Source organism: Chelon labrosus (assembly GCF_963514085.1).
Source record: "Chelon labrosus genome assembly, chromosome: 11".
Classification (NCBI taxonomy): Eukaryota; Metazoa; Chordata; class Actinopteri; order Mugiliformes; family Mugilidae; genus Chelon; species Chelon labrosus.
Genome location: NC_140344.1, coordinates 12,807,483 through 12,858,698, shown reverse-complemented (window position 1 = coordinate 12,858,698; position 51,216 = coordinate 12,807,483). Strand labels below are relative to the sequence as shown.

The following is a 51,216-nucleotide window of genomic DNA, read 5'->3' as shown; positions in this document are numbered from 1 at the left end:
TGAAGGATAATACAGCAAGCTGCTATATGGCTGAGGGAATATACACATAACATTACGACCGTCTTCCTGATATTGTGTAGGTCTCCCTTGTGCCTCCAAAACAGCTGTGACTCATCAGAGAATGGACATGGGCCCTCTGAGGGTTTCCTGTGGTGTCTGGTAACAGAAGCCAGGTCAACACCTTGTGGCGTTCTTCGTGTTTTTTTGAGTTGTTCCTAAACTGTTTATGTGTGTGTTCCTGTGTCAGGCTGCATCCTGCTGGGGATGGCTGCTGCTATGGGGTGGGGGGCCCTGGTCTGGTCTAGGTGGATGGCACATTTCGTACAGTTATTTATTTCTCCTGTCAGTGGTTTTAATATCATGGCTGAGGGAATATAAGAGTGCTGGACCAGCCGCAGTTACTTCAAACAACTTCAATAATCTTTAGTATATTTAAGGTCGCACAACAGCAGTTTTGAGTGACTACTGAAGTTTTCCTCTTGTGGAAACAAAACATATGAGGAGTTAGCTCAGTGGCGTTGATGTTGGTGTCGGCCGGCTGCTTTATACCCTCTGGCCCCAACGTGTCATCTAAAGCAGATGCACCCCCTGCTGTGAATGCCCCTGCACTGCGTTCACGAGATTCTCAACAGGGTTCATTTTAGCTTTACTGTTTAGTTATTAACACATTTAATCATAAATTAAACCATAAATCCTCTTTGAAAAACTCACACTTCATTGCAACGCCCCTCAATGAATTTTAAACAGATCAAGGTGGGCAAGTACTTTCCTGAAAAAAAGGGCATGCCAGACTAGCTTTCATCTCCCAGTGAGGAAAAATATGCTCAAAATCAACCTACACTGAAATCCTACATTGCCCATAATGCAGCTGAAAGGTGCACCGTAAAATAGTGTATTCATGAAATGTGTTTTGACAAAATGTGTACATCCCACCTACTATAAACTATTCGCTGGTTTAAGGTATGGACACACCAAACTAACATCAACAAAGAACTACTGGCAACAAAGGCCGACTGTGACATTGTCTCACGTTGACTGTGTCTCGACCAAAAAGCTGCACTTGAATGCACCTCAAAGACTACAGCTAATGACCAGCTGGCACACATGTACTGCACCTGTGTGAACGGAAATAACTCTTCAGGTGGCAGTATTCTGTATTCAGCATGGGGACACTGGAAAAGGGCGGCGCAGTGGTGTGGTGGTTAGCACTGATGCCTCACAGCAAGAAGGTTCTGGGTTTGATTCCATCTGGGGAATTTCTGTGTGGAGTTTGCATGGCTTCTCTCCAGGTACTCCGGCTTCCTCCCACTGTCTAAAGAGTGTTAGGACGCCTCTCGCCCAATGACAGCTGGGATAGGCTCCAGCCCCCCTCCCGCGACCCTCCAGAGGACAGGCGGTCACAGAAAATGAATAAATGAATGAAACTGGAAGAGCTACAGTACCACTAGCTGGGAGGCTGTAGAGATCACCAGTATCATGCTGATACACTCTGACAATATTTATGTTCATGATAAAATTAAGATGGAAAAACAAAAAAGAGCCTGTTTATGTTTGTATCTACAGAGAACAGGCTATGTATTTTACAACACAGTGGTGGCAGGCATCATAGGTTCTCTGACAAGCTTGGAAAGGGAGAGATAATTGAGATCCATTAAGTTGATCGCAATATGCAACCTCACCACTAGATGGTACTAAATTCAACACACTGGCCCTTTAATACTGTCATGCCTGTGTAACGCCCACATATTTTAAACGCCACGACACCAGATTGTTACGCAAACTTTGTTTATTGCAACATTAAAGCTTGCTGCAAATGATCGTCATGTGTTAAATGTCCCGTTCTATGTGCAAACGGCCCCACGTGAACATAAAAAGCCAGAGAGCGCAGACCTCACAGACAGTAAACAGGGGTCTATTTTATTTTGAACGAGTCTTTTAATTAATGCATTTCAAGTACTCCAAAAATTACATCTCTTTGCACAATACAATTTGAAATTTTTTTTTAGTAAAAATGTTCAAAGTGAACAAAAATTTCCGATACTGTATAAAACACAGTGAACATTAAAATCAGACAGTAGTATTACTTTTTAATCTTGTGTTCTTTCGGCCTACATCACCTACAACATTTCAACTCAATTTGGACATTTTCAGTGCACGTTTATCTAAAAACTTTACCAAGACTACGAAATTAAAAAGAAAGTAAATTTACAGGCATTATTCTTCTGCTCTTCTACCCAAACCATGCCACAGGATAACAAAGACAAAAATGAGAATGTAACATTAACTCCATCACACTGAATTGTTTTTACCATTGATGATGGTGGAGAAAAGTATCATAAGCAAACTCCAGTTCAACTAGCACATATAAGAACATAAATAACTTAGAAGAGAGGAAAGTCTGTCACATATGAACATCTTTGAACAACCGACTCTGGAATTAGAATACAAAAAATGAAACGGATGTATCAAAATGTAATTTTCATTTTCAAATGAAATGCAAATTCTTCGAGGTACTGTACAAGTTTACAGGTAAGTTCTCCGGGCCCAGCGGGTGTGATGCGGCCTGGGAGATGAGATTCAAAAAGAGCTCCATTTTGTACAGACATGAGAAGTTGTAGCTGTGTAACTGCCGACCTGCCCAATTCATCCGAAATTTGTCACGTCCCCTCCAGAGCACATGTGTGATTATTACGACCATCAGGGTAGTGTTGTGAGAATGGTGCTTTCAAAAAAATAATAATAAAAGACGGTATAAAATAAAGTCAGAAGACAGAAACTTCTTCTTGCACAAACTTTGTGCCGTGTTGTTTGTGCTTTTGCACGCAGAAGCATTCTGTCACTGAAATGTTTGCATGGTAAATGAATCACAGGATAACGATTACAAACCCTCTCAGTTAGTGTTATGTTATTATTTCCCAAAATGCCACTTTGCTGCAGAGAGGGGAGGAAGAAAACACCTGAGGTCGAACGATCCCGCATAAACAACCACGTCTCCTTCCTTTAATTCATTTAAACCACACAGGTGCTTCCTGTATTTTCTAAAAACCTGCGCACGGAGATCAGCTCTATAAAGTTGTATGGCACGCTGATGTAAACTCCAGACTTGACGCCTGCACTCATGAGCTCTTAAGGGGATTCAGTCCTTGATGAGATCTGATCGGGGGATAACCGCGAGTTCTGAAAAATCAAAATCAAAGCGCTCGTCTCCTGTGGAAGTAGTGAACACACTGAGGAATGTGATAGTGAATAATGTGACAATACTGCTGCGTCATACTGCGCTCTCCAGCTGCTTTGAGACAAACATTGACAGCTGTCAAAGTAAATAGTGTTGAGTGACATACAAATATTACAGACCTTGGTCAATTAATAGTCACATTTAAATAATGTGTCTGCATGCCCACATTGAAAAGTTCTTAGATTCGTTATCTGAAGAATAATAGAATGATTTTAATCTTACATTTTTTTAGTCATTTTTAAAATTTATTTCCACACTCATGTAAACTAACTCTGTAACATGACACACTCTCACTTCTACACTAAGCCACGGCGGCCTTCACTTTCCCTCGTCTTCATATCTTAACAGCTAGAATCGTCATCAGCTTCAGTTAGTGGTTATTCATTCTTCATTGTAAAAAAAAAAAAAAAACAAATCAGTAAAGACAGTAAATGTTGTACCAAACTAGGCCATCTTCCCTTTCTGTTCCCACCACCCTAAACCTCCTCTAGCTTGTTACACAACATGGGTGAAACAAGATGTTAGCAAGAAATTAAAGAAAAAAAATATGAAGAAGGAACCTTGAACAGAGAGGGCCTAAAAAGTGGGATATGGCGACCTTGTTCAAAATCTTTCAATCTAACGAAAGTGAATGAGATCCACCTGACTGGACGGCGAAGAGAACTTCATCAGATCCTCAACGTCCAAGGAACTCACCACAGCCGTCAATCCTTCATTTATGTGTTAAGAATCCTGAGAGCACTAACCGAAAAAATCAAAGAAAAAAAGTGAAGAATTACACATTTACAGTAGAAGAAATAGTTTGTTTTCACTTATGATACACTAAATATTTACAGTCACATGCAGAAGACCGTCTGCACGAGAGACCGGAGCCTGTGTCTTTTGCCGTTTTGACGTGTGTAAATCACAAAAGTGCCGCAAATCCCCACTGAGTGTCTCTCATTCCTGGCTAGAATGGCGAAAGAAAAGCACAGAACAATTCACCAGCAGCCACGGGGCTTGTCACTCAAGAAGACGTTGCAATAAAACAAAAAACACATCACAGAATGTACTAAAGCTACGAATGATTCCTTAACTCCTTGGCACTCCTTAAAAAAAAAAAAGAAAAAGAAAATAAGATGGAAAAAGATGCTAGACCGCACTGCATTGGAAATGGCTGATGGTCGAGTCCTCTCCTCAAAGAGCCAATCGAGTTGCTAGATAGTGTTTTCTCTTTTTCACATGTCTGTTTGTCTGTAGATGAAGGATATGATGATGACTAACAACCATGTCAGGCTTTTCTTTGGATGGAGTGACGCTTTTGTTTCCCACTGTAGGCACAAGGAGGAGCCAAGGCATTGGGGGGGAAAGGGGCTGGGTGCAGGGTCTCAGCGTCTCATCTGGCCCATCTGATAGTTCTCTCGGGGCTGACGGTGGTGCCTCTGGGGCTGCGCCTGCCGCTGGGGCTGCCTCGGTTGTTGCCGCTGGCCGCCGTGCCCGCCGTGCCCACCGTGGCCTGCGTGGCCATGTGGGTGGGCGTGCGGGTGCTGGGACTGGTGCTGCACCTGGGAGTTAGCCTGCTGCTGCGCTCGTCGCCTCTTCAAAGTGCCTGGCAGAAGAAAGACAGTTAACGGAGCTTGTAAATATAAGTCATATTAGCAGTGGCACTGAAGATTTTTTAGACTGGCCCACTCTGGTCGATCTGTTTGAGGGGAGTGGTTTAAACCTTTCCACAATCCACTCAACAGGAAATTATTAGCAACTAATAACTGTGTAAACACTTGATGCGATCATTTGGGCATGTTTTCCCGTTCAGAGACTTGAAACAATGGGTTTCAAAGGGTAAACAAAGTCGGAAAACACTTTGCACATGCCAAACGAAATGTATTCTGTTTTGGGGCATGTTTACCACGTTATCCTTTTAGTTTGTGCCCGTATAGCATCCAACTGTTATGTTGGAATTTCAAATTAATATGATTACAGCCCAGTTGAAGTATATTGTCCATGTAAACAAGGTCACGGTTAATTTGCAGGCATCGGCATTTGGGTTGGGGGTTGACAAGGCATACAGTGTGGCAATTAAAGCCAGTTCAATCACATGTCTTTTAGTCGGTGCAATTTGACTTTTAATTTGGAGCTAATTTAAGAGCTCCTATTCAAAGCTGACTGACTCTTGTAGCTGCTCTCAGGAGGCTGTTTTCATAAAATTGTGACGAAAGTGATCATTACTGAGGCTCGCTTTTAATTCATGATATAAAAATTTGAGTTTATTTGATTACAAACCCGGTCGTGCAAAACACCAGAGACATTTCAGTACTTAATATAAGATCTGATTAACATACCTAGATTACCATTTTCATCAAAATGTCAGGGCATTAGAGTAGAAGTGGGAAGGGTATTTATGAAAATATGTCTGTAACATTTGTAACATTCATGCCACGCTTCTTTTTTAATGCACTCACCTGGAAGTGGTTTGGGAGGGGGAAGTTTCGGGTTACTGCTCGGCGTGTGTACACTACAGATCTTAATGAAACCTGCCATGAGCATGATGAGGGCGATGCCCATCAACAGCACTGCCCACCAATGACCCTAGGAGGAAATGAATGAAACAGAATCAACACAAAAACACTTTACAATAAATGACGGTCCAATCAGAACCAAGGGGTCAACACATACCACAATCCACTCAGCAATGTTCTCATAGAGCTCTGGATTGAAGATGGCCTTCTTTAGCCTGGCAAGCGGCCCGTCAGCATCCACCAGTCGGCACTTCATGAACACGTCGCAGTAGCCTTTGAAGTCGTTGCAAGGTGAGCCGGCTGGCAGTGTGGTTACCTTTTTATTAAAGAAACGAGCCAGGCGCTCTGATCCCGTGCTGCTGCACGTGTTGGGATTCACTGTAGAGACAGATGACAAATCACATTCAAGCCACAACAGCCCAAGCACATTTTATGTTTAGAAAAGCTGTTATAAAAGGTGGAAAAAAAGGTAAATGACTCACTCTTCTCCATGCAGCACACGTGGCAAAGCTCAGTCTCATCCTTGCCATCTTGGCTGGCACAGGTGCACGCCTCAAGCCCATACTTCTCACAGATGGAGCCGGAGCAGCCCTGCGGGGGAGGAGCATGAGGACAGGCGAGATCAGATACCGACTGGTAGGAATATGAAGTTGCCATAACAACCAGATCTTCCAGGTGTGAAGTCTTCTGCCACTCACCCCGTTGAGGCAGACTTGAGTCTCTCCGTGGCATGCGGTGAAGTTGGCCTTGGGCTCAGACGTGGGGCACTGTGGACTGACTCCATTACACATGCCTTGGTGAGCACACTCCGACTCTTCTCTACACTTCTCATTACGACCCTTGTAAGAACATTCAGCAGTGCAACAAGGACCCTGGCTGGGGCTAGTGGAAGAGAAACAAGTGTAGAAAAAAATGAGGTGGCAGACCTTTCTTAAAAAAAACATCAAAGATGAAAACTGAAAAATAAAACTACCTGCAGACTTTGTTGGGCTTCAGTTTGCACTTCTTGTTGTCAGGCTGGTTGGCATCATAGCAGCACTGGTCCCTGCACTGGTCACTGTAACCACAGTCACACTCCTCTCCAGGCTCCACCAGGCCGTTACCACAGATGGGCTGGCCAGACTCTGTTTGCAGAAGGAAAAATAAACATTAGTGCATTTCCCAAAAACTGAAGTGTTTCTTTGTACTTTGACTTTTTGTGCTGATTGCTAAAGGTTTACTAGAAATCAGATATTTGCTATGAAAATAGTCTCGTCAGTGTTGAAGCAGAGGCAGAGAGAGCCTGAATAGTCTTTGTCGGTTTGTTAGTGGAAAAGCAGAAATATCAGGCTCTACGGGTGTAACAGGACAGTTTCTGGACGCCTACACAAGTTTTCCAGTCATATCAGCCAAGCCACCAAGCATGAGACTTCAAACAACAGCATGTGCAAAACAGATTATGATTTTCAGGCGTGCCAATCATATGGTGAGGTAACTGACTTTTGAAACATGCTTTTGTTGTGGTGCTCAATTGAAAGTTGAGACATTTACATAAAATCTAAACAAAAAAGATAACAACATTGTCAGATAAAAAAAATAAAAATACTGGACTAGTACCAAGATTGTTTTTCATAGCTGGCACTGGCCAAAAAGTGGCTGCATCTCTATTTGTCAGAATTAATTTACTTATTAAGACTTTGGAGTAAAATATCTTCCACATTCTGACATTCAACAACGCAGGGAAAGCGGAATTAAAATAACACTGTGGATTGAATTAACAAAACCTAAAGAAAGATGACAGTTAAGACAAAGATTAACAAAAACAGCAAAACGTACCAACAAAACAGTTGCCTCTCTTTTTCTCCAGCACCTGGCTGATGTTGCGAACGCTACAGACGGAGAACTTATTGTTGTTGAGCTTGTCTCCCGATGTAGCTCTTGCATACATGATATAATTGCCCTTCTCCTTCTTGTCTTGGCTTTTGGATTCTCCTGGGGTGCACTCAGATCCGGAGTCATGCTTGCGGAGGGGAATGAAAGGGAAATAAAAGGTTAAAAGAAGAAGGGACAAAGCGTACAAGCCTAAAGAATTCCTTCACACCAAGCATAAATGCAGCATATACTGTATAAGTAACTCACCGGGGAGCCAAAGTTGTGTCCTACTTCATGTGCAAATGTGATATGGGAGACTTTTGGAGGTACGTGGGAGGCATAGTTCTGTACAGTGATTATACCAGTGTTGAGGGACTTCTTTTTGCCATCAGAGTACAACTTGCTTTTTTCACAAATGCCTCCAGAACTCCCTGAGAAGAAAAAACACAAGTTGGAACAAACTTCTTCCAAAACAAAGCTTAAAAACTTTAAGGACTTTGATCATTGAAGGGGGTGAATATAATTTAGTCCAGATGATATAATATGCTTGAAAACATAATCTATCAACATGTTTACAGCACATTTTAAATTTCAGATTTCAACCGTGCAACAGCGCAAATTAGCAATGTGGCAAACAAAAAAAAAACAACAAAGTTTTGCTTTTTACATCATTAACACTGTGTAACTTGTAGGGGCGTAATAATAACCTTTGGGAATCATCACATCTGCATATGTTGATGTTTGATGCTGCAAACCCCAAACTCCAATTTTAGAGCTGCAATGTGACATGTTGTAAACTGGTTTTGTAACATCAACATTTGTTTGTTATGGACGTATTAATAGTTTTCTATAAAAAGAGGACAAGTTGTTTAGTGATCACTGACGACACATTGTCTTTCAGTACCTGAGGGGGCTCCCACCCAGGCCAGACCCAGCACCCCGTCATCAAAATCTCTGTCGGTGAAGACGTAGGCCAAGCAGTAGTCGTCGTGGTTCTGCTCCGAGTTCAGTTCCAGGAACTTCTCCACCCCGATGTTGGCGAAGCGGAACGGGTTGGACCGGTCTCTCTCATCATTGGTGGTGTTTATCTATGCAGGACCAGGACCAGGGTGAGCTCAGAGGAAAGGCAGTGACCAAATGTGAACTTCAAAGTAGCCTCACAGCACAAGACTCACCCTGATCCTTTTCACCATGAAGCTGATGTTACGAATGCCCATGAAGTCTGTGCCCTGATAGATGGCGTCAATGGCCTTGACGTGACTGGAAATCTGAAAGAGTGAATTTAAGGGCATTATGCAAGCTTACATTTTTCATACTGAATCTAAAAGGAGGGTTTATGTAATTTTGGAGAATTTTAAAAGGATATAAACTTACTGGCTTAACAAGTACTTAGAAAAATATGAAACTATTTCTTAAATGTAGAACACTTCCATGGAAATTATACTTTCATGGACGTTTGCAGACTGAGTTTTACATTTCAAACAGGAACCGTAATTAAGACTGGCCTTTTCTTGCTCCTCTATTGAAAGTATTATGACTCATCCCTTTCACAGAACAAGATGTTTTATTATTATTATTATTATTCCAATCCTAATGAGCCTTTCTACAAATTACTGTTGGTTAAAAACGTGTCTCTGTACCTGCATCAGACAAAAAGTCAACATGTGGACTCAAATTTTAAAAGTACCAGTGTGGTGTGTTTCACATGAGTGCACTACCTGAGCAATGACAGCTTCTCTGGTCTTGTAGTACTTGTAGAAGAGGTGGTCAGTCTGAATAAAAAGCTGGCAGGTGTTTTTCTCAACCTGAGCCATTCTCTTCTTTCTCAGCAGCATGTGGTCATTAGAGCCAGCTTCAGTGTGGAGCTCCTGGCATGAGGGACAGGGGAGAAGGAGAACAGGGAATGTACAGTTAAATAAAACATATACATAGCATTTTCAGCCAAACAGTGAGTAAATAAATAATGTCCGGTATTTTTAGGCTGTGGTTCTTAAGCTGCAGTATGTTCATGAACTGACTTACTGCAGAGGGACGGGTACAGGTGGTGGGAGGAAAGGTAGAAATAACGAGAATCAAACCACATCCGATTAAAGGAAGATTTTGGAGAATATTGTATTAATTCAACCAGAGTTGAAAGTCATTCCAGTTTGTGCCGGTACATTTTAGTCATGTGGTTCAGAAGAGAAACAACCACAACATAAAGCTATTTTATATGAAAATGTACTGAAAGATATGTCAGCATATCTTAACAAAACTAATATTACCACGTAACTAATGCAAATGAATAAAACTAATAATAAACTGTTTGTTTTTGGTTACGTTGTAGGATATTTTAGAGTTAGATGTAGCTTTCCTCATTTCATCATATACTAGAAGACCAGTAAGGACTCTTCTAAAATTAAAAAAGAAAGTGAACTTGTTTAGGATGACGAGCATGTATAAATTAACTGTGTGTTACAATATATGTGTAATTGTACCGAATATGTTTACAGAATATGTTACCTGTGACTGTGCTGTTTTCACTGTATTGTATTAATGTTTGACTAGTTAACAACACACTATATCAGAGTTATCAGACAGGCCTAATATTATTTGGTATTTGTTTTTCCAACATGCAACATTTGCTATTTGTTCCAGCTTGGTTTATATTTTCTCTGTTTTCAAATCTCAAAGATGAACCCAGTACAGACGGAAAAGCCTCCACGGGTATCTCTGACCCCCGACTGAGAAGGAGGAATTTATAATTTCCTCAGATCTCTTTACTGAACCCTGTCAGGCCTCATCGTGGTGTGTGGTGAAAGTTCACCTTGGGTGGCTCCTCCATGGCAGAGGCTTGGTACTTCTTCATCCTTTCAAACACGGAGCTATCAGCACAGCCTCCCTCTGGGCCGTACTTGTGCGGGTAGTCTGTGTGAGAGAGGCAGACACAACACTGTTTGGATTATGGGAGACAATGTTAGCTACTTAACCCCCTGAGTCACTCTATTTCTGGCCCTATTCATGATCGGCTAATGGATGTACTTACACGCCACTTGAGCCTAGCTTTGCTGTGTGAGCTGTTACTTTCCTGTCGCTCTCATTACTGATTCCTCTCACAGTTCTGTTTAATTTGCCCCTCAGCCACATGCTATGTGTACACAGATGATTTGAAATTAAGGGGTGCCAGTGTAGTGAAGTGTACTCGGTGTTCAGTACTAGTACCAACATTGTAAAGACTGCTTCAATGAGCCAGTAGCCTGAAAGAAAGAGTTGTGTTACTCAGCTAATGAGCACTCCGGGTATCTTTACTCCCCAGGGGGGCGATCACACCAGTCTGCCTCTATCAGCTCAGCAGCTCTAACCTTGCACTTTCACAGTCACACATTTACATTATATCTGATTACACACATACACACACACACAGTGATTACAAGAAAACCCCAGTCAAAGTATTTGTTTAACTGAAGTCGTCGGGGACTCACGTATGTCGTCTTCGTGGTAGATGACAGAGTGGAAAGGCACATCTTTGCCCTCCAGGTATCTCTCGGCAGGCTCCACATAGTAATTTCCATGGTGGCTCTGAATGAAGCCCTCAAACTTACCATCCACAACTGAGCCATGAGTCAGGGTACCTTTCTCACCTGGGAACCCACATTATAGAAGTGTACGTGTTAGAAGACTCACACAAGATCAGATATTCATATTTCAGAAAGTACTGCCGTTTTAAAAAATGGGCTGGGCTGGACTGCACCACTGCAATGCAACATTAAAACAAGTGTATTAAAAATGCATTCTTACCATAGATTTCTCCAGTGTAGATATGAGAGGTATCATATGGAATCTCTTCTCCTGAAACATCCACCTTTAAATCTTGGGCAAACAAGGTAGTATCCCTCTTCATTCGTAAGTTAAAATGCCTGAAATCAAAGAAATAAAACACAAAGACAACACAGTTCAAATCTGATGATTCACGCCAGAACAATGCGGTCAGGAAACAGTCTATGGACTTCTTCTTTCAGAGAGCGTGACCTTATAGATTTAGGTGTGGCTCTGAAGAGGACCTCACTTTCGGAAGTAAGCAATATTCACCCAGCCTTTGTGCTGAAGGGAAATGCAAATGAAAGGGAGAAAAGAGTTGAAGCAAGAGCACTGGCTGAGAAAAAAAACAAAACATCTAAGCTGCTTTCTGTTTCAGAGTGGAAACGGCAGCCTTTATTTGGGAAGAGGCCGAACAGGATATCTTGCCAATGCTGTTTTTGACAACAATGCTGTTTTTTGTTAATCAAACACATGGCAGGGAAACGGAGATGTTACAGCAAACCTTGGGTTTCATGTAACACCTACCTACACAGTGCTCTTATTGTATGCTTGTATTGTGTGTAAGTTACTGTTCGCTGTGCCCGAGGAACAGCAGCTACATTAACTGAGAGAAAACACAAGGTCTTTGTAAAAATTTAGACGTGAGAGTGATGGTGAAGCTTGATATGATGGCAAACAATCCAGGCTTGTACGTGTGCAACGCTTACTGAATCAAAGTTGTTTGCTGGGAAAAGCGAAAAATAATTTTCTTCAGCTACAAGACAAACAAAGAGTCCTGCAACAGATGGTACAACTCCCACAGAGCCCTGATCTTTACAACGTAGAGTAATACTGCAGTACATGAAGCAACTGGAACGACTAAATCTACAGAAGATCCAGTAATTCTCCAAGATGTGTAAAACAACCTATCTGCCAAGTACAGGGAGCACCTGAGTACCTAGGAAAACTTGTGCTGGTTTAGGGGCAAAATTTCTGGTCACTTCAAAGTGTGTTTATTCACGTAAATGGGATTATTTTTAGAAAACACTTCAAGTGTCTGCACGGTACTGCATTAGAACATTCTGTTCAAACCAGGAAAAGGAAAGGTGAATAGTGCTCTGAAAATTAAATGAAAGAATCCGAGTTGCATCTCTAGTTTTGTTGTTGACTGAAAAGGAAAATAAGCAGACACATTCATGCTTTTTCAAAGGAAGAGACTTCTTCCTTCCGTGCGTTTGTTTACACAGCTCTTATCATTCTCTTCCCTGTTAAGCAACATCAGAGTTTAGACACAGCTGGCCCCGTTACAGACAGAACGATAAACAGCTTTTGCCAAGATCCCAGCCAGATGGTCGTGACTTTGTCATGGAGAGTGTAGATACGTTCTATCAAACAACACCACCTCTTCAAAATAGAAGTGTAAGAATCAAGACAAGGGTTCGGTCCATCTACTATATTTGGAGGGGGGTTGCAACTGAGTTGGAATGTGTGTAAAAATACACAGACAACACATTCACGCTTTCCATCTCAATTGACCTGCTGGTTATTTAGATTTCTGCAGGAAATGAGAAACACCTAAACATTAGACTAAATGTTACGTATTATATTTTAGTAGAAATGTATCTGCCAAATAATCTTTTACTAATCATTTTGTCAGTAAATTTTCAAAAAGCAACAAACAAGGTTCTTGTTATTGTTGCTTACATCCCAAGTTTGTGTCTTGCTTTGTTTATTCCCACTAACTAACAGTTGCAGCCTCCAAAATGATCAGCATTCAATCACACAAGTTAAAAACAGCAGCAAATCATCACAACTCAGAAGATGGAAAAAAACATCTACAGTTTCTGTTTGAAAATAGCTCAAAACAATTAATCAAAGTATCTCCCAGCAGGATTTATGTCCTCACACCAATCAGTAAATCATTTGGCTCCAAGGGAGATCATACAACTACACATTAAAAAAAAAAAAAAAAAAAGGCTGACAATTACGATTAATTCTCACAAGAGCTAATGTAACGCCCCTGCCCCAAAACAAAATTAAATGTAAACAATGTTTAATTAAACAAAGGGAGCTGAGGGGCATACAAATCCTTGCTACAGCAAAGTTCAGACCTTAATTATGAACAATATAGGCATAAGTCACTCGGTTCATGAAATTAATTAACTAATACATTTTCACTTTAGGCTAACATGATTGATCAAAAAAAGGACACAAACCTTCCATGGGCATGAAAATCTAAATGAAGGTACTTGTCTTCATGAGAGAGCGACCTCTTAGCCCTCTGATGCTTGCTGTGCACAAGCTCTGTGTCGTAGGACAGGCCTTCATAGTGACGGATGTACTTGTTCAAGGGATTCCTATAGTGTCCTGTGTGAAAAGAACAGAGGAGCGCCTGTTAAAGTGTGTGTATAGAGTATTTTTGTGACAGATAGTAAATTAAAGAAAATTACAGTAATATAACAACATGAAAATGTAAAGTGCCAAATGCTGGGGACAACATCCTGCTCTTTTTGCAAGTTAAGTAACAACAACAGCCTTGGTACCACAGCGAGTCTGTGAGCACTTGAATTTCAAATGAAATTCAGTCGAGGTGAAACCCAAGGATTGCACAAGGTGGATGATCTTGCAGACATTCGGCAGACAGGATTAAAGTGACAGAAACTGACATCAAATCAGCGCAGTGGTCTGGCTTTTAACATTCAGCCTAATCTATTTAAGTCAAATAAATGCCAGTTTTGGAGCTGTGCTCAACAACAACAGCCCCCAGCGTCACAGCATAATTATTTTGCCACCAGAAGAGTGGGTGGTGGGCTCGAAGGAAAAAGAGATTCTTGAGCATCTCCACCCAATTTCACCAACAGCTTCACAATTGAAAGCAGCCTCACAAACACCATTCCAAGAAAACACAATGGTTTTGTTTAGGACATTTATCTCAGACAGATTTTACACATTTTTCCTCACGTACACCAAGACGCACACTGGTACGTCAGTACAATCAATACTTTGCTCTCTAACCTATGAACCAAAAGAGAGCATTTTCTGTAAATACAGTGTATGTAATTAGGTCTTTCTGGCAGGTAATTATGCCTGACAAGTGAGCCATAAATTATAGGATTCGGTGTAACTATGTAACAACCACGGATAAGTAGACCAGGCTTCAGCTACTTCTCTGTTCACATGCACATGAAATATTTAGGTGATAACATTAAATTTTTCATTGGGGTGACTATGAGAAGTGGCCCTGACTGTAACTCGGAAATATCTTAATTAATAAAAAGCATTTCAGAAAGTGAGATTTAAAAATAAAGCATGCAGAGTCAAACATAAATGAAAATCAACAGAAACACGAAAGCGAAATATGGTCTTAATAAAAAAGTTTTGTGTGCTACTTTTAACCGTTTAAACAGACAAAAACCTTAAGAAGTGATTAAAAGTGTTTTCCGTATAAATATGGAAACTATAACTGGCTGGTGTTAAACTAGGTGTGTTTGAATCTCTCGTTTATTTTAGTGGAAAGCACAGTATCGGTGCAGGATACGTGGCTCTCTATATTACACTTCAATTATACATTTTATATATAGCAACGTTCCTGCCATCCGAAAAACTTATTTACAATTATTTAAACTAAAAAATAATCCAGGCTTACATTAGTTAGAATAGAGAACAGCTGAAGAAAACAGCAATGACCAGTGACAGCATCGAAAACAAAATTATGCCAGCAAAACTGTAAACTTTAAATGTCATTTAAACTACACACACTGACGCGCTGCGGGCAACGGTAACGCCAACGGCTAGTGTTCTGACTAAACTGTTAGCGGCTAAACCGTTAGCTAGCACAAAGCTAACGGTCCGTTAACCCGGTCGGCATCTCCATCTTCTAATAACAATGGCTGTCGGCGCTATTCGCACGGTAACAACAAAACCGAGCCAACCCTGCCAACAAAAACGGTGACAACACGCAGAATTAACCCAGCAACGTGGGTTCATTTCAATAAACTGAGCGAATCCAGGTCAGCTTTATCGCCGTGTGTCATTTGTTAGCTTGAAGTAACACGGCAAAAAGGGTGCAGTCCTCTTCATAACAAGCAGGCCCTGCTGATCCCTTGTGTTAGCTAACGGGCTATCAGGATTTCTGCTCCTCACTGCCGCCGCTTCGCGGATTCAACACAACTTGTAAGGTTTTCCCTCAAAATGCCGCACTCACCTTGGGTGTAGTTTAGTAAGTAGACGAAGAGGAAAAGTTTAAGGAGAAGCATGTGTGACAAATCCATTGTTAGAGCATTGATACCGTTTTCACTTTATTGTCCTACTTAGATAGGCGCAGACGCCCTGTGTGTTTATTGCAGCTTCCTCTCATCGCCTCCTCTCTACAGCGCCGTGACGTCAGACGCACGGCATCTTGGCATCCCTTCCCCCAAACGCATCCATGATCCAGGCCTGCATACATTACAGCACCCACCATACTACGTCTGCATGTCTCCGCCAGTGTCATGTATGCACTGTGTGTGTACATCCTTTTCATCCACCATTACAAACATTTCCACATCGGGAAAACAGAAAAATCACACCATTTTTAATTTTTTAGTTTCGACATTATAAAAACAGTTTTTACAGTATTAATCATTGCAGTGACAACGGTTTTTTGGTAACATTACATATTTTATGGAGAGGAAGTATTTAATTAACTGAACAAAAAACTACAACAGTTAAGCCACCTTTATATCACAACGTGAAATCATACAAGGTCCAGCTCATTATTTATGACTATAGTTCCGGCATGTCTTAGTCACATGTTATTGCAGTAAAGATATTGCTCTCACATACTGGACTCTGGAGGAAATGCACCATTTTATAACAGTTATGACCAACTAATCAATCAGTCAATGGAAAAAAAAACAAAAAAACACTTGCATGTCTTTGATGAACTGATGGGTAACATCAAAACTGCTTATTTATAGGCATATAATCACCGTAATTAATTGCATAACAAACTCATAGAGCTGTCGTGAAATTTGTGAGCGGCCAACTAAAATGTGAGTTCTGGTTGCCTGGCAACCTAAGATCCTGAGAACATAGTGTTGCCGAAGAGGAGGAAACACCGTCAGCACTGTGTGGTGGTTGGATCTATTTTCATGTCATGTATTAGCGCTGGTTATCTGTAAGCAAGCTATTTCCGATCCCGACGGTTCTCAGTGATGTTCCCATTATGTACGTCTTCTGGTTAAAGGAAATAGTGTCCCTGATGATAATACCATATAATAACACATCACAAGGCATATTACGTTCCCTCCGCCCCGAATATGATCACAATTTAGATGTATGGGCCATACATTTTTTAAAAGCTAGAATTTCAGCAATTTCAATATCTGGTCCACGTGATCAGATTCAGAAAAGGCTCTTATATTGTTATTATTTTAATTTTTTTCTGTCGATGTTTCAGTTTTGGCAACACTCTGATTAATACTCTTATCAGTCAGTTCTTCTGTATCTGTTTATTCCAGACGAACTCCTCTGGCTCCAGTGGCTGTTACGTGACAAACCTCCACATCAGCCCCCAGTTTCTGCAGCTCATCCAGCCAGATCTGTTGCTTCTGGGACAGCCGGTCATTGGGTCCCTTCACCTCCACCAGCTGTAACAACATGACATCCAGTGTCACTACGTTTGAAATTTTCAGCAAGCATGTGGCACCTGATGATAAATGGGCAAAAGGGAAAATATCTACACGCTATGATTATCAGCGATCATGTAATCTCACCTTGTAGCTGTTGTTTGAGCTATTCCACACCACAAGATCAGGCAAACCTCCACGGCAGTGTCTGTAGTCTTTTGCCATTCGCGCTATTATTCCACCTAAGAAGGATCCACCCAAGCAGGCAACAAGAGACTGCAAATATCAGCATATACACGTGCTTATGTTAGTGCCATTTACTTTAGTGTATAGAAAGACGATTGACACAGTCCTGCTGCATTTAAACATAATGTAAGGAACACATTACTGTCCATTTTTTAAAGAGTAAACACCTGCGCCTGTTGGAGGGATGAGAAACGTTCCCAGTTGACCAGTGCACACACTTTACCCTCCTGGGAATTCCAGACATCTTCCAACATGTCATTCAGCGTTTCCACAGACGCCTCACTAAGTAACTGGACACGGGACGTAATCGCCTCCTTTCTGTTCTCATAGAAACAGTCGGTGTGAAGATCCAGCGGACACGTCTGAGAGTGGAGACAAACACGAGTTTAACTAGTATGGGTCCACAAATATTCAACGATACCTCTGCAGAGCTTACGTTACCTGATATGGATTTCGGAAAACATCTGGAATACCCTCCATAAAAATGATATCCCACAGCAGAAGAGCAAACAGCGTTGAGAATGTTGAGCCCTCTCCATGGATCCCTGTGAAATTAGGAAAGCACATGTTGTTTTTTGTGATCAGTGGATATCAACATTTTTTTGTAGAAGAATATAAAATACTGCCTACCTTGGTCAAAACCTTGATGTCTGTAATGTGCTAAAGACAGCTCTTCCACGGAGCATATTACAGTGGTACGAGAACCCTCCTCCCCATCTTCATTTGCCGGCAAAAGAAATTTAGATTTTCCCATGCCTCCCTCATGTGGAAACAGCTGTCCTCGAATGGTCACCTGCAGCCAAAGGTACATACAACATCTTTTATTTTACATACATATGAAAATTAAAGCAATCATTTTTTCCCCCTTCAAATCCATACACTGACAAACTGAAAAGCTCACATGTTTGACATCTTTAACGTGTATAGTGGGCAGATCTTTGAGTTGCAGGCGGTACTTCTTGCAGCTGGGAGACTCTTTCATCCTAACAGCTCTCTGATGGAGGGAGAGTTTATGTCCTGTGCGCACCAGGGGGTCTGACAGCCCATCGCTGATAGCGCAAATAGCCTGAAATAAAGAACGCACATCAATAAATGAAAATACAACTTACTGTCCATGACTGAGAACACTGTTGCACAAGTAAATTCTGAGGACGTCTCTGAGGACAAGAATGGAAACACAGATACTGGTGCTCACTTGCTCAGGTTTTTTGAGGTGTTGCTGAAGGTTTAGTGCCAGTCTGTCCCACCATCGCCCGCGGCTGTCGGGGCAGTAAACAGACTGCAATAGTAGGGACCGCAGCTCTTCTACTGCTTTCTGTAACATAAAAGTAGAACAATGACACTTTGGTATCCATAAATAAAAAAATAATCTGGTCAGAAAAATGAAATGTTCAGCAAACCTCGTAGTGTCGGAGCCTCTGCAGAATCTCCACGCCTCTGGATAAGATGCGAGTGTAAGCCCATCCTGTAGTGAAGCTGCGCAGGAAGACAGGCAGCTCCTTCTCGTGACTACACAAGAATTAATAATATTGACATTAATCAATCACCAGGGAATCCGTGTCTCTGTTTTAGAGACATAGCGACAGAATAAATACATTGATTTATGGGTCCTAACCTGAAGTCATGGTTTTCCCTCAGCTCCTGCCAGGCACTTTTGGCAGCAGTGTAAAGCTCCAGGGCCCTCTCCCACTGACCACCCTGCATAGCAGATATCACCTCTAGCAGGGCTCGCATGGCAGCTTCATATCTGGTGTGATGTATGGAGTCATGAGTATTTATTCCTGCCTATCCTGCTAATTTTAAATTCTACAAAGTAATTTTAGGTCCTTTGGCAGAGTCTCACCTAATAAGGTCATCTCTGTCTCGAAACACCTTTGCTACACGCTCCACTGTGTAGTCTGGGAAGGCCAGGCGTCCTGAGTTTACCAAGAGGATGGTAAAAAGCTGATTCTGTCCTCCAGCTGCCATCTCCTCCTCATCCATAGTGTCCGTCAGAGAGAAGAGCAGAAGGATGCGAGAGAAGACAGCCCGCGGACTGCGACAGAGACGCACACAGGAGCCTGCAAGCTGCTTTGCCCTTTAAAGAAAGGACCAGGGTGAGATCATTACTACAACGCTAGGACTCAGAATGAACACAGTGAGAATGATCAACTCACCGTTTGAGGATGACTGCGTTTCGAGCAGGGCCCAGAGAAAAGAGAGACTTTTGCTTGCTTAGACGAAGAAGCCCGTCTACTAGCTGCTGTTTTTGAGTCCCAGAACTGCCCAGATGGAACGTCTTTGCTAGAGACTTGAGTTCAGGAGCCGGAAGGAGATCCAGAGCCTCCCCTAGGTCCTCAAGGTCATTCTCTTCGTAAAAATAAAAATATACATTGGGGTTGATGTAGTGTTTTAGCAAACTATATCTGAAGTAAAACCCAAATGTTTGAATGGAACTGTCACAATAATTACATGTAATGACACAGTAAAGAAATTACAGGAGAAACAAATCATATCAACAAAAATATTCAGATGTTGTGCATTATATTGTCAGGGATCACTTACCTGTCTGAAGAAAACCACTTTGAACCAGCTCCTGTGCAATAGGTCCCAGATCACTGCTTATCTCTTCATAATCCAGTTTATTGACTTGAAGCCATTTCAGTTTCCTCTGAAAGAGTCTCACATACAGCTTCTGCCCCATGACTTTGAGAGAGGAAATTCATGTCAACAATCAGTCATCAATGCATTTGTGATTTTTTTTTAATAATTTTGATTAATTACTTAGTGACATGTCAACATACCTGATAGCTTTTCAAAGGCATGTATGAGCGTCATATCATCCTCATTGAACAACGCCTTGTCGTCCTCATTCTCCAACACAGCGTGCAGCACAGTCTGGAAGTTGCGGAGGTAGTATGGAAGCCGTGGAGTGTTGGAGCTCTGGTCACCGCTCTCAGCGCTAGACTCTGGCAGCGAATCCTTACTGATAACTGCAGCACGTTTCTCACACGGTTCTTCTGAACTCAACAGTGTGTGACAAGCAGTAGGAGACGGTACCTTTGTTTTATGCACATCCATGTCACTTGTCTCAGCTGTACTTTCACTAGGCAACATCTCCACTGATTCTCTACTGCTCCCCTCATATTTTGCTTTCTTTCGGGAACCAGACTTCCTACCGGAAGTAGTCGGTTCCTTTTTTCTTTTTGCTAGTTTGGAGGGCGAAGAGTGCGGCTTTGGGGTAACCAACTTTTGGACAGTTTCAGATTTAGATGTTTTCAGTTCGAGATTATGCACGTTGTCTGAACACAATGGATCTTCAGCTGTTGTTGGAGTGTCTACACTGGTGGCTATAAGTGATGCACACTCTTTTCTGTCTTCTAAACTCTGAATCTGGACATTTTCTTTCTGTGAGCTATTCAACGTGTCAGAAGAATATATATCTTTCAGTGTATTTTCATCCTTAGTTTGTTTCCTCTCAAGTGCCTTAGGACATTTTCTAGTTAGCTTAGAGGAAAGACTCCCCAGGTCAATGGTCCTGACCACAGTCTTGCTGTTAATCTCGCGCGGCGCCTGCTGAAAGTTACCCTTCTTGAAATAAGGACTCGTCTTGGTCTCTTTGTCCTCCTCCTCCTCTTCCTCCACTTTTCGATTAGGCTCTGGGGATTTTGGGAGATTCCTTCTGGGTGACAGCCGGGTGCTTGACACAACACTATTACTTGCTGAGGCGACACTGCTGTCTCCTCTGTCAAAGTTCTGACATTGCAAATCAATGTGCTCATTGATCTTGAATCTGGGTACCAGCTGGCCACACAGGGGACAGGCCAGCTTAGGTGGAGGCTGGCTGCTGAAGAACGACGTGATTGGAGCTGCGGTGGCAGCGCTGGCAGAAGTCCCAGCTTTAACGCTGCCTTTGTTTTTGCTCCTGGACAGTGATAAACTTCGCCTGAGTTTGTCTTTGCTCGGTCTCTCCGTCATGTTGCAGGCGGAAGCGGATTTCTTTGTAGCAGAGAACACGTTTCAGCGCAGAAAGGACTGATCATGCTACGGCTCTATTCAAGGCTAGCTTAATTAAACGCTAACGCGACGAAAGGGAAATCCTTCATTTGAAATTATCACTCATTTGCGGACTTTAATACTTCAAACATGCAAGAGGAAGCAAGAAAATGACAACAATATAAGGTTGTCACTTGTTTTAAAAACATTAGCTCACATACCGGGTAGTAGAGCTGTCCTCGATAACAACAATCCCGCTTCTAAGGCGTAACCAGCGGAGCGCAGAACGTGTTTCAGGATGAAGAAGTCGATCCCAGGATGCATCGATGTTTTCGCAAACCTGAACGTTTAAAGCCAGGTAAAGTAAAAATGATGATAATGATAATAATCGTATTATAAGTGTATATTATATTTGTGTCTATGTTTTAAAATGAAATTTTATATGAATAAAATAGAATCCATATACAAATCCTCAATTTTATAACCAAAATGGCACCCGGTATATTGCTAAATATTAGAAATAAGACTCTAATCAATAAATGTTTTAAAGTAAGATGATTTTAGAAGTTATTTTGGCTTATTGTGCAGTCTTTATATACCTCGCAGTGTTTTATGTTGAGCAGCAGACCGAGCACCAAGCACATGATGGGGGGTGTATTTTCTACACAGGTTCCTGGGCTGCTGTGCGGCTTTTATTCAAAAATCACCATTCCGGAGTGCAATCTGATCTGATCAGCACAAGCATCTTACAAGGAGGGCCGCCAGCAGGACTTATGTCGGTAAGTGGCACTGGGATTTTTGTGTACGTATGCAGGGGAAAATGTAACAGTGATGCATGAAGGCCTATTCGGCTCGCTGGAAACAATGCTGGATGTGCTCCTGTGGTTCATCAGCTCAGTAGTTGGTTGTCAGCATGGTGCAGTCTCGATGCTTCAAATCAAGGTCGATGTGAATTGCAGCAGGAGCGGTAGGATAATAGGATGCTTCCAGATGGTAAAAGCAGCAGAGGGTGTATGTGGAGGGAGTCAGCTCCATCACTGCGTGCTGCATGCGCAGGGAAAACCATATATCCGATTATCTTATCGACATTTAGGCAGATGGGAATGCGGCGTTCACTTGTGGCTAGACCACAACAACCACCCCTGCAGCTGCGGCAGAAGTTAGGCGATATGGGTCTATAAAATGCCGCCACAAACACGACAAGGGCAGGGCACATGCATGCAATGCTGGGGCGCAAGACTTTAATTACCCCTATTGTTTTAATTGTCGCTTCAGCACCATGGAGAGGTCATGATCGGGTCTGGGAGCCGGGATTGTACAGAAGGATTTTACACAGATTACGCCATGATCTCGGTTACATCTGATAAACAGTGGCTGGATTTATTTTGCTGTGTAGGAGTGTAAACAAAAACCCATACCCAAAAGCCCTAAGCCCAAACAGCACGACTGTTTACAGCAGCAACAAGCTGAGATGCTTCATGTCTAGATGAGGGGGAGGGTGTTGATCATGACATGTTTAGACTGGGCGTGTAGCAAGATCAGTACATCCAGCTCCAATACATTCAGTACTAATCAGATGATAAAGCCTTTATTATTGGGCTGAGAGCAGCAATGTCACACTTCCTCTTTTAAAATCATAGCAGAGATGAGAATGGATTTGGTGGCTCACGGAGATTAATGAGGTCTTAGAAAATACTGAGTGTAATGGTCCTCCTCCACAGAAATATGAAAAGTTAATAGGATTTTATGTTGATTGAACACATTCTTGTTATGTTGTGTTTTGTCAAATCCTTTCCTGGTGTACGATGCTGCTGTGTGAGGTTGCAGCTAATTGATATTTTCATTATCAATCAATCTCCCAATTGCTTTTTGGAAATAAATGAATTGTTTGGACAGAAAATTAAATCACATCCACAATGTCAGATTAAGTATTGTGAATAGATAGTTTTGTTGCAGTAAACAATTATAAAAATAGCGTCACTGTCATCTGTTATTTACCATTTCACTGTGTTATGGCCGGCTCAAGATGACACACCAGGTTACATGCCAAAGAATTAAACATTTATTTTATATATATAAAAGGTGAACACGTAAAATCATATGGGTAAGATTAAGAAAAACAGTTGCAATGCTGATTCTGATGCTTTGGAGTGAGAGGCCTTGTTCAGAGTAAGGAGCCTCCTACATAGACCCAGCCCACAGCTTGACGAAGGCACCCTCCATCAGTCGTCAGGGAGCTGCTCTTACAGCAGAGACACAAAATAGACACAAACAAACAACCAACCTGACTGGGACTGACACGTAGAAATGGGATGTTATATGGTGCCTCCATCAAGGACAAATATCCATTCAGGGATTGTTTTCAGGTGTCAATAGAATGATGCACTACTGCATTTTCCTCAGAGGACACAGAGTCAGTTGTGGGAGAAAAATACGATGGCCTTAAAAGCCACATTTGATATATATATGTTTTTTTTTTTTTTCAGAGATGAACAATTTCACACACACACAAAAAAAAAAAAAGATTCTCATGCTGCTGGCCTGACACACTTAAAGCAGTTTTACCGCAGGTTTCCTGGTCTGTAGTACATCAAGACATAATTAGAGCAGACACAAGCCGGCAAGATGACAGACAACAAACAACATCATAGACTAAAGGACTTGGGTGGTGCATGTGGATGTAACATTGTGTAGATGTAATGGATGGCACTGTAATATTATGGCTTACAATGAACGGTTAGTTCTTAAGTGAGGGGCTATTTTTGTGTGTGTTTTGTGTGCGAGACACCGAGAGCTTCGCTGTAATATAAGAGGAGACCTCTTTCAAAATATTTGCAGTGCAGGCTGTGTTAAGTGATTTAGAGATGATGTAATAACTTGAGGTGTGAGCAAGAGAAGAAGTTGTTTTTAAAAGATTATATAGTTTGTATTTATGGAGGAGAGAGACACAACATTTAATAGTTTCTACAGTATGTTGTGATGAAATGTAATCTCTGTAATAAAACATACTACTGTGCAGTGCATTTTAATATGAGAGATTGTCCAGCAGGTGAATGATGTGCTATAATTAAAATTTCCAGACCACGTAATGCAAATTTCTCAAAGTCTTCACTGGTTAATGTTCGCAGGGTTTGAGATAGTGGACTAAAGGAGCCGGTTATGGCCCATGGAAAGAAGCCAGCAACCATATCCAAAATATTGGCTCCCAGCCCTTCATCGTGCCCCGGTCCAGGACTTACGAAACCGAGCCAAGACGAACAGCAAGGTTTGGTGAGAGAGGCGACTGAGCAACCCCCTTGTACCCCGAAGAATGATAACAATGACCAGCTGACTCCTTCTGTCACTGCAAACCACTATTACATGAGTTGTGACCCTAGTCCAGAGGAGATGGAAGACACCTGCTCTGAGTACGACAACGTGGGCTCTGACGTCGAGCAGGACTACGACGAGGTCCTGCACCTGAACAGACAGGGCATCGTGGACGTGAGGTATTACAAGCAGTACTGTCCCGAGGATGGTGGCTACATAAAGCATGCCGTAGATGACAATGTTAATGAGGCCCCCAGACCTCAACATAGCACAGAAATATGTGAGGGATCACAATCAGACAGTAAGCCGTACAAGGTGGGCCATCGCTTTAGGTCACACTGCAGCCCGATTGCCGGGGATGAAGCAGAAGGTGGAGTGAAAAAGGGCCAAGAGGACAGGTTCTTCTACAGCGATGGAGATGAGATAGAAGTGGTGCTGGATGGGGCCAAATTTATAGAGGATTTAGAGGAGACGGAGAATAGTGTTCCAAGGCAGACTAGCCTTTATCAGGGCAATGACAATGAAAGAATTCGACAGAAAGGTGATGAAAGGGAAAGAGAAGATGACACTCGAGTCACCAGAAAGCATAGTATCCCAGGAGCTGGTAGGAATTGTGAATCCTCTCACATGGGTTCAAAGGAGAGGGAGAGGCAGAGCAAAGGACGAGGAAGGAGGGGGACAGGAGAGGACAGCGAGCATATTGTTTCTGGGATCAAAGGATGCGTGACCAACAGCACCGAGCAGCGTCCAAAGACTGTGTCCAAAGACTGCAAAAAGGCAGCAGTGAGGATCAAAGCCAGGCCCGGTTCCAATAAGCAACATCCTCCTCCACCGCCTCGTCATTCCCATGCTCAGTCACCTGCCGACACCAAGAAGGCCCAGCCCCACAGAGAAACTCCTCCTGTTCCCATACCGAGTCCCTCCACTGCGAACACCCAGGAGAGCAACCCCAGAGTTATCAAACCATCCCTGGCTCCTCATCACACACCAGAACAACAGAGGGAGTCTCTAGAGGAGAGGCAGAGACGGCCAGAGCAACCCCAGCAGGTAACCAGTGCACACAGGGCACCTCTTTGTCAGGTCCCATCCCATGTGGCTTGTGATTGTGAATGCCTTAGTCACCTTTGTCATCGACAGTACATAGGACAGGCAGAATCATTTAAAACAAGACAAGTTAAAGCAGATGTTTCCGTACAGCAGGCTGAGAAGACGAGCACAGCTGTGATTCCTGAGGAAGTGCCAGAGCAGCCGAGGAGGCCCCAGTGTTCGGAGCTCGCCCCTGCAGAGGAGAGCGACACTTCCAAGGTGAGGATTTGTTTCAAGTCTTTCAAAGGTGACATTCAACAACTTTTAACTTCTTATCGTGTAGTTTTTGCTGTCTGATCTGCCTTTTGTTGTTTTAAAATTCAGACACTGATAGTTGATATGGCTTCTTATATTAGCTCCATAAATCTAACTTATTCGTTTGTTTTCAAGAAAACACAGGAAGCTGCTTCTTTCCCCAGCTTTGAGGATGGTAATTATGTCTTCGAATGTTTTTAGATTTGACAGTTTTTATAAATCTACGCGGCACGCCACAGTGTTTTGTTTGCATAGTTCCAGGTCCCTGTGAGCCAGAGGATCTCATTGATGGCATCATCTTTGCTGCTAACTACCTTGGCTGCACGCAGGTGTTGTCTGACAAAAATCCGTCCAAGTCCGTCCGCATGTCCCAGGCCCACGAAGCCGTCAGTCGTATCAAGGTGATCTGCCTTCGGGGTTAAAGCTCTTAGCATCCATTGATTTGGTTTATAAATATTTAAATTGGCCTGTGCTTTCTGATTTAATCAGTTGGTCTCAAAACACAGGAAATAATCTGAATAAAAATACAGAGCATCTGTATTCAAGTCCAGCTGATTTGATTTTGTTGATGTTCTCAATCAGGGATTTTAGCTTAACTTACATTTGTAGCTGATTTGTGTGTTTTAGGTTTAAGAAATCAAAATGAATGTGTTGCTAAGATACTTGTTCAGCACTCACTGAGTTTTACTCCCTGAGGGTACTTATTATGTGGGTTTCAATGAATTAATGGGACTTACAGATAGATATGTTTTGAGATATTCAGGTTATAGTTATGTAATGAATATTTGGATAAGGTGCAGAGATTTAATTTAAAGGCTTGAACAAAACTTGACATGAAACGTCTGTATAACTGTTACTTGAATATGTAATAGTTAACAGCTCAAAATAACAGAAAGTGTTACAGCGTGTCTGTTTATGTGTGTTATTATGCAGTTGTGCAGTACTTTAATTAATTGACCACACGGGGACGCTGTTGTATGCATTTTTCGATCACCTCCATCCTCAGTGTTTTGACAATGAGCTGGAAGTTTGCATTTGTAGATAAAAGCATCACACTGAAGTATAAAATGTCTGATTGAAATAATATTTATTTCAAAGAGCCAAGATGAAGACTCTCAAATTATGACAGAAGTGGACCTGTTTATCTCCACCAAAGCAGTCAAAGTCCTGAACGCTGACACACAGGTCAGTAACTCTTAGATAGTTGTGTGGTTATTCAGCCCTTCAGACATATTAATTCAAATATTTTGTCTTTCCTTAGGAGACTATGATGGATAGTGCCTTGAGGACTATCTCCTACATCGCAGACATCGGCAGCATTGTGGTTCTGATGGCACGGAGACGCATGTCTCAGGCCTCATCTGAGGATTTCTCTGAATCGTCCGACTCTAGCGAAGGGAAGAGTCAGTACAGGATGATCTGCTATGTCTTTGAGTCAGAGGATGTAAGTGCTCCCTACTTCACAGCACATATATATTTTTACTTTATTTTAGTTTGGTTTAGATTTTTCTTTTCTTTGGTCACTTAAACCGTTGTGATGTTTCTCACTTCCTCGCTGTTGTCAAACGGGATAGCCTTTCTGCTGAGTAGTTTTCCCCAAACGCTCCCCTTCCTCTAGGCGCAGCTGATTGCACAGTCCATTGGCCAGGCTTTTAGCGTGGCCTACAGAGAATTTCTGCGAGCCAACGGCATCAACCCGACCGACTTGAGCCAGAAACAATACAGTGACATCATCAACTCCCAGGAAATGTACCACGATGACCTTGTCCATTTCTCAAACTCGGACAACTGTAAAGAGGTGCGACTCTTTTATTTTATTTTGCTGCAGGTAAATTTCAATAGATTTCCTTTTGCGGGAATCCCCATCCCTATACCTTCTAAACCCTGGTGTGTGGAAATATAAACGGGTTTAAATGGGTTTTCTGCGTTCCAGCTGTACGTGGAGAAGCAGAAGGGGGAGATCCTCGGTGTGGTAATAGTGGAGTCTGGCTGGGGCTCCATCCTGCCCACTGTGATCTTGGCCAGTATGCTGAACAGCGGCCCTGCAGCTCGCTCTGGAAAGCTCAGTGTAGGGGACCAGATCATGTCCATCAACGACACCAGTCTGGTGGGGCTGCCGCTAGCCACCTGTCAGGGTATCATCAAGGTATGGAGCATCTTCACTTAGTGTTCATCAATACAGTTTTTAATTAGATGTGAAAATACTATATCTGAATCAGAGAATGTCTGTCTGCAAAGACTTTCTGATCGCCTGCACATGAGACTCTTAATTAGCCCAAAGTAGAGAGCTGAAACACAACACGATAAGGCAGGCAACATACTTTTGTCCATCTCAGCTAATACTTGTTTGCTGTGTGATAGGTTTCACCATAAGTTCTGGACTTTTAATGGGAATTATTGACAATAAAATGTAAAGTTGCTGTCACATGGATGTGCTTGTGGACATGTTTCAGGGTCTGAAGAATCAGGTGAAGGTAAAGCTGAGCATCGTGAGCTGTCCCCCTGTCACCACCGTGCTCATCAAGAGACCCGATCTCAAGTTCCAGCTCGGCTTCAGTGTTCAGAACGGCATTGTAAGTAGACCCTCGTAAACTTTAGGCAGAGGCTTAAAATTAAAGGTCGGCCATTTTTGAAGAGCGCCGCAGTTTTTTTTAGTTTTTTTTTTAAAGAGTGAGGGTGGTGACATTTACCGTGCATTCACACATGCAGTGTGTTTTTGGCGTCGTCCTCAGATCTGCAGCCTGATGCGGGGCGGTATAGCCGAGCGAGGCGGCGTTCGCGTTGGACACAGGATCATCGAAATAAATGGCCAGAGTGTCGTTGCCATGGCACATGAGAAGATTGTTCAAACCCTGTCAGTCTCAGTGGGTGAGGTAAGAACTCCTCTTGACACACGCTGCCAGGTTTCACTGATTACTGCACCAGACAAACACATCAGAGGTGCAGTACATAGATTAGATCGGGTTAGGTCGGTCTAGCTCTCGTCATTATGTGTAAGTCTTTATTTAAAGTCAGATAAAATGTAAATAGTGCAGCAGCAGAGAAAACCCAGCTGGTGATAAATAAGGCAATCTGTGATTTCAGAATTACATAAACAGATTAATAATGGTCTCATGTCAAAGTCCATCATAGTAACGCCCTTAAAACCTCCCCACAGTGTTTTTCATCTTGGTTCTTGTTTTCCGGTAACTTGAGGATCTGATCAGTGGATTTTATTACCTTTGAACGGAGTAACGCTTCCCGTTTGCGGTCTTATTGCTAAGCAAGGCTAAGCTAAGCTAGGCTAACCTGATTCTTGCTGTTGTTGTACATTTATCAAACATGCAGTATACTGCATGAAAGTGATATTGATGCTCTAACTCCGGCCAACAAAGAGGGAGTCAGTGCATTTACCAATATGTCAGAATATCAATTTGTAGGTTGAAGTCCAAAGAAATGAATTAGTTTTCTATAGCTGACGTTTCACTAGAAATACATTTTAATTGGCAAACTAATTACCAGGAAACAGCTGATTTTTATTTTTATTTTTTATTTTTTTGACAATGAATTTTTTTTTTTTTGCATCTCCGTTAAAGGCATAAAATCCAATTATTTGACAGCAGTGCATTAACATCTCTGTTGACTCTCCAGTGGGGTAAATTAGGCCTGGATTCAAGTGATGTGATTACAACTGTGCACCTGTAAACTGGCTCTTAAGTTGACGGTGTAATCCCCACTCTCTCATCTCTGCCCCCTTCCCCGCCAGATCAACATGAAGACGATGCCCGCTGTGATGTTCAGGCTGCTGACAGGACAGGAGACGCCTGTCTACATATAGAGACCCTGCATGGATCAGCCCACTGTAGTTCTGCATGTCTGGCCGCGCGGTGACGATAGACAGGTGGCTCAGTGGGACGAGGAGAATTTATTTTTCTATCATTTTATTTTTTGGCCTCTCGTTGCGATACTGTAAGGGACATCCGGTTCTCATTTTCAGGTTTTATCTTGAATTACATTGTCATAATGGCCTTACTATGTGAATACTCTGTCTGTAGTACTGTACGTGAGTTTCTGGTGTTGAAGAGAAGTAGCTTTATGGTCATGATTATTTTCTTATGAAGAGATAAAGTAGTACATTTATTTTTTATTTAGTCATTTTTATAATGTGTATGGAGTTTAAAATTGTACTTCTACTTTAAATACTTTGGATTACTCAAGGACTTGTTGGAAAGGCCATATTACTCCTACAGTATATGCATGTGACTATGAAGAATAACTGACCAGGGATTTGTTCGAAATCTGACATGATAATCTATTACAGTAAGTATTAAAAGACGATAATTATAATAGGCTGTACAAAGGCACTAATCTCTGAGTATTATGGCGACGCTGAAGGCCAAAGACACACCTACTTTCTCCGAGACGTACAGTATGGGTGATCGTCACCTTTACCAGAGCGTACAAGAATGTATCCACATATACATTACTGGATGAATGTAACGTTAAAACACACAAAAATACAATCTCACTGCTGAACATGTGTTTGGTTTCATTTTATTAAGACGTCACAACAAAAATAGGTGCACTTCTCCCTCTCATGTTTTCAATTGTAACTGGGTCTCAGTACCAGTCAGCAACTGTAGCATAAATATTCATCTGCAATTTCATCTCATGTTTCATTTCAAATGTACAACAAGATCGGTGTATATTTACACTGTATGGATCCCATACAAATTGTATAGTATTTACATCTACTTCAACGTGACAGTGAACTTTACAGATCTCTGCTATTTACAGCTAACTCACTTATAACACTCAAAGGCTCACATGGATAATAAAATAGGTGTGAAATTAGAAACAGTAACACATTCAACAAAAATAATATCTTCAAGTATCAAGTGGAAAAGCTCCCTGAGGGAAATCTGGACGGCTTCATAAACGTACCTGAAACACAAAAACGTCACATTGTTATCATACTGAGTTTACAGTAAACCTGGAAATAACTGCCAAGGTGTAACACTCTGGATTGTAGGGCAGTGGTGGCCATAAAAGCATTCATATTGGTTTTATTTGCCTGACGTGCCTGTTTATTGCTGCATAGGTCACACAACAAGTCGGTCAAATGAAAGTAATTAGTGTGCCATCTCTGCTTGTAAATATATGACCAGTCCATCAACAAGCAGTAAACTGATCAGGAAATACTAATGTAATGCCGTCAGCTTACCGTCAAAACTTTTGATGTCTGCGACGGTGTTATTGTCTGTACTCCATCAAGAAAAATTGTGTTCAGGTAGCCCTCCCCGTAAGAAACGTCTTCATCTTCATAGCTGTCGACACCGACGCTGAAAGCCTCTTTCATCTTCTCTGGTATCAGAAGGTGTAATATCACCACGAGAATCCCAATGATGGCGCACAGCAAACCTGGAAAATCACCTCAGTTAGTCGAAATCACCTCTCTCCTGTTGGCTTTGCAAATACATGGACATTTGAAACGAGTTTGCGGCTTCGTATCTTTACCTGTAGCCAGAGCCAACCAGAATGAATTGCTGTATTCTGTTACAAATGAGTCAGATCCTATGGAGAAAATGCACTGAGGCACATTCATGATGGTGGAGAAAGAGGCCATGGAGAAGAAAATGAACGCAGCGGTGGCCAGCACCATGTACCCGGCGTACAGAATGACTGGCATGGAGAAGAGGATATTGGCGAGCATCCAGCAGCAAAAGGCAGTCCTGTGGAACAATTAAGGGCGCAGCTGTTTTAATAAGACTGATATGACTTAAACAATACATAAAAATACTAAATTAGCTATTAATAATCACCAGAGGGTCGCAGAAGCGTATCGTCCAGAGTATCTGTACTGAAAGATGAGACCACACGTGCTGCTCGCGGTGAATTTCTCTGCAATATACAGGATGGGGTTGGGTAAACCTTTCTCCAGAGCCTCCTCATACTGTTCTTCAATAGAGTCATGCCAGCTGAACATCTCATTGTAGTCGATGGTCTCGTTGAACTGTACCACAGGTCTCCCTGAGAGAGAAAAAGAGGCATGATGTATGCAGTAGTAGTAGTAGTGACTTTTTTCCGACCAAAATTGCAGGAATGTTTTAGAGGTCCAGTCGTATCTAAGCTGTTCAAAACATTACGCTGCCCCTTCATGTCTGTGTAGTACATTAGCTCTTCACATAACAGCAGCAACAGTGACTCACCTTTTAGTGTAACGTTGATGCCATACAGTCCGACGTGCAAGCCGATGTCAGCGTCAACCACTACGTTGCTGAAAGACTTGTAGGTGGCATTTGTGGTCATTTTGGCCTCAGCCCAGTCATTAGTGAAGTTGAGCGCTGCAAGGAAAAGGACAAAAATAAAAAAGTTAGATAATAATGTCAGGAAAAGAAGAATAAAATAATCTGTGATTTATTCCACAGCGATGATAAGGATAGAAAACTCACCCACTATCACCACACCTATGAACAAGCTGATAATTATTCTGAACATCCAGAACAGCCGCTGACAGGAAGAGAAAAATCAGAATCTACATTAGTCCAGGCACTTTAAATAAAAACTGAATGTAAAGCATTACAATAAAATACTCATTTTTAGTTTGCAGTGAGTAATATGACGGTTTTCACTCACCGACTTCCCTCGTATCCCTGGCAGAATGAGAAGGAGACTGACTACTAGCACAAGGAAGACCAGAATAATGGTGAGTAAGCTGCCATTGAAGATGAAGGAAGTCCTTTGTAGAGGGTAGAATGGGTAAATGTCATCGTAGAAAGTCATCTCGGCTTCTGATCTCACGGACGCAGCTGAGGCTACAGAGAAGACAGTGTTAGTGGCGGGGTTCTCAGTTTCCTCCAGATGCAGTGATAGCCAGTATTGTTGCTTACAGCTGATAAGATACAGTGCATTACTACCACCAGGTAACATGGCACATGATGAAACACGGACACGTCTAATTTATGCATCGGCACTGCCTGATTTTACTGAAAATATATAATGTTTCCGTATAGTGCACAAAGGCTTTGTGGCAAGTTAAATGCGTTAATTTAAACTTGATGAAAAGCTTAACATCAGTTAAATTAAAAAAAAAAAATAAACAAAATCCCAAAAGACATTTCTTACCTGTACCTTAAAGGACGAGGAGTGACAAAGAAGAAGAGAAGTGAAGTCTGAATGTTGAGGAAACATACACTTCTTTTATACCTGAGGTCCCCTTTGAGTCACCGAGGAGGAGGATGTCTTCACTGGAATGCTGAGGAAAATAGGTGTGATCCTGAGGGGAAGGCCATTCCCATTTGGGAAACATAGGTCACATGCAGTTTGTGATAAGCACATGTTGGCTTTAGTATTGCAGTATTCTTCACCTGAGCCTGTTGTCCCGTACTTCTCCTGAACATCATTTCAACTTTTACAGTAAGTGAGACTCTAACTATTCCCACTTCTTTTAGAAAATACTCTTAAGAAAACATGGCGTTGACTTTGGATGTCTTCTGTTTGCAAACATGACCAAAAGGAGCAACTCGCAATTAAACCAACCAAGTACATAACATGTAAATATAATATAAATCTAATAGCAAATGTTAGTTACCTTCACTTTGTCTTCACTTCTTAAAAGTCCTTCAGTCTTCTTGGTCGGAGACCGACTGAGCTGAGGAGCATCTCTCGCATCAATGGATTTGCGTAAATGGGTCTGGAGTGTGTGCGCAGTGGCCGGCGTGGTGCTCATTGCCAGCGAAGGTAAGCAGACAACAGCTGTACTTCATTTTGAGAGTCACTTAAATATGTTAGTGTTTAAAAATGCAAGTAAGAAACGCTGTCGAAACGTGTATTGGACAGATTCCCTCTGTGAAACAACCTGGGAGATTCCTCGCTTTGACGGCTGGTACAACAGTTTGGGATATCCCAGACGCGGAGCTGTCGGTAAGTGGCAGAGCTGGGGCGAGGTGTGCAGCAGCAGTAGCAGTAGCAGCAGCAGTAGCTCAGCCAGCCAGCCAGCAACACACCTGGTCACTGTGCTTATGCTCGTGCAGGTACCAATCTCATGCGCCTCGTGCCCGCGCACTACTCGGACGGAGTGTACCAGCCTGTCGAAGAGCCGCTGCCAAACCCCCGCAAACTGAGCAGGCTGCTGGCCGAAGGGCCCTCCGGTCTGCCCTCCACGCGCAACCAGACCGTGCTCTCTCTGTTCTTCGGTAAATAAAAATACGTTTTGTTCCACTAACATTTAGCCTTCTACAAAATGAACAGAGAAATAATAGGATACAAAGTAAAGACAGATCTGCCATCGTGCCAACATGGCGAAATCATTTTGTTTCCAGTAAATATAATCAGTGGTGAAAATACTTTGGCATCCTTATTAACAGTTTGGTTAAGTTCAAAAGTATTTTTATATTTACTGAAACCAAAATATACCAAGATATCAACTCTTTATTGGATGAGTCCAACATCAGAGATCAAATTATTAATATATATACATATTTAATAGGTAATGCTTTTTGAAGATATTAATTAAGCTGTATTTTGTCAGGTTATCATGTTGTTTTTGAAATTTCGGACTCAAGAACTCCTGGTTGTCCTCCTGAGTTCATGCACATCCCAGTCCCAGAAGGTGACCCTGTCTTCGACCCCAATGCCACCGGGAAAGTCCTGCTGCCCTTCCAGAGAGGACCGTGGGACAAAGAGTCCGGACAGAGTCCCAGTAACCCACGAACACAGGTGCTGATTATTGATTCTTGTGAATGTGAAGTCAGTGTGGCATCCCGAGTCCCACTGGAGCCTCTAGTACAAGCAGTGAATGTGAACTTTGCCAGACACTATTTCCTTCTCTGTTATGAAGCAATTTAAGAAAAGCTGTAAAACACTTTCCAGGTCAACATGGTGACTGCGTGGATAGATGGCAGCTCCATATATGGCCCATCGGCTTCCTGGTCTGACTCTTTGAGAAACTTCTCTGGAGGGTTCTTGGCTGCAGGCTCTGAGTGGAACATGCCAAATCAGGGTGGAAGCAAGTTCATGTGGAGCGCCGCTGATCCCTCTACTGGAGACCACGGACCCGAAGGCCTTTACGGTGAGGAAATTTACACTCTAAGCTTCAGTTCTGAATGACAGCAAACACTATTCACACATTTCATTACCCAGTTAAGTCTAACTCATCAGGGGCTAATTGTTTTTAGAATAAAAAAAGCACTGAATTGTGTCAATAAAGGGATCAGTTCACTTAAAAACCCAAAAGTTTATTTTTCTTAAAGGAGCAGCGTGTGGGGTATTGTGGCCTCTAGTGGTGAGGTTGCAGATTGCTAGCTGTCTGCCCGTCGTCACGCACCGACCTCACGCTCCACCTTCTTGCCCACTTAATTTGAATTAGTAGAATCAAGAAATGCCAAGATGGTGACAGCCACCTGGACTAAAAACTGCTCCTCAGGAAGGTGTCTCTGTGGAAAAGGACCAGCTCTCTATGTACATACGATGATATGATAGTTACGGGTGATTAACTCCCAATGCAAACATAATGATGACTATATTCAATTTAATATATTCCCATAAACCCTACACACCAATACTTTAAATACACCGCGGGGCATCCACCCAGATAGATGTGAACATGTTGCTTGGAACTCAATCGATACCGCAAACTTCGGAAAACAAACAACAACAAAAAAAATCTTGCAAATACTATTTCAAGGTCAAGCCTTGATCGCAGCTGCAGTCTGTGAGACTGAGTCAAGACAGGCCGAGCTTGACGGTGGTTATGACTCTTTTAATTATTGTGTAAAAAGTCTGTCACGCTCACCACAGTAAATCCCCTTCTCTATAGCAGAGAAGATGCCACACAGGTGTCATGAAGCCCTTGTTTTGTTGCTTGTTTTGTTAAAAGTGTGTAGTTATTATCTGGGGCGGAGGCGGAGGATCTTCCCCTGTTGTCACCGTTGTGTTGTCACGCCCTTTAAAAACAAAACAGCCTAATTATCTTTCTATTTGGGGTCAGAGAAATGTATCAGCCAACGCGGATTCTGATACATAAAGAGGGAGAGGTGCAGAGGTCAAATGTCCTGTTTTTGTGTGTTTATTCACATGATGAATTAGCAGAGTTTCTAATAACCTGTGCCATCTCCTGTGTCTAGTTATGGGAAATGCCTGGGCCAATGAGAACATGTTCACGGCAGCAGAGGGGATTATCTGGTTTCGCTACCACAATTATGTCGCCTCCAAACTGCAGGAAGAACACCCAGGGTGGTCAGACGAGGAGCTGTTTCAAAACGCAAGGAAGACCGTTGTGGCCACATTTCAGGTAGAAGGAAAAGTCTCAATGTAATCCTCTCGATGCACAGATGATGATTTAATTTGCACTTTGGAAAGAAGGAGGTTGCATCAACGGTCGTTAAAGTCGAATGCGTCATCTCTAACTTGTTTGATTAGTCCTGTTTCCTGCACAAGCTGCACGTATATTAATATCTTTTAACTTCTATGGAACATAATAGTAAAACTATTCACAAATTATTAATACCTTAAGTAAATCTAAAACTACAATCTTGTGGAATGATCATGAATGAGGAAAAGATTGGATTATCACATAATCACTGATGTTGTGTTTGATTAAGACAATTATAATTTAGGTGCAAATAAAAAAGTCTGTTTGTTTTGGTTTTTTTCCACAGAATATCGCTCTCTACGAATGGCTGCCCGGGTTCCTCAAAGACAAAAAGCTTCCTCCTTATTCAGGTAAGAATCAGGCTGAGTGTCTGCTGGTGGAGGGGAACAGGTAATGCACTGGCAACCACAAGCTGTGGCGTTTGACAAATATGCGCTCCGTCAGCAAAGCGTCACCCTGAGTCTCCTTCTTCTGCTGAATAAGCACCCACGGCTGAAGAAAGTTTAAGGACAATGATCAGATGATCCCATCACCGCAGTTACTTCTCACTTTCTGTGCTGATCTTTCTGCCACACTTTGACCTCGTTGGATAAGGCAGTGGGTTTGCGTGCACACTTTTTGACATATTTTGATTTATCTGTGCACAGGTTACCAGAAGTTTGTTGATCCAGGGATCTCGCCTGAGTTTCTCGTTGCTGCCATACGTTTCAGCGTCACTATGGCCCCATCTGGTGTCTACATGAGGTAGTTTTATCTCTGTTCCCTGGCTATGCTGTGAATAACAAAAACCCAGTATTTAAACTCAGCGCTGTGCACCGGCTTTCTTATTTTCCCCACAGAAACAGAACTTGCCATTTTCGGAGGATCATCAACGCAGATGGAAGCACTTCTCCAGCACTGCGTCTTTGTAACAGCTTTTGGAAGCGTGAGGTATATTATGATTATACTGCTGCATTTTATCAGTAAGAGTACTTGACAGGTGTGTGCATTTGAACACTTCCTCATATCCGTCCTCCAACACGGAAATTTGCTTTCAGGCTGCCCCCTTCACCCCAGCTTATTTACATCGATCAGCCACAACATTATGACAGGAGAAGTAAATAACATTGACTGTCTTGTGTCAATTCAATGTTCTGCTGGGAAACTTTAGGACCTGGCATTCATGTGGATGTTACCTAGGCATGTACCACCCACCTAGACCAGACCAGGCACCCCCACCCCACAGCAATGACACTCCTTGATGGCAGCATCCAGCCCCAGCAGGATGCAGCCTGACACAGGCACACACAAATTTGTTGCTATTTAACAAATTCTCAGCCAAGAAATGTTTCATTTTATAGTTGATGCATATTAACTTGCAAAAAAACGTGTAGATGAGCCTAGATATTAAACAATTTTTTATTTTTCAGTCACCAAATATGAAGACAGGCCAGGATGTAGATGACCTCCTCATGGGGATGGCCTCCCAGATTGCAGAGAGAGAAGACCATATTGTTGCAGAGGACCTGAGAGGTTGTTAATCTTTTCTTGTTTGCTGGCTCAGTGCATCATCCATTAACACTTTACTGCATATAGATGAATACTCTGATCTGATTTATGCTTTGACAGACTACATGTACGGATTCCTGAGGTTCAGCCGGACAGATCTGGTGGCATCGACCGTCCAGAGAGGACGAGACTTTGGTCTGCGAAGTTACACCGAAGTCAGAGAAGCTCTGGATCTGCCTCCTATAAAGACATTTGAAGATATAAACCCTGAGCTCAACGGAACAAAGGTAAAAGTCTCAGTCTCCCACACACACGACAAAGAATAATCGAAAAAAAAGTTTAAGAGAAATCCTGTCAATTAAACTTTGCCTTGTGCTACAACAGTTGCTCCGCGATGTTGCAGAGCTGTATAACGGAGACGTCTCTAAACTGGAGCTCTTCCCTGGAGGGCTGCTGGAGTCCATGGATGGTCCAGGTCCAGTTTTCTCGGCTATAATTCTTGACCAGTTTGAGCGCATCAGAAACGGAGACCGCTTCTGGTTTGAGAACAAACAGAATGGGTAATCTCTCAGCATAATGTAGAAATAGATCAGACACAGCCTCTCCTGTCCTACGCGTCAGTTATGTCACCACGCCGTGCGTCTGTTTCCAGTTTGTTCACAGATGAGGAGATCCAGGCGATCCGCAACACGACGTATCATGACATCCTTGTTGCTGTCACAAGTGCTGAAGACGCTGATGTACAAAACAATGTGTTCACTTGGAGAGATGGTAAAAATATTAAATGTGTTTTTTTGTTTTTTTTTTACAGAACATGCTTTGAAATAAAAACTCTCTCTGTTGTCCTCAGGTGACCCCTGTCCTCAGCCCACACAGCTGACTGCATCAATGCTCCCTCCCTGCACTAATGTTACAAAACTTGATTACTTTGATGGGAGCGAAGCCGGCTTTGGGATATCTGTTGCTGTCCTGTTCCTCTTTCCTGTTGGTCAGTATCCCACTAACTCTCTCTTCTGTTGCACTCTAATAATATTTATATCTCTCATTAGCAGTTTTCTTGTGAAACATTTGGCTTTATCTTCACAGTGAGTCTTCTCGTGGCCTGTATGGTGGCGTATCTTCGCAAGTACAGGTACAGGAAGTTTCAGAAAAAGAGGAAAGCTGGTGATAGAACAGAGGAGCCAGCGGCAGGAATCACTGGTATGAAACTGGCGGGATTAAAAAGAAAACCATCCACAAACTTTGTTTGCATTGCCATAAAGTCAGAATATGAATCAGCCTTATTTTACAGCTTATATAAGTGGCAACATGGGTTAAATATTTGTAGTCGTGTCAGGCAATGGTTGACTAGTTATCATAAAAACTGAAAAGCTGGACACAATTATGAGTAGAGAAGCCAAAATAATTTTGCTCTTTCATCTTTATTGCTTTATAGTCGGCATCACCTTTATCCATTCTGGTTTTGCTCTCTAGCGTACGAGTGGCAGGGACACAAAAAACAGCTGCACCCCGTCAGCATGGAGGTCGACGAGAGGCAGCTGCAGGTCAGATCTGGATCCACTCACCGCTGCATCAGTCTGACTAATCAGGGCCAACTAGACGTCCTTCTCTCCAACGACCGCCAACAGAAAGCTCTGCTGCTCAAAGTACCCAAAGAGTATGACCTGGTGAGTAGCCGGTGATGGAAATTTGCACCTTCAGCGTTTTGATCCAGAAACTGAACACATCTTATGCAAGAACGTGGAGACATGTGCTGTGTTCACTATTAGGACTGTCTGCAGTAAGTGCACGTCCCACTTTCTCACTTGCACTGTAAAGCTGCTTCATCTTTTATTTCTCACTTCATCCAGTCGCCGATGCAAGCAGTACCTAATCACCATCACTTTTATCTCTCTCTGTTTGCACATTCAGGTGCTGTTTTTTGATGATGAGAGCAAGCGTACGGAATTTGTCAGGCATCTGTGCCCAGAGGGGACAGGCATCGGGCTGCAGATCAGAGTGAAGCAGATGAGAGAGAAGGAGCTGCTGAGGGAGGCTTTAACTGGAGAGCAGAGGGCTCAGATTGTGGAAACTTTCATTCGACACGCTTTCTCTAAGGTATAGTCAGCCTCTGGATGTTTACCTCCTCCTCTGCTCCGTTACAGCTGTTGCAGCTTCATGCTCAGCCACAAAATGCCGTCAGTTCTTGTTTGAGGTCAAATTAGGTCCGACCTCAGACCAGAAGAACTAATTGTTGGTCTTGATGGTAACGTCACCCGCGATGGTATCCTCAGATGACGTTGGTGATATTAGTAATGACACTACGCTGACATATAATGACACTGTCCCTCACTGTCCCTCTGGGGCACAGGTCTTGGAAATAGAGAAGCGTGACGCTGGGGATATGAGTGGCATTTCCCGCAAGAAAGCCAGAGAAGTTCTCCAGTGCGAGCTGACGGCGTCAGAATTTGCCGACGCGCTCGGTCTCAAGCGTGACTCCTTGTTTGTGGACTCCATGTTCACACTGGCAGATAAAGATGGAAATGGTTACCTCTCCTTTCAAGAGTTTCTTGACGTTATGGTCATCTTCATGAAAGGTAAAATATCAGGCATTGTTTCTCTACATTGTCTAAAAATGATAAGATGATTATTAGATTATTTCAGATTTATATTATTTTGTGAGCAGAGCATTTTCAGAATTTGTGTTACATTTAAAGAAGCATCTAGACCCTGATGTGAAACTTTCTGTTGAAACTTATAAATTAAACCAACTTTATTTTGGTAGATTAGACCCTCTATAGTAACTGTGCAGCTGCAAATGAAAATAAATTCACAGAAGACATCGTAAGAACAGTTAAATAAATAAATGAATGAATGAATGAATGAAGATGAAGGAAGATGTGTATATATGTATTCAGGGTCTCCAGAGGAGAAGTCCAAACTGATGTTCTCCATGAACGACATTGGAGGAACTGGCTTCTTGTCAAAAGAAGAATTTGCCAGGATGCTCAGGTTTTAGCAGCGCTTCTTTCTTGACTCTGCAAAGTTTTCAGTGTGAGTTTGTTGGGTCGTCTTCACCCTTTTGATGAATTGCAGGTCTCTCATTGAAATCTCCAACGGTGCTCTGTCAAAGGACCAGGCAGAGGACGGCATCAAGGCCATGATGCAGGCCGCTGGCTTTGATGACAAGGAGAGAATCTCTTGGGAGGACTTTCACTTCCTCTTGCGGGATCATGAGAAGGAGCTGCAGTTTGCTCAGCTCAATGTCAAAGGTAGAAGAAAGCTTTGTCTAAGAAGATCTTTTTTTGGTATCGTCATTTCTCCGACCTTGTGTGATGTATTAGTGTCCCTGCTGTGTGCGCAGGCATGGAGAAACAGGGCAAGAAGCAGATGAGTCGAGACCAGAGGGTGTCCTTCATCTGTCCAGCAAACAGGTACGAAAACAGGACACATGAACTGTGACCATTCCTTCAGTACGTAAATGTTTCTTAGCACTAAAGACTAAAAGAATAACGTTTAATCCGTGACTGTTGGTTCTCTGCTCGTGACCTTGTTCAACTTTGTTTGCAGCATCGACCAGACTGATGGATCGGAAATACGCAGACGAAGAAGGTACGCCTATTTTTTTAAATGTCATGCTCTCTGAAGGTAAAATTAAGAATATTAAGACAACAACTTAAAAGCAAAAGAAAAGGGAAACGTTCAAGGAATAAGGAATAAGGAAAAATATTGCAATAACAATAAATACATGGTGTTACGTACAATAAATAAATTATAAAAATACAGAAAAAAATAGTAAATTATACACCAACATTGTATGTTGTTTTCATGTATTTGAATATATATACGAATAACTAAAATATATACAGAAAGTGTGTGAATGCACCTTCTTATTTGTTTTTCTTTATTTTTTATTTACTTTCTTACCTTTGTCTATTAACCTTTATAGTTTCACATTTATTATTATTTCATATTATATATTAATGCCATTTTAATGACATTTTATTAACTGTTCCAATGTTAAAACACACTGCGTCAGAGTGCGTTTATTTTTTTCCATTTGTAGTAATCTACAGCAATCTGTTCATTTTGGTTTGCAGGACATGAATGTGGTCTAATACAAATGAACATTCGCTTAAGAAAATCTCATGAATTTGAATATTTTCAGGTTGATCCCCTCCACTCCAAATGTCTATGTGAAGCCTAAGCGCGAGCAGTACATAAGGAATCCAGTGCAGCAGAAAGTCCAGCAGTTCAAACGCTTTGTTGAGAATTATCGGCGTCACATTGTGGTCTTCATAGTCGTATATGGCATCACAGCCGGCGTGGCTCTCGAGAGATGTTACCGTGAGTGGAAATCATTCTTGTTCAATAACCGCTGACATTGTGTGTTTTTTATTTTTTTTTTTTATTTCTTCTGATCTGATTAAAATACTGTGTTCAGACTATGGTTTGGAGGCTGAAGCTACTGGATTCCCTGAGACATCGATAGTGGGCGTCATCGTGTCCCGTGGCTCGGCGGCTGCCGTCTCCTTTCTGTTTCCCTACATGCTTCTCACCGTGTGTCGCAACCTCATCACTCTGCTTCGAGAAACCTTCCTCAACCGATACATCCCCTTCGATGCTGCCATTGACTTCCACCGCTTCATGGCCATGACCGCCATCGTTCTCACAGGTCGGCATGGAGTATTTCAGGGATGATACTGGATGCCTTTTTATGTTTCATTCATGTGTGAAGCTCACTGTTGTTTTGTGTCCTCACTGCAGTTGCTCATAGTTTGGGCCATGTGGTCAACGTCTACATCTTCTGCATCAGTGACCTCCACATCTTATCTTGTCTGTTCCCCAAAGTCTTACATAATAATGGGTAATAATTGAAATTCCAGCGGAGATTTGCAGATAATCCAGAGGTATTTGAACAGATTTAAATGTAATTTTCTTCTTAGGTCCGAGCTTCCCCTCAAGTGGTACTGGTGGTTCTTTCAATCTGTTCCAGGTAAATTATGAGAAGGATTTTAGACCTTTGTCAGTGCGTGAGCTGCTTCTGGTAATTTGCTATAATCGAGTTGTTTGTACTGTCTTTTCCTTCTCTAGGACTGACCGGTGTCTTGCTTCTCCTTGTCTTTGCGTTCATGTATGTTTTTGCCTGGAACTATTTCCGTCGCATCAGTTTCCGTGCATTTTGGATCACGCATTACCTCTACGTTGTCGTCTACATTCTCGTAAGTACTTTTACTTTGACTTTAAAGTATTCCAATGCTGAGGCACTTTTCTAGTGGTGTGATGAAAGCTTTGTTTTCATCCAACAGACAGTTGTTCATGGCAGTTTTGCTCTGCTCCAAGCGCCTCGTTTCTACATCTACCTAATCCCCCCAGCGCTTCTCTTCCTGCTGGACAAACTGATCAGTCTGAGCAGGAAGAAAGTGGAGATTCCTGTTATCAGAGCTGAGCTGCTGCCTTCAGGTGACAGTTGTGGAGGACTAAATGTGGAGTTTTTAAAAACTGTATTGTGTTTCTCCCTAATTTTTGTCTTTGTCTTCGTCAAATTCACGTAACTCGTGTGAACTGGAGTTCATCTTTTTCTCGGTTACCTGTAGGTGTGACACATCTGGAATTTAAGCGACCCCAGGGGTTTGTGTACCGCTCAGGCCAGTGGGTTCGTATAGCATGCCTGATGTTGGGTACAGATGAGTACCACCCATTCACACTGACATCAGCACCTCACGAAGAGAACCTGAGCCTGCACATCCGAGCTGTGGGCCCCTGGACGAGCCAGCTCCGAGAGCTCTACACTGACGAAAACCTGCTAGAGCAAGAAGCCTATCCAAAGGCAGGCCATTAGGTTATTTATGTAAAAAGTTTCCACGCTTGGTATTTTCATGCAACTGATAGTCATATTTCATGTCCTGTCCAGCTGTACTTGGATGGCCCGTTCGGTGAGGGCCATCAGGACTGGATCAACTTTGAGGTGTCTGTTCTGGTGGGAGGAGGAATCGGAGTCACCCCGTTCGCTTCGATCCTGAAAGACCTGGTGTTCAAGTCCTCCATCAAGTCCAAGATCCTCTGCAAAAAAGTACGTCTAAAAAGTCAACAGCCTACAGGATGGTTTGTCTTGAAGTCCTCTTGCTAATCGTCACGTGTCGTTTGAAGGTGTATTTCATCTGGGTGACACGAACACAACGTCAGTTTGAGTGGGTGTCAGACATCATCAGGGAGGTGGAGGAGATGGACACCGAGGAGCTGGTCTCAGTCCACACTTACATCACCCAGGTGGCCGAAAAGTTCGACCTGCGCACCACCATGCTGGTGAGATCTGCATCCACCTTTTTACATAAAGTCAATCACTCATTTATATCACTTATATTAACAGTAATACAAGGGAAAACCTAACATTTTTGAAAATTTGGATTTCTTGCTGGGAGTTGTAAAACGATATACAAATCCATCCTGGTTATTAAATCTCCCTGTAGTCTGCCTATCAGCATCTCTAAACTTCACAAATAAACACTATATCTCATTAGTTTAAAGTTACAATGCAGGACTTTTACATATCAATGAAGATCTATTACGATTAAGGAAAAGTTACAGATGCAACACGAGTTCTATGAATTTCAGCAAAAGTTTCAGCTAATTCTAATAAGGAAAACCATTAATTAATTCCACACTGTTTTCTTGTGTGGGCAGTACGTGTGTGAGCGCCACTTTCAAAAGGTGTGCAACCGCAGTCTCTTCACTGGCCTACGGTCCGTCACTCACTTTGGCCGTCCACCCTTCGTGTCCTTCTTCAACTCACTGCAGGAAGTGCACCCTGAGGTTTGTTCTTCATCCTTCATTATCTACCTATTATGTACGCCAGCCTGGACAACATGAATGAATTCTTGTTTAACATTTAAATTCATTCTTTTTCAGGTGGGTAAAATAGGTGTATTCAGCTGTGGACCACCTGGACTGACCAAGAACGTGGAGAAAGCTTGCCAACAGATGAACAAGAGGGATCAGGCCCATTTCATGCATCACTATGAGAACTTCTAAATTGTCCTGAGCTCCGGGGCGACATGGTTACACAAAGAACAACAAGCCACTTTTAATGAGTAATATTTTTCAACGCGCAATCATAGAGCCGCTTTAGTAGGTTTTTATTTTATACTAATTGCATTGAAACATTAAAGTGGAAGATGTTTGCTTCCCCCTGATTAAATGAGTTGTCTTCTTTGCACATAAACGTCATTGTTACATTCATTCCAATAAATAATGGGAATTCACATTTAACACCTTCAAGGTTTGGTTCACAAGAGTTCTCTCATAGTTAGTGTCTATACACAAATTTTAAACCACAGGTCTATGTAGAATGTCAAAATACCCCATGTCTAAGTTTTAAATGTATGATTAATCCTTAATAAATGTTTCAGAGAGAAAGGAGAGTAATATTTTTTTAAGTTTTACAACATTAATTTTTTTTGACGAGAAAAACATTAAAAACACGTAAAACACGTCTTGTTTTACATGAGACACAAAAATATAAAAGTCTTGAATGAATGAACATATGAATGATTTTGATCGCTCCTATGATGTTTTACTTTTTCACTGTTGTTTGATGTTTTACTATTTTATTGATGTTTTACTATTTTATTTTTTTTGCTCCTTAAAATGTCTGTACTTGCACGTTAAGCTGCTCCCTTGTGCCTTAAATTGCCCCACGGGGACAAATAAAGTTTTCTGAATCTGAATCTGTTATGAGATTGTCCCGTGCCCTTTCAAAGACCAGCAGGTGTCTGTCTGTCGTGTCTGGCCTCTTCACAGTTTCAAGATTCCCTAAAACCAACATTTTCCTTGATTTGACCCACACTGCTAGATGTTTGTGAAGATTCTCAGTCATCCAGGTATATCCAAAAAAGGTTCAAAACAAGCAACTGGACTTGTAGAGTTTTTTTTTGAGAAGATGTTTCACCACTCATCCGAGTAGCTTCTTTTAGGTTTAAATAGGAACTCCTACTGAAACTTGCTTGTTGTATTAACAACCAGAAACCTGTGCAGCTAGTTTCCATTAACGGTTGGGTACTTACCTGTTGTTGAGGGGGGGACTGTTTTTGTCCCTGTCCTCTTTCCCTATAAATAGTGCTCTAACGACCCTTGTCCGTTAGAGGCTCCAATGTCAAAGTGTGGATGAGGTTGAAACTTTTTGGGGACAGAAGTTAAAACTGTATTGTAAATAGATGGCAGATTAAACCTCAGTCCACCTCCCCTGTTCAGAGAAGGTTTTTCCAGTCTGACATAGTTGATTTCCTTTACTAATCTTTCAAACCATCCCTCTTCTCTGGCTAAGATTTGGACGTTGTTATCTTCAAAAGAGTGTCCTTTGTCCTTCAGGTGTGGGTGGACTGCTGAAACGTTTCCTGATGAGCTGGCTCTCCTGTGTTGGTACATGTGTTTATGGATGGGGTCTTTGCTTTTCCCTAATGTATATGTCTGTTCACTCCTCACTTCACTGAACAGCATACACCACATTACTCTACTTTGCCTGGGTGTTTTGTCGTTAAGGCGGACCAGTCAGCATGGTGGAACAGTGGGTAGCGTTGGTGCCTCACAGCAAGAACGTCGCTGGTTCGAATCCCAGGGGCAGAGGCCTTTCTGTGTGGCGTTTGCATGTTCTCCCCGTGTCTGCATGGGGCACTCCGGTTTCCTCCCATCATGAGGGTATACCATGCTAGGTATTAGGCACCCGTCACCCACAGTGGCGGTGCGTGCGAGTGCAGCGGCTCAGGACCAACCTTCCATGTCTGACCATGCAATCTCGTTATATGATACTTGTTTGATATAATGACAAATAAAGGCTCTTTATCTTTATCTCTTTATTGTATTCCCTGGAACGCTGTGGTTTCTGAAATTTTTTTCAGATACCCGAGCCACGTAGGGGATGACGATGTTCTTCCTTTTGTTGTTCTCCTCCTCTCTGTCCTTTTGGGGACCAACCCTCCATGTCTGATCACGTAATTTCGTTATATGATACTTGTAAAATATAATGACAAATAAAAGCTCTTTATCTTTATCTTTATTTTTATCTTTTTGAGCCTTTGACAAAGGCCCAGTTGGGATAGCCACGTCTTGAGTGTCTGTTTGATGTGTTTCTGTTCCTTCTCCTTGCCAACCAGTCTCTGGGTACATTGAGCAACATGCAGATTTGGTCTGGGGTGAGGGTGGCCCCTACCGGCCAAGGTGTCATCCTTTTGTAGTCTTTCCCATACTACTTTTGTGGCTTCTCTGGTGGGGATACACGTGAAAAGGGAGGTTACATCATAGGATACGATGGTTTCCTCTGGGCCCACTGTGATGTTGCTAACTCTGTGGACGAAATCCCTGAGTTTTCAATGTGGTGAGGAGTGTTGCCCACCAAAGGAGATAGGATGGTTGCCAGATGTTTTGCGATGTTGTACGTGACTGAGTTTATACTGCTGACGATGGGTTCAATCTGCCATCTATTTACAATACAGTGTTATGTACCAACACAGGAGAGCCAGCTCATCAGGAAACGATTCAGTTGTCCACACTTGAAGGACAAAGGACACTCCTTTCAAGATAACCATGTCTAAATTTTAGCCAGAGAATAGGGATGGTTTGAAAGAGGAGTAAAGGAAGACAACTTTGTCAGACTTTTTGGACACACTGCTAGATCGAAAATCAATCTCAATAGATACGGGTCAAATTTGACCCAAGACAGTGTACAAAAATCTTTTACAGAGTACAACAGGTCTGCTGCACGGAAGTTATGGGTAACTCGGATGAGCTTCGAGTCAAAGGCAAGCGCTTTCGAGAGAGTTTGTTTGGAAAGAGTGAGCAGGCTGGACACTTGGATATCATTCATTCATTTTCTGTACCCGCTTGGTCCTGTTAAGGGTCGCGGGGGTCTGCTGGAGTCTATCCCAGCTGTCATTGGGGGAGAGGCAGGGGTACACCCTGGACAGGTCGCCAGTCCATCACAGTCCAACCATTCACACTCACATGCACACCTACGGCCAATTTACAATCACCAATTAACCTAATGAGCTCTTTGGATGGTGGGAGGAAGCTGGAGTGCCCGGAGAGGACCCACGCAGACACAGGGAGAACATGCAAACTCCACACATTGATTTGAACCGGTGACCTTCTTGCTGTGAGGCATCAGTGCTAACCACCTCGCCACTGTGCCGCTGATATCTGCATGTGGAAATAATTTCACAGATTTCCACCTAGTTTGTGTTGCTGTTTGAAACTAATTTTAAGTTTTAAGCAAAAACTTAGATGAGTTTTGTGCATACATTGAGTTTCTTGGGGTGTTGGAATTTCTTTGACAAATTTTGACAAAAATGACCTTAAAAAGCGTTTTTCATACCTTTCCAGTCTGTAACAGTTTTGTGGAGATTTATGTAAGGTTTTTATTTTGAAAATTAAGATTTTTTTTTTTCTTTTTTTTTTGTCAATTTAAAAGTGGGAGAAAAAAAACACATCCACTTCTTGTAAATGATTATTAAAAATATATAAAAAATAATGTTCATCCTCTTTCCAACTTCTGCTTTTCACTAGCACAGAACTCTCCTGAACTGTTTTTTATCAGCTTGCATGTCAACAACTGTACAGCTGATATGCAGAAGTTCTGACGAAGTGATTACAGCAATTAACTCAGCACCCTGAGGTTTGTTCTTCATCCTTCATCTACCTGTTATGTACGCCAGCCTGGACAACATGAATGACTTCTTGTCTAACATTTAAATTCATTATTTTTCAGGTGGGTAAAATAGGTGTATTCAGCTGTGGACCACCTGGACTGACCAAGAACATGGAGAAAGCTTGCCAACAGATGAACAAGAGGGATCAGGCCCATTTCATGCATCACTATGAGAACTTCTAAATTGTCCTGAGCTCCGGGGCGACATGGTTACACAAAGAACAACAAGCCACTTTTAATGAGTAATATTTTTCAACGCGCAATCATAGAGCCGCTTTAGTAGGTTTTTATTTTATATTAATTGCATTGAAACATTAAAGTGGAAGATGTTTGCTTCCCCCTGATTAAATCTTCTTTACACATAAACATCATTGTTACATTCATTCCAATAAATAAGGGGAGTTGTGTTTCATACAACGGCACAAAAAAACCCCCACAGGACTATAGTCATAAATTATTTTTAACCCTTTCATACTGTTCACATTTAACACCTTCAAGGTTTGGTTCACAAAGTTCCCTCATAGTTAGTGTCTATACACAAATTTTAAACTACAGATCTATGTAGAACGTCAAAATACCCCATGTCTCAGTTTTAAATGTATGATTAATCCTTAATAAATGTTTCAGAGAGAAAGGAGAGTAATATTTTTTTAAGTTTTCCAACATTCTTTTTTTTTTTTTTTTTGGGAGAAAAACATTAAAAACACGTAAAACACGTCTTGTTTTACATGAGACACAAAAACATAAAAGCCTTGAATGAATGATTTTGATCACTCCTATGATGTTTTACTATTTTATTGATGTTTTACTATTTTATTGATGTTTTACTATTTTTTTTTTTTTTTGCTCCTTAAAATGTCTGTACTTGCACGTTAAGCTGCTCACTTGTGCCTTAAATTGCCCCACGGGGACAACTAAAGTTTTCTGTATCTGAATCTGTTATGGGATTGTCCCGTGCCCTTTCAAATACCAGCAGGTGTCTGTCTGTCGTGTCTGGCCTCTTCACAGTTTCAAGATTCCCTAAAACCAACATTTTCCTTGATTTGACCCACACTGCTAGATGTTTGTGAAGATTCTCAGTCATCCAGGTATATCCAAAAAAGGTTCAAAACAAGCAACTGGACTTGTAGAGTTTTTTTGAGAAGATGTTTCACCACTCATCTGAGTAGCTTCTTCAGTTCTAGGGGACTGGTGGGAAGTTTGAGGTTTAAATAGGAACTCCTCCTGAAACTTGCTTGTTGTGTTAACAACCAGAAACCGGTGCAGCACCGGCTATGCGATGGGGTCACCAGTGTCGCAGATCGTGGCTAATTTTCAGAAAACATCGCATTCCAGTTTATTTCAAACCAGAGAATACACTTAGGCAAAGACTGGTCCACCCTAAAGACAAAACACCCAGGCAGAAACAGAGTAATGTGGCGTATGCTGTTCAGTGAAGTGAGGAGTGTACAGACTTATACATTAGGGAAACCAAACAACCCATCCATAAACACATGTACCAACACAGGAGAGCCAGCTCATCAGGAAACTATTCAGCAGTCCACCTACACCTGAAGGACAAAGGACACTCCCTTGAAGATAACAACGTCCAAATCTTAGCCAGAGAAGACCGATGGTTCGAAAGAAAAGTAAAGGAAGTCATCTATGTCAGACGGGAAAAACCTTCTCTGAACAGAGGAGGTGGACTGAGATTCAATCTGCCATCTATTTATAATACAGTTTTAAGTACCAACACAGGAGAGCCAGCTCATCAGGAAACGATTCAGGACAAAGGACACTCCTTTCAAGACAACCACGTGGTCAAATTTGACCCGAGACAGCCTCGGTGTACAAAAATGTGTAGCACCTTTACAAAAGTAAATGTTATAATATTTTCATTTTGGGGGATTTCTGTGTACTTTAGGAAAAGTCATAAAATGACATTTAGGGTATTTTTAATGCTGTCAAATGTCAAAATGGGTCAGATTTGACCCGAACAGTATGCAAGCGTTAATCATTATTCATCATGTGAGTATTTTATTAGCGTTCATTTTTTTTTAGCAAATGTGTTATAACTGTGTTTCTGAGATCACAGCGTGTGATTGATTTTGTTATCAATTCCTTCTAATCTTGTATTACATATACAAGAAATAAATGAACATTTTGCAATAAATGTCATGTCACACTGTCAAGTAAATGTGTCAAATGTGTCATACTTTAATATGACTTGTTGAGGACAGAAGGTTATGTAAGGACTGTGAGGTTTTGTGCAGGGGAGCTTTTCTGCTTGTGGCTCCTTGTGGTGCTGCTCCAATGAATCCAAACGCCTAAATAGAATTTGTTGGTTGAGTGATACAGCCGGACTTTTCAAGCCAAATGTTAATTTTCCAATTTTCTAGACTGCTTCCTGGTGCCACATGATTATATGATTTATTATTTATTTGGTAAACCTAAGTTGGAGTTACAGTAAGTTGCCTGTAAGTTTATCTAAATAGTGAGGCTTTGAGAGCAATGATTTATTTGTAAGGAACAGCCTGATGACGACTGTCTTGTGACGTTTATGGCTCAGTAAATAAAAAAAAGGTTTTCATTGGTATGTTGAAAACGAAAGACATGTCCTTCGTCTAACCTTTAACTTATTGCATAATTACTGTAAGAGGCTCAAACATCACACAACTGAAAAATGCCACAAGGAATCTGTGACCTACCCCCTCCAGTCAGTCAGATCAGTTCCTCTATAACCTCTGACCCTTGTGACCAGTTTTGCTTCTTGGCAGTCGTTCTTTATTATTTCATCACTTCAACTTCCTTACAGCCCTGCCTGCTCTTTACTCCTCGTCTGGCCACGTCTGCTCCAGTGCCCTAGAACTCAGCTCGTC

At 42.0% G+C, this 51,216-nt stretch overlaps 5 protein-coding genes across 6 annotated transcripts; 2 read left to right on the top strand and 3 right to left on the bottom strand.

The window, feature by feature from the left end:
* Nucleotides 1-1,719: 1,719 nt before the first annotated feature.
* Nucleotides 1,720-15,706, bottom strand: LOC311495848 (disintegrin and metalloproteinase domain-containing protein 10-like). Its single transcript, XM_084555477.1, has 16 exons — nt 15,566-15,706; nt 13,578-13,728; nt 11,362-11,480; nt 11,046-11,204; nt 10,391-10,491; nt 9,303-9,452; nt 8,760-8,852; nt 8,489-8,672; nt 7,852-8,015; nt 7,549-7,732; nt 6,707-6,857; nt 6,432-6,615; nt 6,216-6,324; nt 5,891-6,111; nt 5,677-5,803; nt 1,720-4,823 (listed from the first exon to the last, which is right to left on the bottom strand). Exons 1-16 carry the CDS (start codon nt 15,630-15,632, stop codon nt 4,603-4,605), a joined length of 2,385 nt encoding a protein of 794 aa, XP_084411603.1. The 5' UTR covers nt 15,633-15,706; the 3' UTR covers nt 1,720-4,602.
* Nucleotides 15,707-16,778: 1,072 nt separating this feature from the next.
* On the bottom strand, nt 16,779-21,585 carry fan1 (FANCD2 and FANCI associated nuclease 1). Its single transcript, XM_084555476.1, has 13 exons — nt 20,000-21,585; nt 19,761-19,901; nt 19,373-19,565; nt 19,060-19,293; nt 18,832-18,963; nt 18,617-18,725; nt 18,412-18,531; nt 18,118-18,282; nt 17,847-18,009; nt 17,658-17,761; nt 17,384-17,578; nt 17,118-17,246; nt 16,779-16,991 (listed from the first exon to the last, which is right to left on the bottom strand). The coding sequence occupies exons 1-13, from the start codon at nt 21,171-21,173 to the stop codon at nt 16,854-16,856; spliced, it is 2,997 nt and encodes a 998-aa protein (XP_084411602.1). The 5' UTR covers nt 21,174-21,585; the 3' UTR covers nt 16,779-16,853.
* Nucleotides 21,586-24,350: 2,765 nt separating this feature from the next.
* Nucleotides 24,351-29,658, top strand: apba2a (amyloid beta (A4) precursor protein-binding, family A, member 2a; the record flags this gene model as incomplete). 2 transcript variants are annotated; one of them, XM_084554460.1, is made up of 11 exons in its annotated part: nt 24,351-25,547; nt 25,701-25,805; nt 25,977-26,016; nt 26,097-26,242; nt 26,940-27,026; nt 27,103-27,285; nt 27,460-27,639; nt 27,775-27,987; nt 28,295-28,414; nt 28,574-28,714; nt 29,587-29,658. In XM_084554460.1, the coding sequence occupies 11 exons, from the start codon at nt 24,351-24,353 to the stop codon at nt 29,656-29,658; spliced, it is 2,484 nt and encodes an 827-aa protein (XP_084410586.1). The 2 variants fall into 2 exon arrangements, with proteins under 2 accessions (XP_084410586.1, XP_084410585.1); XM_084554459.1 differs by having other exon boundaries at nt 25,698-25,805.
* A 380-nt stretch (nt 29,659-30,038) lies between these two features.
* On the bottom strand, nt 30,039-33,066 carry duox2 (dual oxidase 2). The gene is made up of 7 exons (XM_084554701.1): nt 33,014-33,066; nt 32,457-32,635; nt 32,273-32,330; nt 32,030-32,164; nt 31,643-31,850; nt 31,338-31,552; nt 30,039-31,241 (listed from the first exon to the last, which is right to left on the bottom strand). The coding sequence occupies exons 2-7, from the start codon at nt 32,601-32,603 to the stop codon at nt 31,036-31,038; spliced, it is 969 nt and encodes a 322-aa protein (XP_084410827.1). The 5' UTR covers nt 32,604-32,635; nt 33,014-33,066; the 3' UTR covers nt 30,039-31,035.
* Nucleotides 33,067-33,493: 427 nt separating this feature from the next.
* On the top strand, nt 33,494-45,345 carry duox (dual oxidase; the record flags this gene model as incomplete). Its single annotated transcript, XM_084555809.1, has 33 exons — nt 33,494-33,560; nt 33,660-33,743; nt 33,854-34,015; nt 34,351-34,538; nt 34,692-34,890; nt 35,945-36,111; nt 36,479-36,542; nt 36,840-36,936; nt 37,032-37,122; nt 37,602-37,704; nt 37,801-37,973; nt 38,065-38,240; nt 38,333-38,451; nt 38,531-38,668; nt 38,767-38,880; nt 39,154-39,347; nt 39,592-39,777; nt 40,031-40,256; nt 40,578-40,671; nt 40,756-40,931; nt 41,024-41,093; nt 41,230-41,271; nt 41,828-42,006; nt 42,104-42,334; nt 42,427-42,526; nt 42,606-42,655; nt 42,754-42,881; nt 42,969-43,122; nt 43,257-43,489; nt 43,574-43,732; nt 43,810-43,965; nt 44,344-44,472; nt 44,569-45,345. The coding sequence occupies 33 exons, from the start codon at nt 33,494-33,496 to the stop codon at nt 44,689-44,691; spliced, it is 4,572 nt and encodes a 1,523-aa protein (XP_084411935.1). The 3' UTR covers nt 44,692-45,345.
* Nucleotides 45,346-51,216: the final 5,871 nt, after the last annotated feature.

What these genes read in the sequence shown, in the direction of transcription:
- LOC311495848 (XM_084555477.1), bottom strand. Translation starts at nt 15,632, where the DNA reads ATGGATTTGTCACACATGCTTCTCCTTAAACTTTTCCTCTTCGTCTAC. An exon ending in TCATGGTGAAAAGGATCAGG is followed by an intron (nt 8,673 to 8,759) that starts GTGAGTCTTGTG and finishes GGTCCTGCATAG; the next exon opens with ATAAACACCACCAATGATGA. An exon ending in CTGGGTGGGAGCCCCCTCAG is followed by an intron (nt 8,016 to 8,488) that starts GTACTGAAAGAC and finishes TTTTCTTCTCAG; the next exon opens with GGAGTTCTGGAGGCATTTGT.
- fan1 (XM_084555476.1), bottom strand. Translation starts at nt 21,173, where the DNA reads ATGACGGAGAGACCGAGCAAAGACAAACTCAGGCGAAGTTTATCACTG. An exon ending in ACGTTAAAGATGTCAAACAT is followed by an intron (nt 18,010 to 18,117) that starts GTGAGCTTTTCA and finishes CTTTGGCTGCAG; the next exon opens with GTGACCATTCGAGGACAGCT. An exon ending in TTTTCCGAAATCCATATCAG is followed by an intron (nt 17,579 to 17,657) that starts GTAACGTAAGCT and finishes CTCCACTCTCAG; the next exon opens with ACGTGTCCGCTGGATCTTCA.
- duox2 (XM_084554701.1), bottom strand. Translation starts at nt 32,603, where the DNA reads ATGACTTTCTACGATGACATTTACCCATTCTACCCTCTACAAAGGACT. An exon ending in CAGGGATACGAGGGAAGTCG is followed by an intron (nt 32,331 to 32,456) that starts GTGAGTGAAAAC and finishes TCTTCCTGTCAG; the next exon opens with CGGCTGTTCTGGATGTTCAG. An exon ending in CATAGGTGTGGTGATAGTGG is followed by an intron (nt 32,165 to 32,272) that starts GTGAGTTTTCTA and finishes TTTTCCTTGCAG; the next exon opens with CGCTCAACTTCACTAATGAC.